Source organism: Tachypleus tridentatus, chromosome 9 (genome assembly GCF_004210375.1).
Source record: "Tachypleus tridentatus isolate NWPU-2018 chromosome 9, ASM421037v1, whole genome shotgun sequence".
Classification (NCBI taxonomy): Eukaryota; Metazoa; Arthropoda; class Merostomata; order Xiphosura; family Limulidae; genus Tachypleus; species Tachypleus tridentatus.
In genome coordinates, this window is record NC_134833.1 from 120,195,492 (window position 1) to 120,267,580 (window position 72,089).

Here is a 72,089-nt window from a genome sequence, read left to right on the forward strand (position 1 = left end):
ATATTCAAATAGTTCGGCTAGGCATTGTAACTTACTTCTAGCACTTTGTACCATTACAGATTAAGACAGTGCACTTCTTTTAAAACAAAAAGTGTGCTGGATATAATGGGGAGTAATTAACATTACGAATCTAAAAGAAGACGGAATTTGTTTTAAATTAACAAAAGAAAGAAACAACCTTTATAGAACAATAGGATGTGAAAGTCTCTCAGTAGTAAAAAAAAATATTTTTCTGAACATGCGTCTAAGGAAGAAAGTATTTCATATCTCGTATTAAGCCAACATTTAATACACTGTTGGCTTGTGACATCTTTTAAAGTAAGGGCTGGTATGAATTTATCAACATTATAGAACTTAGATATAAATCGTTCTGTAAATACGGCCTAGAACAACATTAGCAATGCAACATCTAAAAGTAAGCTTTTATGTCATTTTAATTAACAATATTTATTAAATTGTTTATAATATATTAATTTTATTATTACTTTTGTTATATAAGAATTCTCCTGAGTTGGCCAAACATCGCAAGGTGTAATTAGGGTTTCAAGAAAAATATAGCTAACAGCGAAAGTATCCAACCGATGAATCAATACATTCTAATAGCTACAAACAAGAAAAGTTTGTTAAATTAGCTGTATTCGTTACAAGGTAAGTTTTTACTAGTACTGCTCCGTATAGGTAGCTAACTTTCATCAAACACTAATGATAAAGACTCGTGAAGCAACAAGCTCTGACAGTCAGGAAGTTTAGAGAGTTTACTAATGATACGTGCAACTATTAGGGAGATAAAAAAAACTTCTAAAGATAAAATATCTAGATGTTTCTATCAACCAGTGTGTATACAGAAGAAAAGAAGGGTAATAAGGTCTTAAAGGTCAATCTACAAAAATAAGTTAATGAGGTTTTGACCAAATGTCAATCTAGTTAAGAAAGTGTAGTTTTTTAATTGTTTTTGTTTGTTTTTTGAATTTCGCACAAAGCTGCTCGAGGGCTATCTGTGCTAGCCGTCCCTCATTTAGCAGTGTAAGACTAGAGGGAAGGCAGCTAGTTATCACCACCCACCACCAACTTTTGGGCTACTCTATTACCAACAAATAGTGGGATTGACCATCATATTATAACGCCCCCACTGCTGAAATGGCGAGCATGTTTAGTGCGACCGGGATGCGAACCCGCGACCCTCAGATTACGAGTCGCACACCTTAACACGCTTGGCCATGCCGGGCCGTAGTTTTTAAGAAACTTGAAACAATAACGCTGAAAAGCAGTACCTTTGAAATACCTGTTGTGTGTATGGTGCATTGGAAAACAACAAAGTGTGAGATGTATATTTGAAGAAACCGTGATTCATGCTTAATATTCGTAATATACAACAAGTAAAATTTTTATAAACTTAAATCCAAGATTGAAGGCTGAAAAAATATACATTAATATAAAAAATCAACTTTTAATGTTTTTAATCTTCAGTAATTTACTATTTAAAAAAAAAAGGTCCGGCATGGCCAGGTGGTTAAGGCGATCGACTCGTAATCTGAGGGTTGCGGGTTCGCATCCCCTTCGCGCCAAACATGCTCGCCCTTTCAGCCGTGGGAGCGTTATAATGTTACGGTCAATCCCATTATACGTTGGTGAAAGAGTAGCCCAAGAGTTGGCGGTGGGTGGTGATGACTAGCTGCCTTCCCTCCAGTCATACACTGCTATATTAGGGACGGCTAGCACAGATAGCCCTCGAGTAGCTTTGTGGGAAAGTCAAAACAAACAAACAAAATTTACTATTATAAATTAAAAAGACAATTCACAGTAAACATATAAACATTTCTTTTATTTAATCTGTACTTTGTTCGAAAGGAATTAACGAAAATTACAGCATACTTATATGTTACAAAACACTCATGACTTGACCACACCTGATTTTCACAACATGATTTTTCTGAAAATGTGTTTTTCTAGAATCTAAATCTATTAAACCTTCTCTACCAGAGGTGGAAGATGGAGTGAAATTTAAATAATTTATGAGAATTTGGTCATTACCAACATTTATAATGGACAGAAAAACATACTTTGTAAGTTTCATACAATTTCGAATTATTTACTGTAATTTATGTTGAATGCACAGGGGTGGCTGGATGGGTTCAAACCCCTGCGTTTCTGCTCTTATACTTAAAATTATCATTTTTCTCGGCTATAAAAAATGCCCATAACTGTTAAAAGCTACGCCTTATTTCACGTCATTCCTGCTGCGAGTTATTAGGGGATAAATATTTCAGCTTTGAAACAAACCGTACATGGGAAGTTGTACGTTTTTACAGTAAAACAACAACACATAAACAAAAGTAGTTGTGTATGTGCTATACGCAATAATTCACTATTTTAGATCTTAAGTATTTATAAGACTAATCGAATAAGAGTAAAAGAAGGCCCGTTTATTTCACATTGCTTTTTAGCCATGTGTAATATAGATAACCCATAGTCTTCCTAATCTTCCTCCATCCGACAAAAAAAAAAAAAAAAAGACTCGCGTTACGATGCTTGAAGTGACCTTTTAACGACCTCTGCATATTGCTACATTGACGATACAAACGTCTAGTATGTTTTTGATAAATCATATAAGCTAAATTTTTATTATATGTGTGATATAAGTTTTCTGCCTAAGAAGTAAAATATCTTGCATGCATACATATTTTGAAATTTGTGAAAAACGTTTTCCTTCGAGAAATTATATGAATTACAAAAATACACAAAATTCAATATTATCTGCTGCATAACATAAGACCAACAAATAACATTAAGTTTTCAGTTTTCTTTGTGTTTCGATAATAAATTTTACATCATTTCAAGTCTTCAAGAATTAAACATAACTGAGCCAAGCCCAATAAAATAATTCGCAATCGTTTTGAACGATACCTGGTACCACTTAGTGACATTATTTATATTTATAAAAAAACGATAATAAATATAACATAAAAATCGTAAAAAAACTATACATTGTGAACCAGCTATATAAACTTTCCATAGGAAATAATAGCAATAAAAAGACTTAAATAATTTTTATCAGTTGAAAATAAGACACAATATGTACTGCACACACACACAAGAAAATAGCCTAAAACGTAAATGCTATTACGCTAATGATGCTCATGAATATATAAGAAATCTATATGGGTACACACATGGGCATGTTGTACTTTATTATTTGCAATTTATGGTAGTTAAGACCCAATGATATTTAAGTATTAATTATATATTTTTTTAAGTTTTCTTTACATTTCTAGTATAAAAATATGAAGTGGATTTAAAACATTTTTGAGACATGGGAGATAAGGTAACATATCTTTAAATGAAGTATTTAGAATACATCTGTTATAATTATCATAGTTTTAATTTTATTAACACATTTTAATATGTTTATGGCAGAAACTAGCCTTTTCAAGTATTACAGGTCATCATTTTATACTAAATTACTTAATAATTAGAACAATGCAGGTGTCTTTAGTGCATATTCTCATATGCTCTGCAAGAGAACTTAGCAGCATAGGTAGAAAAGCACATAGGCATCCATATGGATATCTTTTTATTACATTATATATAATCAAAACAAAGTTTGTTTTTAAACGTTTTTTTATCCAAACAGAAATAAAAACATCCCTAATGTTAGAATGAGTAAAAAGGATAAAGCGACGTATGAAGGATGGACATCATCCACTCCATCCTTGTTACAGCCATCACCCTGACAACACTGGACACATGAGTATTCTGGCTTGCTCCGGTCACAGTGGTCAAGTCCTAGTCCAGTGCTCTGTTTAGGATCACGGAGTTTACAAGGACCTAATGCACATTTTTTCTCAATGATATAACTGGACTCTGAAAGAAGAAGGTTGACTTAATGAAATGATATTAGAATTACACGTTATGAAATTCAACCAGCCGAGACTGTTAATTAATTTGTGTACCATCAGATATATATATATATATGTACAATCAACACAAACACAAGTATATGACTGATATTCGATTGTTTAATCGTTAACAGTATTTTTTTTTGTGAAAACTGACATGTAATTAGATATCTCGCATCAGTTACTGGTTTGTTTAGAGTCTATGTCTAAATATTATTGAAAAAAAGAAGCTTTCACTTCATGAAGAGCACTCTGTGGTTCAGCTGTAAGTCTGAGGGCTATTAACGCTAAGAATCTCATTTTGATACTCGAGGGAGAGCACAACATATATAGCCCATTGTGTAGTTTTGCGTTTAACAACAAACACACATATAGTTAATAAAAACAAAAAATGATGGCGTATTGTAGTTTAAGCATCCAAAGGATTAAATTTTCAAACCATTTACAGTTACGACAGAAAGTGTTCGTACCCCTGCGTCGTGAGTAGTTTTCTCCTCATAAACTAAAAAATATCACGATTACAATAATGAAAGTGTAGTATGTTATAAATATTATACTAAAACATATCTACATATTTTTTTATGTAAATTCAACCACAAATAAACTGTTCATAAACAAATAACCAAACATAGGAGGGGCAGAAAGTGTTCGTGCATCTACTTTAATGATCAGTTGTATAGCCTTTCAGGTGAAATACTTAGCGCAATCTCTCCTCATAGCCCTCCATGATTGTATGACAGTACTCGACTGGTATTTTCTTCTCTTCTTCTTTACAGAAGACCTCGAAATCTTGGAAGTTTTTAGGATGACGCTGATGAACCCTGGTTTTTAACTCATGCCAAACGTTTTCAATTGAGATGAGATTGGGTGACTATGATGGCCACTCCAGAACGCTTATATGGTTCCTCTGCAACCAGGATTGCACATATTTCGATGTATGCTTAGAGTCATTGTCGTGCTGGAAGATCCAACGACGCCCAAGCCGCACGTTCCGAGCATCATTCTTGATATAAGTGCCTAATATATCAACGTGCTCTTCTTTTTCATGATTTCGTTGACGCGGTGAAGGCTACCTACACCAGAAGAGCTGAAGAAACCCCATAGCATGATCGAGCCACCTTCGTGTTTAACTATAGGGATGGTGTTCTTTGGAAGATTTCTTTCTCCCTTGTAACGGAAAATATTGCAAACATAATTGTGGCCGAAAAACTCAATTTTAGTCTTGTCTGACCAAAGAATACTCTTTCAATAGGTAAAGGGTTTATCTACATGCTTTCTTGCATACCTCAATCGTGCTTCTAAATGAACAGGCTTTAAATATAGAGTTCTACGAGGACGGCTTGCTTTGAACCCAGAAGAGCGTAACATGTTCGTAACTGTAGAGGTGCTTACTTCAACCCCAGTGTCCCTTATCAGTTTCTGTATGCCATTACATGTTAAACGAGGGTTCCTACTAACTTCTCTGAGAACCTTCCTCTTGGTTCTCTCTGGAATTTTGGTGGGGCGTCCGGAATGAGGGAGGATAGCAGTTGGTCCTGTAAGCTTAAACTTAACAATTATGCTTTGAACAGTAGATTTCAGCACATTACGTTGTATAGCAATACCGGAAAGAGACACATGAGACTTGTATTTTACAATAATTCGGTTTTTTAAATCACTGGACAGTTGTTTCCTGTTCGTCATGATGACCAAGCAGATAATGACGGAGACGGCGCTAAATTGCCGGAAGTACATTTTTTTTTTGCTGGCTAAATTCCAATAATTATGAATCCAGTGTCTAGTTCTGGAATGATATAATGTAGTTTATTCGCCAAACTAAACAATTTTTTTACGGGAATATCAGTTTTTTCACACGTTCTGAACTGTACGAAAACTTTCTGCTCCTCCTATTTTTGATTATTTGTTTATAAACAGCTTATTTGTCGTTTAATTTACATACAAATTTATGTAGATGTGTGTTAGTATAATACTTATAATATATTTAACTTCTATTAGCCTAATCGTGATACTTTTTAAACCACTCGGGACGTAGGGGTACGAACACTTTCTGTCGTAACTGTACATAATATATTCTCGATATCGTGGTTTACATTTTATTTCTTAATCAAATCTTCAATGATAGTGAAAAAAATTATTTGGAGGTAGGTCAGCTGAGCTTTAGGCTAATTATAGTTTTTTCTCCGGTATTTTTTGTGTTATTAATAGAAGTGATATAGTTTATCATTTCAACATAATATTTGAAAACTATAAATGATTAGATTTTTTGAAGTTTCAACTATTACAGTCTTCGCATTTAATTTGACACTGACCGGCCTCCCCTCGATGGCTCAATTACAAATCTAAAGGTTTATAACGCTAAAAACAAGATTTCGATATCCGTTATGGGCAGAGTACAAATAGCTCGGATTGTTGTTTAATGACGTCATATCTGATACTGTAGCATGTCACAGTTTGAGCTGTTTTACGATTATATCAAAGTTTCCATTTAATGACACTGGGTAAACCTAGAAAAACATAGTTTTTTAAAAGAGGTTTTTGATTTAGTTACTTGCTTATTCGTAAATAAAACAATGTTATGGTTGCCTATTGTTCAGTAAGGCGTTAAAAACTGTAATATATCTCGAAATCTTAGTAAACGATGGATACATAGCTACGTTAACCAGTGTGGCTCGCTTTAACTTTTCGTGCGTTGTCTGATGACTTGCCACTGTATTTCGTGTACAATAAATAATATCGAAACTACATGAGAACATTAAGTTTTATTACTTGCAAGTTTACAGGTATTTAATGCTGTAGTATGAGATGATTTATTAGACTTGGTATAAAACAGGAAAAGTAAAACGTGTTGTTACAAAAATTCTCACATATGAAACAGCCAGAAGTAGATAACTTGTAGAGTTTACAACACTGAGCCATCATATAAAACGTTGAGTGAATATTTAATATTTACTCAGTTAATAATGCGATTCCTACTTGTAAACTTTGAATTCTTAATATAAATATTTATGCTCACTTTAGGACTCATTGATTTTTGTGTATTCTCAAGACGGCTGGTATGGGTATTAAAACTTTAATTAAAATAAAGTACAGAACAACGTTTTGACCTTCTTAGGTCATCTTCAGGTTAAGTTTTAATTAAAGTTTTATTACCCATACCAGCCGTTTTGAGAATACATTTTTACTGCAGGTGGGTTTCTCGTCATCATTGATTTTATGTTTTTGTATATTAATAATATTAGTGCTAACTTTAGTACTTGCAGATTTTGTGTTTTTTATATTCATAAAATTAGCACTGAATTCAGTTCTTGTAGGTTTTGTGTTTTTTGATATTAATAATATTAGTACTAACTTTAGTATTTGTGGCTTTTTTTGTTTTGAAATTATATCTAATTTCAGTACTTACTAGATTTTTTTGTAATCGTCATGCATCTGTCGTACGCTTGGTCGTCTGGGCAGGGCTGCAGGAAATCATCTATGCAAAGGCTATTGTCTTCCACAGTGCATTGGTAACATTTTGGTTTGGAGATGACATTCGCTTCTACATTCAAACAAACAATAACTTTTAACACTCTCATGAAAAATGACACTCATTCCCCGAGTATACTCCATTACTTTGCCTCTAATTCGAGTCGAACACATAAGATAGTTCCTTACGTGTCACTAATTATTAGTGACAGTTTAACAATCAAATACTTACTTCTATCGCTCTAACCACGTGCGTACACATGAACCACAATAATGTTTCATAATAGGAATCGCAAGGAAATATAAAAATTCCCTAATAGAACGTTCGAGCAAAAACCAGGTTCGGTTGAAACAACACTAACTGTTACTATTGATTGCTAGGGTTTTACATACATAAAAATGCACAAAAACAACCATTTGAGACATACAAGAAAAAAAACGTCAATAAAATCGGCTTGTTTATAATGATTTTTCTTATTCTTATTCTCTTGCCAATCTAACATAAAAACTGCTTAGTATATTGTACCCTAACCTTTTACAGAATACTCAATAAGGTACTACAAAGGTCGTTTGGGTATTAAAAAGTCGATTTGCTTTTTTAACTATTTTACATAAGCTAAAAACATCACAATTCTAGTGTAAAAATCATGTTATCATGACTACTTGAAGTTAGCTTCTTTACAAACATCTGATGTTATTTTAGAAAAGTACAGGGTGAAGCAGGAATTACTAGCCAATAATAAATAAACATTAGATAGCTGTAACGTGTGGATGCTCAATGCTTTGTACACCACACAATCGGTGGCTTTAGGAATCCAATTCCTATATTATATATGAAGTTAAAACTGCATCAACTGGCTACTAACTGTTTATTATAAATACAATATATACATGTTAACTACTATACGAAGTAATGCAAATTTTGCACATAGTTTAGCATAAAAAAGCTAGAAAACAAGATAAATAAAAAATTGATAGTTTAAAAACCTGCAAATAGGGATGATAAAAGTAAGGATTGTTTTGTTTGTTTCTGAACTTCGCGTAAAGCTACACGAGAGTTATATGTACTAGCCAGCTACACGAGGCTACACGAGGATTATCTGTACTAGCCAGTTACGCGAGGATTATCTGTACCAGCCAGCTACGCGAGGATTATCTGTACTAGCCAGCTACACGAGGGTTATCTGTACTAGCCAGCTACACGAGGGTTATCTGTACTAGCCGTCCCTAATTTAGTCTTACACTGCTAAATTAGTCATTACCACCCACCTCCAACTCTTGGGCTGGTCTTTTACCAACGAATAGTGGGATTGGCCGAACCATTATAACGCCCCTACAGCTGAAAGGTCGAACACGTTTGGTGTGAATTACGAGTTGAGCACCTTAACCACCTCGTCATGCTGGGCAAAAAGTAAGGAAACTAGGTTGGAAATTTTGTAGTAAAATAAGTGATCAGTATTAAAATATTCATTTTCTACTGTAGTTTACCTCATTGGAACTTTAACACTTTTTATTATTCTAGTGTTAAACCAACTAAGTAACTGTAATAATAATTATTTTATAATATTAGAAATATGAGTGATTATGTCTTATATTTTCTTACTTTTTATTTATTAGCATTTTCCCATAATTGAAAATAAATAAAACTCATAGACCTATTTTGTAAATCATTAACAAAATACAGATATAAACAAGGTGGTGTAAAAGTATTTTAGTAAATCATTAACAAAACACAGATATAAACAAGGTGGTGTAAAAGTATTTTAGTAAATCATTAACAAAATACAGATATAAACAAGGTGGTGTAAAAGTATTTTAGTTTCATACGCATCACTATCAAAATAAATTTGCCAGCTTTCACAGGTATCAAGGTGTGGTTAAATATGCTATCAGAGTATTATATGATATTTTTAAGTGTAAGAATAAGTGTGGCAAAATTCTCACGCATACACTAACAGCTATCTGATAGGTTACTTTCCTTCAATTATTTGAACTTGGAAAGGTCGTGATAATTACAATACCTTTTCAATCAATGTGATCAGGAAATGTAATACTACTTAGAATAATTAAAGTATCTCATAAACATGGAACAGAAACATATGTTTAAAACGTTAAGAATAACAGCTAGGTGGAAAATATTTATTTAATGAAAAACAAAGTCGTCAGTATGAAGAGTTGACCAGGCTACCTGGAGAATAATGATATATTTTATAATCAAGTCGTCAGTATGAATAATTGACCAGGCTACCTGGAGAATAATGATATATTTTATAATCAAGTCGTCAGTATGAATAATTGACCAGGCTACCTGGAGAATAATGATATATTTTATAATCAAGTCGTCAGTATGAAGAGTTGACCAGGCTACCTGGAGAATAATGATATATTTTATAATCAAGTCGTCAGTATGAATATTTGACCAGGCTATCTGGAGAATAATGATATATTTTATAATCAAGTCGTCAGTATGAAGAGTTGACCAGGCTACCTGGAGAATAATGATATATTTTATAATCAAGTCGTCAGTATGAAGAGTTGACCAGGTTAGATGTAGAGTAATGATACAGTTTTCAAGATTTATGGCGTATTCATTCAGCTTTATTGTTACCACACTCACTAAACTTCAGACTGCTTGATGTCATCAATGGTGGATAGCGCTTCCTCTAAATCACGTGATCTAAAAGGTCTGTCAATTCCCTATATATATTTACCAGTGTATAGTCGTTAGTTCTCTAAATCTAAATTACAAGTTTTTTACATACTTGTTTAACAACTCAGAGCACCCAACACTTAGAATTGAGAGAGGCTGTCCAACCTTGTGTATTTACCACTTATACAAGGATGTGCATTTCCTTTGCTGTGCAAATAAATAGTCTGTTAACACATTTTTTTCTCCAACTCAGTCAAGCTACAAATCCGGTTTAACTCTATCTCCAGGTCTTGTAGTTACCTGGAAGTTCTCACTGTACTTAAGAATACCACAATACTTTTAACATGTATGCTGGTTATTCTTTGATTCAATTGATAATAATCTAATTATTTATATATTTTGTAATATTTAATTTTTATATTTATTTAATACTAATTGAACATTTGAATTTTACGAAACCACTAGATAGGATATATCTATTGAAGAATTATGTTATCACAATATTCCTGTTTTAACTTCAAAATAAAACATGTAATTTTTAAAACCAGTTTAATGTCCTAAGGTGCTCCAACAATGCATTTAGCAAAAGTTCTAAATCGAGTTTAGTACGTTAAATATGAGCAGGCTAAAAAAGGTGAAACAGAACTTTTCTTGATTTCCAATAGAGGAATGTAAACAATAAACATAATACAATAACACACCACAACTATTGTATATCGCATTGTTATAGCAGTCGTTAAGGAAATGCGCGCACAAAATCACCCGACGCTACATACGTAGCGATGTGTAAGTAAACCTGTGATAATTACATTCTTAGATGGTATATTCATCCACTTTCTTAAACCAAGCACAGGAAGCAAAAGAGGTTGTTAAACAGAAACTTCTAAAAGTTCACGAGGGCATTTTTCGAAACAAAGTGATTTAAGCACAAAATTAAATCATTAATGTAACAGTTTTCTACCATGCTCTTGCACCTTGTGGAAACACTTACGATGCAAGATAACATATTCCTTCTAGATTGTAAGTGTTGCAACAAAACTAACGTTTAAATTCAAGCCTTTTAGTTCAAGCTGAGAAAAGAGAGAGGAATCAGAATATGAGAATAGTTCAGGTAAGTCCAGTTTCGTTAGGTTTAAAGTAAGTATAAAACAACTGTCCAGACTGTTGTTTGTATTTGTCACCACAGGTTATTTCACTTCTTGAGAAAAATACAGATATGCATGTACTTGTTACCACTGTGGGCCCTACAGATATACCTTTAACTGTTACTACCGTGGGACCTACAGATGTTCCTTTAACTGTTACTATTGCGGGCCCTACAGATGAGCCTTTAACTCTTAATACTGTGGGACCTATAGACATACATTTACCTTTTACTACCCTGGGACCTACAGATGTTCCTTTAACTATTACTACTGCTGGGCCTTACAGATGAGCCTTTAACTCTTAATACTGTGGGCCTTACTAACACATTTTTACCTGTTACTACAGTGCATCTTAAACATATACCTTTAACTATTTCTACTGTATATCCTGTATACATACTTTTAACTGTTACAACTCTGGGTCCTATAGATAATTAACTGTTACTAGTGTGTTCCTTACAGATTATACTTTTCTGAATCGTTTTAATCTACATACTGTAGGTCCTACCTTTACAGTTAGGTATTTCCGACACGTTTCATTTTGCCTGCTGTGGACCTCACTTCTACGTAAGCGCCTTTCACTGTTATTACTATAAGCCCTACAGATATACCTTTGTCACACATTTTATGATTCCTACTGTGGCTTCTTTGGCTGAAACAGCGGTAAGTTTACGGATTTACAACGCTTAAATCAGGAGTTCGATTTCCCTTGGTAGACACAACAGATAGTTCGATATGGTTTGGCTGTAAGAAAACATACACCAACTGTAGGCCTGCCTCTACAAATTATCCTTTCAGAGTATATTACCATTCCTACTGTGCACCCTGTGCCCGACGTTTTATTATCTATTCTACGCATGTCATGTACCCTATTTTTATATGTATGCAGTAGGATAATTTGGAAGCTTTAAAGCTGATTAATGATTTCCAACAAAATATTTATAACCACCTTTCCATGCCAGGACACCTTTAGTAAGTAATATTATCATTCACTAGTTTTTAACCTATTCATAAAGTTACCTAAGCAGTCATAAGCATTAAAAACACTGTATATGTGCAAAATTATTTAATATATGCCCAAACTGGAACAGCGGAATGTCTGCGAATTCAGACCTCTAGAAACCGGGTTTCAATATCCGTGGTGGGCAGAGAACAGATAGCCCATTGTGTAGCTTTGTGTTTACTTATAAGCAAACACTTAATATATTTTTCTTGTTTTTTGCAGGGTATTAGAGAAAAACAGACTATGCCAATGATGAAAACCTCAAACAAACAAACAAAAATAAGCGAGTAGTCAGCGGGATGAGTCTTACAGTGGCATAACGGTAAGCCTGTGGACTAATGACACAAGAGGCCGAGTTTCGAAACCAGTAGTGGGCGGAGTACAGGTAGCCTATTGTGTAGCTTTGTGCTTAATTCCAAACAAACAAAAAACTCCAAAAACGATCAGTTTTCACTGGATTCACACTACGTACGAAATGATGAACAATGTCAAAAAGTGATGTCGAGAAACCCACTTGTTGAGAAATATATATGCAAAAACGGCTCGTTTGGGTTGAGAAAATATTTTACGTAGAAGAGCGAACAACGTTTCGACCTTCTTCGGTCATCGTCAGGTTCACAAAGAAAGAGGTAACTGATCGGAAGCTGACCACATGTTTGAAAGGGGTTGTGTAACTGAGTGTCGGAATGCAGAGGGCGGTGTTAGATGTTTGAATATATAATTTTATTTATTTTATTATATTAATATAGGTATAAAGGCGTTCCTTTATATTGGTTTATTTTGGGTTTAAGTTGTTGTATAAGTAAGGCTTCTTTAATTTTGCGTTTGTTTATGTTTGTTTCTTTATTTAGTATTTGAGTGTTTTCTATGGTTATGTTGTGTTTATTTGACTTGCAGTGTTCGAAAACGTGTGAAGGTGACTTTTTATGTTCTTTGAATCTGGTTTCCATTTTTCTACTTGTTTCTCCAATATAGAAGTCGTGGCAGTTATCACATTGTATTTTATAAATAATGTTGGTGTGGTGTTTGTCAGTGTAGTTTTTACATAGTATAGACCTTAGTTTTGTGCCTGGTTTTTGAATAAATTTGGTATTAACTGGAATGTCATATTTTGTCACCAATTTTTGCCAAATGTTGGTTATTTGTTTGCTGATGTTAGGAATATATGGTATACAGCAGTATATGGTTTCGTGGTTTTTGATTCGTGAGCTGTATTTACTTTAGTTGGTTGATTTGGCTTTTGTCTAGGTGTGTGCGTATAATGTTTTCTACGGTTTGTGGAGGAAACTTATTGATGTTGATGAAGTATTGTTTTATTTTGTCTAATTCATCGTTAATTTTATCTGGTGAGCATAGTTTTATGGCTGTGTTTATTTGGTTTCTTAGTATGTTGAGTTTTTTGTTTTGTTTAATGTGCTGAGTCCCAAGGAATGTATAGTCCAGTAAGGGTGATTTTTCGGTGGATTTCTGTTTTGAATTGTGTGTCAGTTCTTGTAATTTTGAGGTTAAGAAATGATATTTGATTGCTTTCTTCCTGTTCACATGTGAAGTTAATGTTGGGATGTATAGAGTTAATGTGATTGAAAAAATTAAGTATGTGTTCTGTAGATTTGAATCCCGCAACCGTGTCATCTATATATCTGTACCAGTATAGTGGTGGATGTAATGCTGTGTTAATTGCTTGTGTTTCAACTTGTGTCATAAAAATATTGGCTAGAACTGGTGATACTGGGTTGCCCATGCTTAGGCCATTTGTTTGTATATAGTTTTGGTTGTTGAACATGAAGTTTGTCTTTATCGTGGTGAATTCTATTAGGGTTGCTAACTGGTTACTGGGAATGTCTATAGTTGGGTTAGGGTCTCGGATATAGAGTTCTAAGGGTATCTTGCAGGCTTTCACGGTTGGAACTTCTCTAAAGAGGGATATAACATCGAAACTGGCCATTAAGGCTTTATGATTAAGTTGATTTAGATTAGACTTGAAATTAAAAGAGTCTTTGATGAATGAGCTGGCTGATGTTACATATTTGGAGAATGACCATGCTATGTATTTACCAAGATTGTAATTAAACGATTCATATGTGGACAGTTTTGGTCGTAATGGACAATCTGGTTTATGCGGTTTGGGGATGCCGTATATTTGTGGTGTGCGTGAGTCGGTTTTACGTAGGTAGGAATAAAGTGTTTGTGAAATTGTGTTGGCTTTTTTCGTTTGTAGTGGTAATTTGTTCAGTTGCGTCTCGTGTGTCTTTGTTGGATTTGTGTGTATTGGTTTAAATTTGTTCGTGTCTGATAGGATGTTATTCATTTTTTGGATGTATTCATTCGTGTTCATTATGACTATAGCGTTACCTTTATCTGCTTTTAGAATTTTTATGTTTTTTGTCTTGTTTTAGGTTTTTAATGGAATTAATGTTTCTTTTTGTAAGGTTGTTTTTTAGTTTTCTGTTTTGTGAAATTATGTTGATGGTTTTGTGAGAAAATTCTTTGAAAAAATCGTTTAAAATGTTGTTTTTAAGTGTTTCTGGAAAATATAAATTTGTAAATTTACCTGGGAAGTTTGGCTGTTGGATGTCAATAAAATTATCTGAGTTGTCTTCTTTCTGTTGGTTGTTTTTGGTTGTTTCCTTGTTGTTGTTCTCTGTAGGAAGTATCACAAGTCTCCTGGCTAGATCTTCTAAACATGTTTTGATTTCTATGGTTGGGATGTACCTAGGTGCTATTGCGAAGTTGAGTCCTTTGTTAAGTAGATGTATCTCGTCTGTGTTTAATTGTCGGTCGGATCTGTTAATTATGAGGTTAGTCAACGATTTGTCATGTTGATGTCTTTTTTGTTGTTTGCATCTTAATTTTTCTAGTTTTTTGTTGTGGCAGATCTTTCTGTCTCTGTCGTTCTTAGTATTGATTTCTTTATGTTTCGTTGTATAAGTCCGTAAATTTCTGGTTTAATGCAGCATGCCAGTTGATGGTCTAGGTTCATTTTTTGTTTTTGTAAGACATGTAGTTCTTTGTATTTTGTGTTCAACATGGCTTTAAGTAGTTTTTTCTGTAAATTTTGAATAATGTTTGTGTATTTATCAAAAATTTTTGAAAGTTTTACATTTACAAAATTAGGGGTTAGTTGTTCCTTTTTTGCATTGAAACAAAACAAAAACTCAACATACTAAGAAACCAAATAAACACAGCCATAAAACTATGCTCACCAGATAAAATTAACGATGAATTAGACAAAATAAAACAATACTTCATCAACATCAATAAGTTTCCTCCACAAACCGTAGAAAACATTATACGCACACACCTAGACAGAAAGCAAAATCAACCAACAAAAGTAAATATATCTCACGAATCAAAAAATCACGAAACCATATACTGCTGTATACCATATATTCCTAACATCAGCAAACAAATAACCAACATTTGGCAAAAACTAGTAACAAAATATGACATTCCAGTTAATACCAAATTTATTCAAAAACCAGGCACAAAACTGAGGTCTATACTATGTAAAAACTACACTGACAAACACCACACCAACATTATTTATAAAATACAATGTGATAACTGCCACGACTTCTATATTGGAGAAACAAGTAGAAAAATGGAAACCAGATTCAAAGAACATAAAAAGTCACCTTCACACGTTTTCGAACACTGCAAGTCAAATAAACACAACATAACCATAGAAAACACTCAAATACTAAATAAAGAAACAAACATAAACAAATGCAAAATTAGAGAAGCCTTACTTATACAACAACTTAAACCCAAAATAAACCAATATAAAGGAACGCCTTTATACCTATATTAATATAATAAAATAAATAAAATTATATATTCAAACATCTAACACCGCCCTCTACATTCCGACACTCAGTTACACAACCCCTTTTAAACATGTGGTCAGCTTCCGGTCAGTTACCTCTTTCTTTGTGAGCCTGACGATGACCGAAGAAGGTCGAAACGTTGTTCGCTCTTCTATGTAAAATATTTTCTCAACCCAAACCAGCCGTTTTTGCATATAAATGTCAAAATATAGTTCTGATACAATCCGTTCCACCTCGACTTCACATCGGCTGTTGTTTTTACGTGACCTACTGCTTCTTATATTAAAATTCTTTTTTTTTCTTTCAATTTAGCATACTCCATCATTTATATTGGTTTGGTTTGTTTTGAATTTCGCGCAAAGCTATACGAGGGCTATCTGCACTAGCCGTCCCTAATTTTGCAGTGTAAGACTAGAAGGTTTGTTTGTTTATTTGTTTTGAATTTTGCACAAAGCTACTCGAGGGTTATCTGCGCTAGCCGTCCCTAATTAAGCAGTGTAAGACCAGAGGGAAGGCAGCTAGTCATCACCACCCACCGCCAACTCTTGGGCTACTCTTTTGCCAAGGAATAGTGGGATTGACCGTAACATTATAACGCCCCCACGGCTGGGAGGGCGAGCATGTTTGGTGCGACGGGGAAGCGAACCCGCGATCCTCAGATTACAAGACGCACGCCTCAACACGCTTGGTCATGCCGGGCCCCCAAGACTAGAAGGAAGGCAGCTAGTCTTCATCAACTACTCGGGATACTTTTTTCACCAACGAATAGTGAGACTGACCGTCATATTATAACACCCCACGGCTGAAAGAAAGAGCATGTTTGGTGTAACGGGGATTCGAACCTGCGACCCTCAGATTACGATTCGAGTACCGTATCTACCTGGCCATGCTGGGCTTATTATTTATGTATAACACACAGAAACACGTGAATCAACGAGCCATATTTCTGTTTATATAATGCAAATTAAAGTTGTTGTTTTTTAAAAATTATGTTTAGCAGACAGCGAATTGAAGGAGTTTTCCTACACCTTTGATAAAAATGTTAATTTCATTCCAATTATTACGCTTACGATAAGCGGTATCATAAACCGCACGAGCTGCAAGAATGGAAACGGTAATATGTGTCATAAAGTTGGAAACACCTGTTAGTGAACCGAAACTACGATAAGGTTATACGGTTTATCAGAATGAATCGCTGTTCCGAAATTTTACACGTGAAATTATTTAGAATTAAGAATAGGAGCAAATGAGAAAGCTTCCTTTTAAAATGTTCCTTATCTGTAAATTACCGCCACTCTTTAGAGGCAGTTGTGGAAATGTGGTTACTCGACTCGAATCAGGAAAACAGAAAATTATTATATTCTTGTCACCGAACAGATATATTTTTACACCACGTTATTGCGTAGTTTTTATCTGTGTATTAAGTGTTGAACCGCACCCGAGAATATAAGTAACACATTTTGTTGTTATCTACTGTATACATAGCAGTGGAAGTTACTTCTGTAGGCTTGGCGTATATAAAGGACTTTATTAAGTCGAACATTTTTTAGGTGAGAAGCAGTTTAGATACCACAAAAACCCCCAAGCTTCCATTATAATCGAAACAGGATGATACATTTCCGCTATTGTGAGGTACTCAGCACTGACCATGTTAAAGGGTTGATTGAGTATAGTGAATATTAATATCTAATAAAATAAAATATAATAATATGTATTCATCTATATTACTAAATAACTAAATATACATTTATATATATATAGTAGCACATTTTCTATGTATTGAATTAAATGTTAGCTGGCAAATATTATTGTGTCTCGTTTACCATAGTGACGGTAAATGAAGTTAAATAATTTGATCCGTATTTTTTCCTGCACGTGTAGGGCAATTTGTGCAGTTGATACTTAATTACAAAGGAGAAAAACAATAACACGATTCTCAAGACGGAAGATACGAAGAAAGGTAAAACCAACATGACTCTTAAGACGGAAGACACGTTAAAAGATAAAACCAACACGATTCTTGAGACAGAAGATATGTACCCTAACTAAAACAGCAAACTTTACACCATAAAACAATTTTAAGCACTTGAGTTGATGTTTTCAAGCAAAAAGTTACACAATAGGTTCTACGCTCTTTGTCCACCGCGAGGAATCAAACTTAGATTTCATCACTGTAGATCTGTAAACGTACCAGAGACCCACCAATGAGCCAGTGAACAGAAGAACCAATTTTTGATCTTTTTTTGCCATACTTCCAGTTTTCTTACAGCAGATATTACAGAATCGTTGTTATTTTCAAACATATTTGGTTCGTACTTACACATTTTCATCAGAAACTTTATTTCGGTCCACAAGTTAAGAGCTTTTAAATAAACAAGATGAAAACGGACATGGTACGTGAGCTCATCAAGTAGTACAACATAAAAATGGTTGAGAACAACTTAACCGGAAGACTAAACTGAACCAGAAAAAAAAATCCCTTTTCTAAACTGAACGAATGATAAATAGACCAGTAATAGAAAATTTGGTTTTCTGTCTTTTTATCGTTTTAATGGTAGTACCTCCGCCGGAAGGAACGAACCTGAGGAAAATTCAGTCTTTTGTTGACAAAAGAAAGAGATGGAAAGTAAAAGAACCATTAAAACAAAGAAAAATAAACAAAATTCGTCCTAAGACACTCTAATGGGAATCAGCCAAGTAGCTGGGGAATATCTTGAATTACACGTGCATGCATGTCGTGAAGGGCTCGTGTTATCCATTATTTCCATTGACTTGTAGTTTCTGAAACGTACACGTTTATATTTAGTAGTTTAACATAGTCATGCTTCGTAGCAAAACGTAATACATATTTATATGAGAGTGGTATCTATAAATATATCCTTCTTTGTGTGGGTTTGATTTTGTCTGATTTGCAAAAGCAGTATGTTGAAATACGTAAGAGCAAGAACGTTTAATGACATATTATTCCTGGTGTGGTTTTACTGTTTTTACATTAACGCATGTATATCTTGTTTTGTAACTGATCAAAGCACTGGTTGTCATTTTAAATGTGTGAATAACATAACAACCTTACACTCTGACTCTATTTGTCGCAAGCTTTCAAGTCCATGATTAGCTCTTCTTTAGGAAATATAATTCTTTTTCGTTTCTTTTTGTTTCAGCCGAAAGGATAACCCATAAATTTGCCTTTCAACAAATAAATAGAAGGTGGAGTTTACCAAACTTGTAAATTTATTGATAGAATGATATGAGCAATATACATAATTATATAAAATGCATTTCATGTGTTATAATAAATCAATTCTGTGCCTTTACAGGTAAATAATATTGATGCTTTCCAGCAGCACAAGCCTTAAACAATATGTCAGCCCATAATACTTTAACCTCCATACACTTATATAGACTGGAGAAGGTGTGGTAGTGTTTGGTCAAGGACACAACAGCCTTGAACTCACAGACAGCTCACTGACTCCAAAGCAAAAAACCATTAAGTCACGCTGCGTAAAAAACTAACTTCAAACTTTCAAAGACAATTTCGTATATAATATAGATAGTTATATATATATATTGTTACTCTGTTTCTCACCAGGTGTCATTTCAAGTAATCAAAAGTATCTAGCTTGATTTCATCAGGTAACATCTTTTAATATGTCATACGATGTTGAAAGTTTACATTAACCATTAATAAGATTGCTGTCAATAGATTAGTTTGTTTGTTTTTAAATCCAAGGTAACACAATGGATCATCTATGCTCTGCCCAACACAGGTAACGAAATCTAATTTTTAACGTTATCAGCCCACAGAATTACTGTTTAGTATCATTAATAACACAAACATTTTGAATATTAAACTAGTTTAACAAGTGTAACCTAATGATGCGTTAATTCATTAGTTTAATTTCAGTATACAAGTACAGCTACGCTCAGATACGAAAATGTGTACCTTCACCAAGTGTTTCTGACTTTTAGTTAATGATTAAAGTTAGAAACAAGCGTAAGAGTTTTACTTTTGAATTATTAAAGGGAGCTAGATTATTTGTTTTTGGTACTTTCTGGAACTTTGTACTTCAAACCTTTTAATCATAAAAAATCTGCCAATCATTCAAAGCTCTGAGTTTGAAAATATTTTATTCGCAGAACTGGAGAAGGAGTCTGTGCAAGATAAGTAGCTTTATTGTTAACAGAGTACTACCTAAGAATAGAAAGACAAAACACTTTAATTAAATACATCAAGTAACTTGAGCAAAAAGAGTCGTTTATGTTGAAAATGTTAAATGGCGATTGTGTGTATTTTCTTATAGCAACGCCACATCGGGTTGTCTGCTGAGCCCACCGAGGGGAAATGAACTCCTGATTTCAGCGTTGTAAATCTATTGACTTACCGCTGTACTAGCGGGTGACATTTTCTGTGAGACATTTTCCTCAACATAGCAGGGGTTATTGTTCCAAAAGCTGCGGTAACAGCTGCCTTCAACTCATCATTAGTATTATAACGTTGTTTAGACACAATGTGGATGGGTAGGGACTTACGGGCCACCCTGTATTTATTTACTTAAACGTAACACATCGATGGTCAAAATTGCTTTAGGTTATTTACAAATGACAATCTCAGCAAGCTTATCACCCTTTATAGTATTAAAACCTTATTTTGGTATATTTTTCATTGTCTTTGGGAAGAGTGCAAGATGAAACCCTCTTATTTTAGAATTGTACGTGTTGTTTAGATACAAATTCAATTTGTCTTGAAGAAAGAGAACCCTCATAAGGAAAGAAAATACATTTTGTTTGATCCCAAATACCAATTTTTTTTAGAAGTGGACTAAATTTAGCAGATAGTTTGAGAAAAAAAAACTTCCTGAATGAAATTTAGCCCTTCGATTATTTCGATGCTTTAATATATATGTTCATCACACCTTGTCCTTATAAAATCATAATCCATTGGGTTAGTTTATGATCTGCCGAACGATAAATGTGTAACTTACATATGAAGTAGATTTTCTATGAAGCTCTTAAGTTTAACAGTCGGGGTTAAGGAGGACAATGATGATAACAGAAAACGGAATTCTGGGTAGTACAATGAAACAGCTTATATAAATTCAACATTTCTAGGCTTAGAAATGTGTAAATATTGGCAGAGAAAAGGAAAATTAACAAGTATTTGTAAGATACAAGAAAAATTAATAGATTATTATTGGTACACTTATTTAGATATATAGTAGAAGTAAAATTACTGTGCAAATTGCAAATAATTAAGAAAACGGAGAGATAAAGGATATAATATGGGAATTCCACATTTTGGGTCGCGGGTTCGAATCCACGTCACATCAAATATGCTCGACTTTTCAATTCAACTGTTTCATTGGTTATAGAGTAGCCCAAAAGTTGGCGGTGAGTAGTGATGACTAGCTGCTTTCCCTCAAGTCTTACACTGATAAATTAGGGGCAGCTAGTGCAAATAGTTCTCGTGTGAGTTTGTGCGAAATTCAAAACAAAAATATTAACGCAAAGCTGTACAAAAAAGATATGCGCTCTGTCCACCGAAGTGATCGAATCATACATTTCAGTGTTATAAAACCCTCAAGCTTACAGTTCAAACAGTTGGTGGTCATTATATGAAAACTAATTATCATAGTATTAATTGAAAGCATTTGTACTGCATAAAAATGTTTTAGATCATTTTAACGATTTGTTTAACGTCTAGAGTAAACGTATGGAAAACAAAGCAGAAACTACATACTTGATAGTAGCTAAATATAGAACTGCTTCCATTAAACTTACATTACTATGTTTCTTCCTGTTATAGCCTTCTATATCGCACCTCATTTGCCCACCAAGCAAAGAAAGATTCTCCCCTTTTGATGTGGTTGTAAGAGAACATAACTTACACTACGTTGTGATACTGAAGTTATTGTATATTTTGTTCAGTTCCAAACATTTTCATATATCGTATTGAAATCCCTAAAAGTAATGATCGCTGAAAGTACATCAAATTAATAAGAAAATTAATTTCTTTTTTGTACAATCCGAAGTATAAAAATAAATTAAGTAACACAAGTTATTCAGTTTGGTTCGTTTGAAACTTTTATTAAATCTTCATTTAAATTTTTTTTTTGTAGCGAAACCTTCACTAATATGTTCGTCGTAAGAAAGTTTTAATCAATGGTAAACCAACATCATTTACTTTATCTAAGACTGGCTGGAAGGACGTAATTTATAACACAATAAAAGACCTTAATTTACCCTTCCATTACCTTCTGCGAGACCTTAATTCCCCGCTGAAAGAATCTAATTCATTTCATTTAATATCCGCTGAAAGACACAAAGTCACTTTGTTAAACTTATTTCATTTATATCCTGGTAAGAACCTTAACTCACTTCATTTAAAAACTGTTAACATGTTTAAATTCACCACATTTCTAATCTGCTGACGTTATTTAAAAAAGCGACAAGGTGAATGAATTTGGCGTTAAACGAACTTATCTATAGTATGGGTGAAGACATTCTTTATCTTGCGTTAGCTGAGCATTCTATCGTAAATAGACATAAAACAACACGAAAAAATGTTAAAACAATTTATCAGGCACAAAACATTTAAAATTTTTCTCGAGTTTTGGCATTTTAATAAAACCAGTAAGTTCTACAGGCCTTTTGTTCTTTCGTCTGCTGCGTTTACAGCTGTTTTTAATTTTTTGCTAATTTTGTTTTTCATCACTTTAGTATTTGTTTAATATAGGAAACATCACTTTTAAATTCTGATACTGAATAATATAGATATTAGAATTCGTCAAACGTTTGAGATTAGTATGATTCCTAAACTATATATGTTGTACTTTTAAATGTGTGATTATTTTGTTATGGGAAAGTCACACTATGCAAAGGAGGCCTCATAATCACTTACATTACAAAGATCAAATTAACACTATTAACAATAAACTATTTGTTACAGTTCATATCAAAAGGGCATATAAAAGTATAGCGTTCTGAACAAGGTCGAACAAATGTAGAATAAAATAAAAGAAAGCATCGATAGTGTTACGGATACCATATCTCGAATAAACAAAGCTTATTTCATTTTGTTAAACTGTGGTTAGACCAAATAGTTCAATTTAACAGCCTCATAGTATGGTTTGTTTGTTTGTTTGTTGTGGAATTTCGCACAAAGCTACTCGAGGGCTATCCCTGCTAGCCGTCCCTAATTTAGCAGTGTAAGACTAGAGGGAAGGCAGCTAGTCATCACCACCCACCGCCAACTCTTGGGCTACTCTTTTACCAACCAATAGTGGGATTGACCATCAAATTATAACGCCCCCACGGCTGGGAGGGCGAGCATGTTTGTCGCGACTCGGGCGCGAACCCGCGACCCTCAGATTACGAAGCGCACGCCTTAAAGCGCTAGGCCATATGAGGTCATGCCAGGCCTCATACAATGGAGAACAATTACAAAATGTAACGCTACTAGCACGCGGAGCACGCGCCTCAGATACGCAATTCGTCTAACGTTACCTATAGAGAGATGTCAATTCAAAGAAGAATCGAAACATACATATATATATATACACATGAGTACATATACAAACAAAGTAATAATATAGAAACTGAAGCATGGGGAAAGTGAGGTAAAACAGCCACACGTTGTAGAGGGCAGCACATGTAACAAACGTAAAGACGGACGTGCGCAGATGTGAACGACTAAACCGCAATTTCATCTTATAGTTTTGAGTAACTTTGATGCAATAACCACTTTGAAATTTTTATTATTAAAAAGCGGATATTTAAAAGGATTTTACTCTGTTGATTTCAAATAATCTTTGATTTTAGACATGCCGAATGCACGTGTAAGTGAATTGCATCGTATTATGTCTATGACTGATATATATATCATTATCCCATAGTACGTTCTATTGCACCATTTATTTATGTAATATATAAGAAGCATACACGGCTTTTTCGATTTAAATACAGCGTTTATTTTAAATTGCAGCTGTTACGATTTAGTTGGGGTATGTCTTTTTATCTCATCTTTGGATTCAATTTTATCCACCCTTATAATTAAAACGGTCCCCAACCACAAGAAACACTTTTTGTTTTCGATATAAAGAAATATCTATGCTCAGTATTGTTCTTTAAATAGAAATTACATTTAAAATAATAACAAGAGAATGCCATTTTATTAAAACTATTTTCTTTTTATGTCATTAATCTAAACTGGAAACACATCTAAAAAGTTGAAGGGGTCGTTACATCACATTTCTCTAAATATATAGACAGAGACACGTAGGCACAATGATAGATGGATAGATATATACAGAGAAATAAAAACAGAAAGTGTACAGTTAGTAATAGACGCGTAAGTATAATTAGAAGGAAGGACGTTTCTTTAACTGTTATGGTCAAGCCCTCTTGGAAAAGTGCGAAAGGTTATTATCATGCTGGACTAATAGAAAAATAATTGTCTATTGCCATTCTATTTCAATTTAAAAGAACACGTATTTTAATTTTGTCAACAATGGTGTGTGTTGAAAAGGATTAACTTGACACCATTTCTATTGAAGATATTATTTCGCATCTTGTGAAGGACTTTTCTGTATTTACAGACTTTCTGATTATGTGCTGATTCTACAGTTCGACACACTTGTCTTCCCCTGCATTTTAAGAATAAATTAGTCCGATACATAGTGATTAAGCCTAGATGTGCTGCTTAAACATCTTCACTTATTAATTAAAAGCAAGGGTGAAAGCTTAACAGAGTGACGGAGCAACTTAAGATCTTTTTTTTAAAGCCCCTCACTGTTTTATTCAACAATCACAAGGGGCCTTGCATGGCCTGGTGATTAGGGGCGCTCGACTCCCAATCTGAGGGTCTCGGGTTCGAATCCAAGTTCCACCAAACATGCTCACATTTTCAGTCGTGGGGACGTTATAATATTACCGTCAATCCCACTATTAATTGGTAAAAGAGTAGGCCAAGAGTTGGCGGTGGATGGTGATAACTAGTTGCCTTTCCTCTCGTCTTTCACTGCTAAATTAGGGAAGGCTATCGCAGACAGTTCTTGTGTAGCTTTGCTGGAGACAAAGAATAACTACAAGTCAGTAAAGACATATCAGTTCTTTATACTGGAACATTTTTACATTGGTCAAAGTTTCTGTGGGCATTCATCAAGACCGAATAGTTAAATGTAACGTGTATTTAAGGGTAATTTTTTTAATATTAAGTCTCGTATATTAGTAAGATTAACACCTCTTTAATGATATACCAGACAAAATTAAGTGTACAACACAAACACTAAAACAATCTAATTAAAATAAATGGTTATAAATAGGAAACAAGTTTCAACATCTCTTTCCTCCCATCGATGGCGACAGTGGTACGTTTAGGGACTTATGATGCAAACATTCAGGGTTCGATTCCCCACGGTGCACTGAGTGTAGTTATTCCACCGTCTAGCTTTATAATAAGAAAACACAGTAGTGAGTGAGAAAGTCTAAACTGTCGAAGCATACGACAGATTTTTAACTTCTGGTTGAAACTGGTTTAATTATTCGCGCTTTGAACTTAATTTTGTCTAGTTTCTCAATAAAAAGGTTGTTATAAAACTATCTTTTTTATTTTATTTTTGTATTTCATTAAGTTTTCGAACTTTCGTGTTTTCTTAACATCATAATAGAATTATATGTAATTCTGAGAAGTACGGAAACTAAGTATAATCTTGTCAGATACGCTGACCCACAGGAGCACAGCGGTATGTCTGAGGATTTACGACCTTAGAAACTGGGTTTCGATACCCGTAGTAGACAGAGCACAGATAACCTTTCGTGTAGCTTAATTCAAAAGCAACAACAACAGACACGCTGTGGCAATCATGATTAATAGGTATCACCGATGTTTTATTGGTAAAGATGTTGATAAAATCAAGAAATTATTCGTATATTTCATAGCAATGTCTTTGCACTAATATTACGTGAAAATGAAAAAAAAAGCAGATAAGACAGCATGATATCTGGATAAGTAGAATTAATTGAAGTTAATGGAAATATAATGTTTAATAACGATAACAAGTAGGCCTAGTTCTACACATATTAATTCATGACTTACGTCTTACCTTTAAAAAATATTGTAATAAATCAGATTAATTTATGTTTATGTAAGAATTATCTTTATGAAATTTTTATACTTTTTAATTAAAACAGCACAAATAAGATCTTATTGGAAATAATTTTCAAACTTATCCAATTAAAGAATTTGGTTGAGGCAAAAATGTGATATTCAAATTTAATACGGTTAAGCCTACAGACTTCACAGCTAAATGACTAATATTTCTATTCTAGAGTGAGACATGTTTAAGGTGTTGAAATTTATAACGGTAATTAATGGCGACATTCATGAGTTTTAGCTTTCAAATGGCTTTGTTCATGTAGTGGTTTATGACACTGAATAGAAACTGATATAACTTGTAAAAAAACTCCCAACATGCCAACGATCCACGACAGAAGACGTAAACAAAATTTAATTATCACGTCCCGCTTTATGGCCTCTCTGTTACGAAAGCGTAGTAAATTAAAAATATTCATCCATCGTCGATATGAAAACTCATATTAATTTCGTTAGCATATTTTTTTTTTGAATTTTCTTTCACATCTGGTAGGTGGTAAGCAAAGACACGTCGTACAAGATAAAATGGTTATTTTCGATGTTCCACTTTATATTGCTATGAGAGCAATTATATACATTAGCGTAAATGAACTAGAAGTAAAACATTTTACTGGCATAAAGTTGAAGAAATACAGTAAACATATATAAACACACACATATAATATTTATTTTGTGCTTATGATATAGAGTGAAGAGCATTTTTGTCTCTTCTTTGATGGAATTGATGGAATTTGTTTTCATATCTTGTAAACTTCTTATCTTATATGGCGTATTCCTTTATAAGTAGATTATCCCATAATAAACTCAACCAGTTTGCTCGCTACTGCATTAGTGGTTTCCGTAATCGTTAGAGGTTATTTGGTAGTTTTCACACATCACGCTATCATGTTGTGAAACAGTGTTCTTCTCGTATGTTTGATAGACGGAACAATGTGATTAATTTCCGAAGGTGTCATACTTTTAGCATTGTTTTTGAAATTCTAAAATTTTGGAAATCTTGCCAAACCACTTATTTTTATGCTTGACAAGAGTTCACATATGTGTTACGTTAATTATATAGAAATTTTTACTTTCCATTTTTTTCTCCTGTGGTTGGTTTGAGAAAGTTTGGTACATTTTTTTTCCAATCATTATATTATTTTTATTTTGAAAAATGTATAAATCTGCATTTACAAAAACGTTGAATTCGTAACCATTTATTACAAAAGTGGGTCATTAATAAATTGTGGTGTGTAGCACAATGTGAGAGAAATTCGTAATGATTGTGTGGTCGTCACGAAACTGTTTAGTTTTTTTTTAATTTTCGTGCAAACTACACGAGGAACATCTGCGATAGCTGTCCCTAATTTAGTAGTGTAAGTCTAGTCATCACCACTCACTGCCAACTTTTGATAATGGGATTGCTCGATACATTATAACGCCCCCACGACTGAAAGGGCGGGAATGTTTGGTGTTAGGATGAGAGTCGAGATCGCGAGCCTCAGATTACAAGTCTAGCGCCCTAACCACTTGCTTGATATTATAAGTGCTCTAAATGCTAAATAAAATAAAGATAATTGAATCAATATTTCACTCTTTTAGAATTTGTTCTGAGATTTTAGAATTTATGTCTTGAATAGGATTTCTTATGCCAATTCCAATATATCAGATTCTATACAAATTTTAATAGATTTCTAAATCTAACAGGACTTCTTCAGTTTCTGTTAAAATAGTATAGAGTTAAAGCAGCATAAACTTTTTACATGAATTGGATAGGATTATAAAATAGAAAAACCATGTATTTGTACAGAGGTGTCGTTATGTAACTAAAAGTTCCGAGGCTCGAGCCCGTAGGTATGATATAGATCATGGTTTTCAATTTTGATTTTTCAATAGACAAACTTGGGCTAAGGCCCCGTGTGCTAGCAATACCTCTGTATTTGTAGCTTAAATTGGGTAATTACAAGTTATTTAGAGTAGTAAAGTAAACTGTAGTACTATAACAGAAGTAATGGTAAGCGTGTAATAATTATGGATTATCTCATTGAAATTATCAAACAAATTAGCTTGTCTCAAATCATTATCAGGAATTGTAAGAGTTATACAAAACCTTGGACAACTGATGACTTTAAACAATTACGTCAATACAGTATGGTTAGAGTAACACACACATTTCTGTAATAGGTAATCTATCATTAGAGAATATACTTTACGGCAACAATGTAAAATCACAGGTTTGAGAAGCATGCTGGAACACTAATTAACAAAACTTCAAGTTACACTAATATACTATAAACAGTTTAACTTATAAAACACCTAATTTGTTACAGCTTGTATTTGTTTCATTTGTGTAAAATTATGTGGAAAACCACTGGATTTATTAAGAAACATCTTAATACATCATACTGAAGACATGTTATTATATAAACAAATGAACAAAGGATTCAGACATGTCAAGAATAGTTATTTTGTAACACAAGATGTATTATGCATGCGAACTTTCAGTTTGTAGGCTAAAAAACTAGTTTGTCAACGACTTCAAAACGGATATTTCCTTACATAGATCTTGAAGCAATGTTGTAGTAACATCTTTCACTTATTCTTTACAAGTATCAAGTTTGTTAGCAAAACTTCAAGATACACTAATATTCTATTTATAAAAACTACTAACGTTTTAATTTATAAAATATTGAACTATATGTGTATCGCTTTTTTTTTACGATAAATTACACCCCATGAATACTAGTTTCTTACAAGTATGTTTGAACAACTAATACAAGTCTCCATTTATATTTCTGATATAAAACTCATATATCATGATAGCTCAATACATAATCATTAATATATGTAAGTAAAATCATAGACTTGACAAGTATTACGTATACAAGAGCATTTATTAACAAAACTTCAAGACAGAAAAGTAATAAAACATAAAGCAAGTTGGGCTTGATATCAAGTGTATATGAAATTCGTGAAGACAAGATGCTTCAAGCAGAAGCACATATTCTATATTCTAATATTCCTAGTATAAAATAACCTAATGTATTCCACTTACAGACAAACTGGAAAATCTTCTTAAAGCTGTGCCCTCTAAGCCAGTAAGCAGAAAGTAATCAATTTCGTTAGATAGTCTTACATCATACTTTAATTATTTGTTGGCTGAAAATCTAAGAGCTACACATTTTTTAATAATCACAGAAGAAACTGCAATAGAATCCCAAAGAAACAGTTTGTAATTTGAGCTGTTTACTACAATAATGATTTTGGAAACGAAAATAATGTTGGTTTGATTAGTTCTTCAGATGGTTTTACAAATTATTTATGTAATAAGATAGTATCATCACATGAAAACTGAATGTGTCTCCGAAACATTGAGTTAAAATATAAACTTTTATTGCCGAATACAGTTGCCATATGACGCATCTAGCTGTTTGAAATGGCTATAAAAAGCTTCCAAACAGCCTCGTAGACTTAAGAGGCGTGTATAGAGGTTCTAAACGAATTTCAATCATTTTAAAAATGTATAATGTATAAGATCTGGCGCCTGGAGAGACCAGATGCTATGTGTGGATAGACTGTTTCAGCAGCAAATTGCATTTATTTTTGAAGATCCTTGTTTTTCCAGTTATAAAGTCCGTGTTTGGAAGTTTGTGTTTGAACATACAAATTGTACATCGAGCATTCACTATATGTTTAACATTATCTTTAAAAGTGTTACCGTGTTTATCCGCAAAGTATGTATAGAATTAAAGGCTAACAGAAAAATCTGCTACCAAGTTCAGGAATGTAAGTTAAACCGGTCAGCGATATTATGACTATACAGTAATGTACAAAAGTATCAGGATAAAATCAAAAATTAGATTTCAGGCTACTTTCAAAGATCAACAAAAGGTAAATCACAGGTCAAATATCAAAATTTTATTAATTTTCGTATTTAGTACAAAAGAAACTAAATGGAAGTGTTGGAGGTCAGCAAACAGTTAATACTGTGTGTGTGTCCCTTTGGTTTTAATATCGAAGTAAAGGTTTTTTTAACTGCTACATGACCAAATATTCCATTCTCGTTAATTCTTAATATTGTAAATTTGGACACTTTTCTGTCATTTGGTACATGGTCGTTTATCTCATGCTTGAGATCAGTGACAGTCTTCTTTCTGTATAAACAAAGATATTGAACATCAGTATTATTAAGTTTAGGTGTTCTGTCTCTTCCTGTCATATTTTCAAACCTACCTGTCTCAGTCTCAGGATATAGTGTATACTTGACAGTGTTTGAGGAGTATTGCAAGTTTGCAGAAATTTATTGAAGACTCCAACCAGCATTACATAAAGTTTTATGTGAGCTCTCTGCTTTACTCAAAATTTTCTACGCGTTTTGGACAGTGGCATGACAACAAAACTTAATATATATATATACATTATTGAACATTGTTTTTATCAAAGTTTATTTTACTTGTAGAGTCCTATTAAATTGATTTCTTCTAGCATATACCATCAAGATATACTAGTTCGTTGTTAGTTTCTATATAGTTAAGACATTGCATGGAGTACCATGAAAATTATTTCAGACCCTAAATTTGATCAGTATGTTCATTCAAGCAGAATCCTTATGTCATGCCCTTGGTACGAATATATGGGAATTCTAACATTCTTCCCATGGTTTATTCATTTGTCAGCAGGGATCAGTGAAGAATTACCAATCTGTAACGTCATGGAAGTGTGAACCCCATAAGATGGAAATAATGACAATATATTCTATTCTCCTAACACTTTTGCACAGTACTGTGTATTGATGAAAGAAAGAGGCCGCATGAAAGATAAAAACGCAGATTCCATTTTGATGATCCAATCAAAGGTATATTAAGATTGCAGACCCTTTGAATGATTATGAAAGTAGTTGAACCAACTTTATCTTTTAAGCTTATCAATTAGTGAGACAAATGAAGGGGTGAGAGTTCAAAGTCTAGATGTGGTTAGTGGTTACTTCTACTGTATATTGAAAATATGCTCTTTCTTTACGCTTTCCTATTGGCTTTGGTTTGGTTTGGTTTGGTTTGAATTTCGAGCAAAGCTACTGAGGGTTATATGCGCTAACTGTCCATAATTTATCAGTGTAAGAGTAGAGGGAAGGCAGCTAGTCATCGCCACCCACTGCCAACTCTTGGGATACTCCTTTACCAACGAATAAGAGGATTGACGGTCACATTATAGCGCCACACACGGCTGAAAGGGCGAGCATGTTTAGTGGAGCAGGAATTCGAACCCGCGATCTTCGGATTACGAGTCGAGGGCCTTCCATGCCGGGCCTTCCTATTGGTACTTTGTAGATTTACAGTTTACCAAAAGAACTAAAATATCTTTTTATCTTCCATTTTTACAAACTGTGTGTGTGTGTGGACTATCTGCACTCTGGTCGCCACAGGGACTCAAACCCAGGATTTTTAGTATAATAAATTCCTAAACTTACCTGTAACTCAGTATGTGATGTGAAAGAATAAAAAAAATGGATAAACAAAAGAAATCAACAGCCTTAACATTAAGGCAGGCAGCAGGCGCCGTTTAGCATTGAAATATATAAAAGTACTAACAGATTCTCTTGAGACTAATGACTGCAGGAAGAAAAGATAAAAGCATATAAAATGAACGCCATTTAGTTCCCCAACGTTCTATTGTTTATGGAACATAAATAAAACAATGGTTGTATGTTCTTATTTATTGAATTATAATCCTATGGAATAACAGTTCTTGATAGAATCTTTGTTTAATGCAAATCAAAAGTTGATGCGTACATTAAAGATGTCAGTTCCAATTAGTACATAATATTATTGACTGTACTGTTTAAAGTTTATATACGTGCATTTTTTCTGTGTATGCTACTTTATAATACAATGGAAAAATGTGTTACTCTTGTTTATGTATGAACTCGTTTTTATTGAAGTTTCGTTTCTCTTAATGCAGAGAAACTTTTATTTCTTGAATTTCGCGTAACTACTCTGGAGCACTATCCATCCGTAATTTGAAGTAATAGACTACAGGGAAAGCGTCTATTCAACATCACCACCAACCAATTTGTGGGCTTATCTAATCGAATAGTAGGATTTTATTGTTATTTCTATAGTGAATCCAAATGGGTTTTACTGGAACTAAAACAGAGGAAATTATCAAAATGTGTTTTTTAATCAACTTCACGGCTTATATCAAGATTACTGTGGATTTTTTTGTTGTTGTTTTGAATTAAGCACAAAGCTACACAATGAGCTATCTGTGCTCTGCCCACCACGGGTATCGAAACCCGGTTTTTAGCGTTGTAAGTCTGCAGACATAACGCTGAGCCACTGGGGGGCAATTACTTTGGAAACATAGTCCACTTACATACTAGTCCTCCAAGACATTATCGCCAAGTGTCACTCGGAACCAGATACCTGGTGCCAATTGAAGGTTGGAATGTTCAACACATTTCATGGATTTAGTTACTAAATTTCACGATTATCTATTTAAATAGGATTTACTACCTGGTTATTTAGAACATAGTTACAATGAACATTTTGTCAATCAGAATCATAAAACATTGCTTAAACTTGAACCTGAGAAAGCCATAATTTCCCCCTTTTTTATCTTCTGAGTATGTGTGTGTGTCTTTGTTAAAGTAAAGCCACATTGGGTTATCTGCTGAGTCACCCGAGGGGGGGTATCTTCTGAGAAGAAGGCTTAATTTTTATTGAAATTTTTATTTGGGTGGTGATGACTACCTGCCTTCCCACTCCTAAATTAGGGCCGTCTAGCACAGATAGCTCTCGTGCTTTGCGCGAAATTAAACAAATAAACAAAAAGACAGCCACACCTTACGAGAACTTGAACATTAGCTTAGTGTAATAATTACACTGGCGCCTATTTATCACTAAGGTTTTTGCTATTTTGCATATTATTAGTCGGATGACATTTAAAACAAACCTCTCATTATCGCCCTAATATTTAGTTATTATTTATGGAACGTATAACTTAGCACTGTTTGCGGAAGTTCATTGTTTACGCTAGAACTGTAATAATAATTAGTTATTCATTGGAAAGTACATAATAATAGCGAAATGTAGTTTTCAGATAAAAACTAAAGTTATATACCAGTACGGTTTAAAAGAGAATGTATGGTTATTCAGAGTAGATTTAGTTCTCAAAGTATTCTTGATTTCTTGTTGTTTTGAGTTGTATAATGTAAACATGAAATGATTCATCTGTTCCTGTTTTGTGTTATACAATATAAACATGAAGTGATTCCTGACCTGCTGTTTTGTGGTGTACAATGTAAACATGAAATAATTCATCTGTTCCTGTTTTGAATTGTACAATGTAAAAATGAAATGATTCCTCTCTTGCTGTTTTGTGTTGTGCAATATAAACATGAAGTGATTCCTCTTTATTGCGTCGTACAATGTAGAGATAAGGTATTTCACGATATTATATTGTACAATGTGAACATGAAATGATTTATCTGTTGCTGTTTTGTCTTGTAAAATGTAAATATGAAATAACTCATATCTTGCTGTTTTAAGTTGTACTATTTAAATGTAAAATGATTCCTCTTGCTGCTTTTAGTTGTACAATGTAAACAAGAAATAGTTCATTTGTTGTTGTTTCGAGTTGTACAATATAGAGATAAATTATTTCATGGTTTTACATTGTACAATGTAAACATGAAATGATTCCCTCTTGCTGTTTTGAGTTGTACAATGTGAACATGAAATGATTCATCTGTTACTGTCATGTAAACACTATATGATTCTTCCTCACTTGCATGTTGTAGTAAGTTGTAAAATCTCAACATACAAGTTTATAATAAGTAATAAAACTTATACCATGGCCAGCTGAGAGCAATATTTTCTAGTCACGTTCGATTGTAGAATCTGTATGTCACTAAGAAGCCTTAATGTCCGAGGAATGGTTTCACTCAGAATGTGAATGAATATATTCCTTTAGAGTGTTTCACTCTGAGAGAGAGAGAGAGGTTGAGATATTCAGCTTCACAACATAGCACTGGAGTTTTTCGTATAAAATACAAACAAATTAATTTTTCACACCTTTCCATGGTTTTGGTTTTGTTACTAGATGTTATCGAATATGTATATTATCACTCACTAATAAGTTTCTTCAGGAAATTGACATTAATGGCATCAGAAGAAATATTCATCTTAATTATAATTTGTCACTATATAAACCAATTTATTAGATAAATAGTACAGGAACTGTTTACCTACCTCGTTAAAATACTATTATTATTAAAATGCCGAAATAACATAAAAGAAAGATGAAAGTTGATACAAGAATTAATTAGAAATGAAATTATTAACAATATGTAAAGGGGATATAAAATAAAACATTCGAGATTCTTTGTTTTTTTGAATTTCGCACAAAGCTACTCGAGGGCTATCTGTGCTAGCCGTCCCTAATTTAACAGTGTAAGAATAGAGGGATGGCAGCTAGTCATCACCACCCACAGCCAACTCGTGGGCTACTCTTTTACCAACGAATAGTGGGATTGACTGTAACATTATAACGCCCCCACGGCTGTAAGGGCGAGCATGTTTGGTGTGACCGAGATTCGAACCCGCGACCCTCAGATTACGAGTCGAACGCCTTAACCCACCTGCTCCATGCCGGGAATAACAACAGAAAACTACATAATATGAGGCTTTGAACGAGCCAATCGTTAATGACATATACTAAATATTGCTGGTGAAAAAGTTGCTAAGTTTTATGATACCTAAAGACAATTGAGAAATGGTTTACTGTGAAGTAAAAGATAAACCAACAAAAGATAAATAACTGAATTATAAATAACACAAGCAATATGGTGAAGTTTTACATTCTGTAGGTTTTATGATAGAACATTTATCTCAAAATAATCATAAATACAACTAACCTTCACGTGAAGTTTCCCTTTCACAACGCACTTAAAGCGGTGTACAAAATATTTACCTTAAGTCATTAATTGTATTGAATCATTATCAAAGTTTTAACCCTTTTCTTCACTAAGAACATGGACACTGTCTCGTTTATATAGCCTAAATGTTTATTTCTGGATGTTATGAAATTTATATGGATTCTCGTTAATAAATTACTATGCCAAATGATTTTGTGATAGCTTTCATCAATTAGAATGTACAAACAATAACACTTATTTTTCAAGATGTTGTAAAAAACCCTTAAAGAAAAAATTGCGTTAGAATACAACACATCTTAAAAGTTTTAATTTTGAAAATAAAGGACGTCATGTACTGCATAACAAGGTTTTTAAAAACACTTGTTTTAAAACTAAATTCTGATTAACATGTCACTATATGAGTAATTGTTAGAAAGTGTTAGCGTTACAGATATTGATCTTGATACAACAAATATCGTCGAAGACGTAGCTATGCTCTACTGGTCATTGGGCTAGCAGCCCCTTATTTAGTAGCAGAGATAATCTTAAGGGAAGACAGCTAATCAGCAAGCAATAACTGGAAATGCCATGAAAATACGATATGAATTGAAACTCAAGTCATACATTTTGAAACATAACATGAGGAAGTTTAAATTATATATATATATAAAGATGAAAAAAGTGGATTACCTGTAGGCATGAATAGAAAGTAGGGAATAGATATAGTCACTCTGTACGGAATGATTTGTTATAACATTTGATGTACATATATATACAAGATTTTCTCTGTGTAGTTTTCGTGTTTATCAATTTATACAGCCCTAATTTCATATGAGATACGAACTGCTGTTATATGATTTCAAATATTTCTTTAATGTACTGCTTTGGTTATGACCCGGCATGGCCAGATGGGTTTGGGTTGAGGCGTTCGACTCGTAATCCGAGGGTCGCGGGTTCGAATCCCGGTCACACCAAACATGCTTGCCCTTTCAGCCGTGAGGGCGTTTAAATGTGACGGTCAATCCCGCTATTAAATAAACTGCTTTGGTTTGTTTTGAATTTTGCACAGAGCTACACTAGGGCTATCTGCGCTAGCCATCCGTAGTTTAGGAGCCTAAGACTAGAGAGAAGGCAGCTAGTCATCACCATCCCCTGCCAACTCTTAGCTACTCTTGTACCAACGAATAGTGGGATTGACGATGATATTATAACGTCTCCAAGGACGAAAGAACGAGCATGTCTGGTGTGACGGGAATTCGAGTACGAGTAGCCAAAACGTGAGGGGCTGTTGAATTTTTTATGTATTACCAACTTACAGGTTATATGTAAATGAACGTAAAAACTAATTACTGGTATAATTAAACCCGTCGCCGAACATTCTTGCCTATCAACTGTATAGCCGTTATGATGTGACAGTCAATCCTACTATTAGTTGATAAAGAATAGCTCAAGAGGTAGCGGTGAGTGGTAATGACAAGTTATCTCTTGAGCCTACCATTTCAACATTAGAGATGGCTGGTATACATCCGGATATTAACATTATCTTTTCACGCGACTCAACAATTAACCCGAGTTAAACGATTATTCATCACTGTCGTTATTAATAACATTGGGCTGCCAATTTAAAGTTCGTAAAAGTTGTTTTAGTTTGAATAATGCATTTTCCATTATCCAGCTACGCAGATTTTGAAAATAATATTTTTCTTTTACGTAAGAACTTTTTACAAATGGAGAAGAAAAACTCTTACTTAGATAAAAATATATAACAGATTTACCACAAATGTAACAGAATATGTTTGGGCCATTTGCACAACCTCTTTTTTTCCTTAGCGATAAATAAATAATATTGAAAAGAAAAAAAAATGTCAAAGTTCACGGACAAACAATTAATGTGTGTGTTTTTTTTTAACAAAGCCACAACAGGCTATCTGCTGAGCCCACCGAAGGGGAATCGAACCCCTGATTTTAGCATTGTAAATTCGTAGACTTACCGCTGTACTAGCGGGAGGTCAAACATTTAATATCCAGAAATGATACGTCATTCAACCTGTTAGCTGTTTATATAATGGTTGTGTGCTTCTCATGCGTTCCTGAACGTTCGATAAGACATTCCCGTCACAACTGGTCTAGGGAAATCTATAGCCAGTGGTTATCACCATTTTAAAATAATTTTTTGTGAAAATGTATCCACATCTAAAGAAGTATATCTAACATAATATACAAGCATCTTTGTCGGACTTTCTCTTCTCTCGGTAGCTTTAGTAAACTAAAAGACATCTAATGCTGAAATAGGGGTTCGATCCCTACGTTGAAACTCTCAGATATTCCATTGTGTAGCTTTGAATTTAAATAAAGAAAAGTCATCACTATCTGACAGAATAATAACATACTTTCTCATTAAGTGTAATCAGATACAATATTATATTGTAGCCTTCTAAGTAAAGAAAACAGTTATTTTCAAGTACTGAAACAATTATTTTGTCTTTATTATATTCGTCTCAAAAAATATCTTAATTGTTTATGCGCCACATTTCTTGCGGGTGCACGACTTTGTTACTTGAAGTGTATCCAATAACACACGGATTACAAAAAATGTTAATCATAAATATTGTCAGTATTAATCCTCGATATTACTGCCGAGATCCCTATGTATTTCATTATAAATATTCTCAGTACTGTATATAATCCTGGAAATTACTGCTGAGATTTCCACATATTTTATACAAAATATGAGTTATTTCATTTATTTAATTTGGTTAGTTCTTTTCGCCGAATGGTATAAGAGGGAAAACAAACTTCTAATCAATATTATCCAATATACCATTGCTATAGTGAACGGTATAAAAACAAAGTGGTAATTTGAGAATTAGAATCTTCCAGACCTCATATGATACTTGGGGAGTTCAATTAGAAGAGATCTAGACGGAAAACTGTTTTTCCTTTTCAGGTTGATAGAATTACAATATTAAAATTGCCAATTGTGCGGATCGCATGGCTAGGTGGATAATCTCGTAATCTAAGGGTCGCGGGTTCGAATCCCAGTTACACCAAACATGTTCGCCCTATCAGCCGTGGCGACGTTATAATGTGACGGTCAATCCCACTATTCGTTGGTAAAAGAGTAGCCCAAAAGTTGGCGGTTGGTGGTGATGACTAGCTTCCTTCCTTCTAGTCCTAAGCTGCTAAATTAGGGACGACTAGCACAGATAGCCCTCAAGTAGCTTTGTGCGAAATTCAAAACAAACCAAACTACTACAAAATACGGGAATCATCAAAATGGTCTCTGTTGCTATGGTAATGAATATCTATTAAAAATATATATACCAGTTTTCTGTTGAAATATACAGTATGATGGACAAAATAAAACCGCTTCATTATGTTTATGAATCGTTATTTGACAACTACTGTTATTGTGCAACTTTTCGCTAAAACAAACAAAACGTTTATACCCACTGTTTGTCATTTATTCCACTGAAACATCTGAATGGAATGGTATGAAAATGTGTAGCATAACACAAAGACTTAAAAGCCTAATGGTTTGAATGTTTGCTTTAAAATGGCTTTTCTAGTCTTCACGTCCTAAAAGAATAGAACCCGTCTTGGTATCATTATACCAACAGCCTGTCGAATGACCGAGTTGTCAAGTATTGGCTTCTCATTGTAAATTCTGACGTCTTGTTGGAAGCAAGTGTCACACTTATCGTAGCATCGTTTGGTATATGATGAAACTTCCTTATAAGAGTAACCACCTAGTAAAGCAATGTGATTATTCCGTTAAACCTTGGAGAACTATCTGCGTAGACAACGAGTTTATTCTATTAAACATAAATATTTTTATTGAAAAGAGTATTGTTGATTCTTACTTAGAAAAATTTTAAATGAGCCAGTGTAAATATCTTACGTTAGTAGCAATAAACAATAGAAACTAACGACGCCACGCATTTTGAAAGAATCACGTATACCGTGAGAAATTATTGCTTGCACAAAGTAGCTTTGAAAGGTAAAACAGTAAACGATTAGAAAAGTGTAAATAATTTACACTAACACAAGTCGCACCATTTGTTTGAATTTCCTGAATTCTAGGTTAAACGTGGCCTGAGGTGTAGTGTGTTGGGCTGCAAATCGACGGTTTAAGATTTGAGACATACTGCTGTGAGATACGCTCAGCTCTTTCGGAAATGAGCGCGTTATAGAAATGATAGTCAATTTCACTATTCACTTCAAAGTCCTAATAACGATGAATGTTCTGTTTGGTCCCCCTTTCACTGTTTACTAGTTAAAAAGTTGAAAAGGGCTATACAAGAACTCTAGGGTCCTATGTTCTTGGTGTTCAGCTCATGGGTGGATAGAATGTTGTTGAAGTTAAAAAATCTAATTTCTAATGAAGACCCACAATGTCTGGAAAACATGGTTCTCAATCCAGTTTTAATCTAGTATTTATTAATTGACTAAGTTCAATATTAAATATGTATTTTTTATTTTTCTGATCTTCTTTACAAAGTATTTATTTGCTTGGCATTTTGTATGAAAATGCAGGGTGGGAATACGTTAAATCACATTTATAAAAGTAGTTTTCATACTATATTTGGAAAAAGTAATAACTATGGTCATTGTAGCTAAAGGTATTTATGCCATGTTTAAAATCAGTTAATATTTTCTATCTTTTCTAGTACAATGACTTTATTTCGTATGGCCAGGTGGTTAAGGCACTCTATTCGTAAACCTAGGGTCGCGGGTTCGAATCCCCGTCACACCAAACATGCTCGCCATTTCAGCTAGGGGACGTTATAATGTGACGGTCAATCCCACTATTCGTTGGTAAAAGATAAGCCCAAGAGTTGACGGTGGGTAGTGATGACTAATTGTGTTCCCTCTAGTCTTACACTACTTAATTAGGGACCACTAGCGGAGATAGCTCTCGTGTAGCTTTGCGCGAAATTCAAAAAGAAAGAATGAAAAACCGGAAAATTTCACACCACCTTTTATAGTACGGAAAGTATTCTGATAATCCATTGTTTAATACATTGTTAACTAATTCTATTCTGAGATATATTATTCTAGTAATAAAGCTTTTAGGATTATACGATGACATTGTGTAAACCAGTCTTTTGTTTTGTTGGATATTCTAGTAAGTATACAAACTAAATGAACGAAAGGAAGAATATTAAAAAGGAACAACAAATGAAACTCATGTGTAACATAGTTTAGTTTTCATCAAGAGTTTTGCTTCAGTAACATTGTGTATTTCTTCATTAGAACAGGGTATTCCGGAATGATGTTTTGTGTTCGTCAAATCAGCTAACTTGGTAACAATGTCTTATGTTCATTAGATCAGAAGGTGAGGAATGATGTAGTGTGTTCATAGAACCTGGATCTTTGGAAAAATATATTGTGTTTATCAGATCAGGAGTTCAGGCACGTTGTCTCGTGTTAATAAAAACAGAAAGTTCAGAAATGAAACCTGCTAACTTGGTAACGATGTCTTATATTCATTAGATAAGATAGTTTAAGTAAGATGTGTTGCGTTTATCCAAGCATAAAGCTAAAAAATTACACTTTTCTGTTGTTTTTTTCATTAAACTAAGGATTACAGGAACGATACTCTGTTCTTCTGTCATAATAGGGAGATCAAGGTGATTTATTTTCATGAGATCAGATAAATTAGAATCAATGTTTTGTGTGTTTATCTTTGTTACACAATTAAGATCCAAAATGGACGATCAAATGATTTTAATTCCTCTGCATTTTAAGTTTTTTTTCCAAAATAAATAGATGATATTTCAAATAGGTTAAAACCTCTTTCTCATGGCTGATTAACCTAGAGAAAACTATGTGGTGACCTTTATTTACTAAATGAAGTTCAACGAACTTATTTTTCCAGTGCAGTGGGCATTTTGGTAAACCCACAGGAATCCAAATCTATATTTTGTTTTATTCACCGGTGACCAAACATTATAACCAACAAGAAGGAAAAGCAACACGAAGAATAATGAAAGATATTTTGAAAAACTACAACAAACTTCCAGTGTTGTACAAAGGAGAAATTTCAAGAAATTGTACAAAATAAGAAATACCATATTAATGGCTTATTCTAGAGAGACCAATATTTAACCTAAGACAAAATTTAGTAACAAAACACAAGAAACATGTTTATAAGGAAACTGTGATCAACTCTTGTCTTGTTACAGGCAATATCTGAAAAGGAAAGCCGTTTTCCGATAATAAGAAAAACGAGATTTTTTCCATATAAAAATGTTAGACGCATATTTCGAAGGATTAAATTTGTTTATTGTTAATCACATAGTTGAACAATGGGCTATCTGTGCTGTACCAGTCTCAGGAATTGAGCCCCAAATTTTTGTGCTATAAGCTCACAATTTTGCCACTGAGCGACTGAAAGGCTCAAAAGTATAAAAGCGATTGTTAATTTTGTTTTTTTTAAGCTAAATGAAGAAGAGAGAGAAAAACACTAGAAATCCGTAAGTTAGGAACAGTCTGATATAAAATAGAATGAGAACTACATCCAGTAATCGTATTTTGTATCAGTAAAATTTCCTTTGATTAGCATGAGAACTAGTTTTAAAAAATGTGAGAAAACTTAGAGTTAATCAAAAGAAACGTGCATATTATTAATTTTATATGTGAATTTTTAAAGAAATGGCTAAGGCATACGACGCGTATTAAATATACTTTGCCGACGCACAATTGAACAATAAAACAGAGACTTAATTATGAACACGACGTTTGAAGAGGTGTACCACTTTCCAGTCCTTAGTGTGGTACGGTATTACAGACCTCTACCACCACAACTGAGCCTAAAAGGAGTTTCCTCCCATATCCTAACGTATATTCCTCTTGTATGTTTAGTAATGAACAGATTGTACAATATCATTTTGAGTAACTGGAATATATATACATAAATGCCATGTTGGCTATAAATCAAAAACAATTTTTTTAAAAAATTGAAATCACCATATATATATAATTTTATGGTATTACCACCAGTACTTCAGAAGCACAGAAATATTACAACTCTCTTCAACAAATAAAACCTATACAGCTACAGTATAACTAAATAAAGAAAAGGAAAACTAAGCACTTTTCTCTCCATTGCTTTACATTTATTTTCGCTGCTAAATAACTCATATAGTTGCTTTTCGTAAGTCATCTTTCCCTCTTGGACCACTGCTGTCCACTGTTATTTTAGATCGTAAAGATTGTACTGAAGTGTGTATATATATATATTTGTCTATCTATGTGTAAACGATGACAAGAATACGTTTTTACGTCACATGCATTTTAAAACTGACATTGTATTATAACTTATAGAAGCTTTTAAATATGAGTTTTTATAATGAAAGGAATGAGATATATATATGTGTGTATAAAAGAAAACACTGGAATATCAGATTATTCTATTTTTCAATATTCGTTAGTAAAAGAGTAGCCCACGAGTTGGCGGTGGGTGGTGATGACTAGCTGTCTTCCCTCCAGTCTTACACTGCTAAATTAGGGACGGCTAGCGCAGATAGCTCTCGTGTAGCTTTGCGTGAAAATTCAAAAAACAAATAAACCTTTGTCAATTTTTTAAACTGGTTTCATGACTTCAAGAAGGCCTGGCATGGCCAAGCGCGTAAGGCGTACGACTTGTAATCCGAGGGTCGCGGGTTCGCGCTCGCGTCGCGCTAAACATGCTCGCCCTCCCAGCCGTGGGGGCGTATAATGTGACGGTCAATCCCACTATTCGTTGGTAAAAGAGTAGCCCGAGAGTTGGCGGTGGGTGGTGATGACTAGCTGCCTTCCCTCTAGTCTTACACTGCAAAATTAGGGACGGGTAGCACAGATAGCCCTCGAGTAGCTTTGTGCGAAATTCCAAAACAAACAAACAGACTTCAAGAAATAATTTTACTGAAAATCTGCAACAAAAACATAACAAAAACGTTTTCGTTTTGCAAAATATATGTACAAATATAGAATACAAATACACTCCATATAAAAATTAAGTACGTTAAAATGTTAACAAATAATAAATATACTCTACTTTTTAAATCAGATATTGTTCTAATTATACTTTATCTTATTATTATATAAATAAGAATAAGGGTAATAAACCAAACAAAATCAGGATAGAAAGATATTCGAAGATATTCGTATCCACTGGAGAACCCCCGAGGGCCAGTGGTTTATGAAATAGTTGCACTGCAATTCGAAAAGTATTGCTTGTATTCGATGTTATCTGTTGTTCCTTTCAATGAATTTTGCATATTATATTAGCAAACGCTCTAAGGAATATCAAATAATGACAAATATAAAATATTGTTGAACTACGATCTGACAGTCTGAATACATGATGAGTTTTCATTAGTAAACTGACAATATGAGAATTCTTCATTTTAAGATATTATGAGCAAATTAAAGTATTTATTTAACTCTAATTGGAACCAGAATAACTTGAGCAAAATATTCTAAAATTAGTGATTATTTAACTTTATATAACTGACACTTGAAACCATCGGTACTTAGTGAAACTTCACAATTACAAAATTGAAGAAAAACCAAAGCCGTTTGTACGTTTCAGAAATACTTCATTTATTCAGGACCATGGTTTTGCCAGTACCTGATACAATCATGGTCATGAAGTTTGTGTGAAACGTACAAATGGCTTTGTTTTGTTTTTCTCAGCTCTGTGTTCGGATTTAGTTAAAGTCCGACAGTATGCGAACCATTCACTTCAAAACTGACTCAAATGGTATATTTTCAGTTTCACTTGGAATATTAAACTACGAAGCCTTAAACCTGTCGGTGCATTTTTGCAGATGAATTTAGCATCAGACAATAGGAACAACTTTCACGTTAGAACAAAGTTTGACAACTTTCTTCAGCTCCACTTAGAATATTACATTCTATAGACTTAAATCTGTCGGTGCATTTATGGAGATTAACTCAGCATCAGACATTAGGAAAATCGATCAAATTGAAAGATAATCTGATGGTGTAAATAATATCAGTGTGATAGTCCTCGGTAACTTTGTTTTTTCAAAATTCACTTAATAAGAGAATCTTCAAAAATAACTAAGTAACATTCTGACTTAAATAGAATCTGACAGTTTGATTTATTTTCCACTAACAGTTGCATCTAAGAATACGCACATTTCTTCATTTTCAATTTACATCTGATAGTACGAGAACTTTTAATTTAATATCTGCCAATATGCGAATTTCTCCAGTTTAATTTTGAATTTGACTACTGAATTAGCATCTGAAAATACGCACATTTCTTTTTGTTTCAACTTAACAGTGCTGGTTCATTGGGTACTTGAGAACGAATGCACCAGTGATCTATAGGCGTACCAATTCCAGAATAAAAAAACAAATGCTACTCACTTACTATAAAAGCTGTAAATAGTTATAAAAATATTGGTTCATTTAGTTTGTCATGAACCTGTTTCGTGACGTGCTTGTTTAAGAAGAAAGAATAATCATTTTATCGTTCTTTAAAGATACGAGTGTCAACAATGTCAAGTGTACATCAAATCCAAACAGTGGATCTGATCTTGAAGCTGCAAACGAGATCTAAAATCAGATTTAAACAAAAGTAAGTAATTTTCACACTTACAATGTCAAGTGTACATCAAATCCAAACAGTGGATCTGATCTTGAAGCTGCAAACGAGATCTAAAATCAGATTTAAACAAAAGTAAGTAATTTTCACACTTACTTGATAAAGCGCTAATACTAATCATGAGCATTAGTAACCACATTTCTGATCCCATGTTTATTTGCTTTCTCCAAAATCTGAAGCACTCAACCAAATGACTGAAGTTTCAGAGAACTGGACGAATTACACGCTCAACGTGATGATGGTCTTACTGCTTCTGGCGGGTGTGTAAGAGTAATGAATCCAGAAATCGTGCTGACTCGAGCTGTTCTAGGTGGAATTACGGACAGCGCATGCGCAGTTTTCATACCTAAAACATACTCTATCGTTAACTGCACATCATTTATCGTACTCGGTGGACGACACAGAAGATATGATATTTTAAGATGCCCATTATATTTCAGGACTTTGATATTTATATCACATGGCTCAGAAATATTAATTTCTATCCAAAACTATGCAAATCTATATATCCTTACGCACTTTAACAATATGTTGCATTTTGTTACATTGTTTCAATAAAGTTGCTTTAATTTTGTATTTCAGAAACACTTGCACTTGAAACATGGTAGAATAGTTTTATATGTTATAGCCAACATTTTTTTTTAGTATTTCTTAACAAGTGTATATTTGTGTGTGCGTGTTTCTTATAGCAAAGCCACATTGGGCTATCTGCTATGTTCACTAAACCCCTGATTTTAGAGTTGTAAATCCAAAAATTTGGCACTATCTCAACGGGTGCCAATTTGATAACGAATAAATATATCAGGTTTTAAAATGCATACATTATAATATTTAAAATAATGCACTAATAGTTAAATCCTAAGGAAGTAACTTACATTTCTATATTAGGATAACATGTATTTAAATTAAAGTTTGAATTTAAAGAAAAATTATAAAATAAAAATTATAGAATGGAAACGAATAAAAAGAAAAATATTTTACGAAAATAAACAATTTTATATTTTGACCCATTTAATTTACACAAGAATTTTATTTTCTCTTGTTTAAAATATGGTTTATATGTTCAGTGTTCACTACCCTGTTGCTATAGTAAGTTAGGCATATTTACATGCTAGCCGCAGCATAAAACAAAACTGAGCTGTTACAAGAAGGTTAATAATGAAAACTCCCCGAGGTAAACTTTCTCTATATCTATTGTTTACAAAAATTTCAATTAAAATATTTAAACCTTCTTAGAAACGCACTGCATTCGCTTGGCTTAATCCAAACTTTAGTTGGTATTTCGATCAATAGCTCAGTAGCAGTCGTGATCAGAAACATGAGAAAATAAAAACTATTTAACAATACAGTTTATAAATGTAGTATTCACATGATATACTACATGGCCAAAAGTATGTGGACAGCTCTTCTAATTAGTTGGTTCGGCTATTTCAGCCACACTCATTGCTAATAGGTGCATGAAATCAAGCATACAGCTATGCAATCTCCATATACAAACATTGGCAGTAGAATGGGTCGTACTGAAGAACTCAGTTTCTTTCAGCGTGACACTATCATAGGATGCCACCTTTCCAACAAGTTAGTTCTTTAAATTTTTGCCCTGATAGATCTACCCCGGTCAACTATAAGTGCTGCTATTGTGAAGTGGAAACGTCTAGGAGCAACAACAGCTCAGCTACGAAGTGGTAGGCCACATAAGCTCACAGAACGGTACCGCCGAGTGCTGAAGCGCGTAAAAAATCTTCTGTCTACAGTTGCAACACTCATTACCGAGTTCCAAATTGCCTCTGTAAGCAACGCCAGCACAAGAACTGTTCGTCAGGAGCTTTATGAAATGAGTTTCCATGGCCGAACAGACACACACACAAGCCTAAGATCACCATGCTCAATGGTTGGAGGGGTGTAAAGCATACCGACATTGAACTCTGGAGCAGTGGAAACGTATTTTCTGGAGTGATGAATCACGATTCATTATCTGGCAGTCTGATGGACGAATCTGGGTTTGGTGGATGCCAAAAGAATGCTACCTACCCGAATGCATGGTGCCAATTGTAAGGTTTTGTGGAGGTGGAATAAAAGTATGGGGCTGTTTTTCATGGTTTGGTTGGGAAAATCTTAAAGCTGCATCATACAATGACATTTTATAGAATTGTGTGCTTTAAACTTTGTGGCAACAGTTTGGGGAAGGCCCTTTTTGTTTCAGCATGACAATGACCTTGTGCACAAAGTGAGATCCATAAAGATATGGTTTGCCGAGGTCGATACGAAAGAACTTGTCTGATCTGCACAGAGCCCTGACCTCAACTCCCATCGGACACCTTTGGGATGAATTGGAACGCCGACTGCGAGCCAGGCCTTTTCGCCCGACATCAATGCCCGACCTCACTAATGCTCTTGTGGCTAAATGAGAGCGAATCCCAGCAGCCATGTTCCAAAATCTAGTGAAAAGTCTTCTTAGTAGAGTGGAGGCTGCTACAGCAGCAAAGGGGGACCAATTCCATATTAATGCCCATGGTTTTGGAATGAGATGTTCAACAAGCACATATGAGTGTGATTGTCGGGTGTCCACATACTTTTGAACATATAGTGTATCTTCCCTCTCTCGATAGACCCGGTATGGCCAAGTGGTTAAGGCACTCGATTCGTAATCCGATGGTCGCGGGTTCGAATCCCCGTCATATCAAACATTCTTGTCCTTTCAGCCGTGGGAGCGTTATAATGTGACGGTCTACACCACTATTTGTTGGTAAAAGAGTTGACAGCAGGTGGGGATGACTAGATGCCTTCCCTCTAATCTTACACTGCTAATTTAGGGACACCTAGCACAGATATCCCTCTTGTAGCTTTGCGCGAAAATCAAAAACAAACAAACCGTCTCTAGTCATATTTACGAATATTAAGGCTAAATACTTCAGAGTTGTTTGAAAAAAATGTTCATCCACGTATAGTATTGCCCTTGGTGGACTCAGCAGCTAGCCTGATGTGGCTTTACTCTAAGAAAACACACACGTGTACTAAAACATCTTTAAAAAACGCACATTACTGAAGTATTTTGAGCCTTTACTTCGAAATATTTAACTTGTGTTGATATGCGATATATGAAAGTCAATTCCTTGAATAATACTTATGTAAAACAAAATTAATACAACCTCAACATTATCACCCGAAACGAAGCAAAAAAATACCTTTAAAATCTGGAGCCTTCAGGCATCACACATATGATTAAAGCGCCATCTCGTGGGATCCCTCACTTTCACCATTATCGCTTATTAGATTGTTAAACTAAAACGTATTTGTAAATGTTTGTACGTTTTTCTTAGAGTAAAGCCACATCGGCCTATCTGCTGAGCCCACCGAAGGGAATCGAGCTCCTGATTTTAGTGTTGTAAATCCGGAGCAATACCACTGTACTAACGGTGGACTTATTTGAAACTTTACTAATTCTGACCATGCAATGCCACGGTTTGTAAATTGCGGCTATGTACAGTGTGGCTGATTTGGGAGAAATGGACGTGTCGAACCTTTTACCATACTACGCAAAATTTTCCACGTTTGTACAAACTTGGCTCGTGTCAAAACTGATGGTAACTTATATTCTATAATACACAATATATACTTGATATAATGTTGCACTACATAGTTGGTTTCTTGAAGGTTTTTAAAAGAAATATCCTTGTGGGCTAGTCTAACCTCCCCACCTCTTTTCCATATTTACATTTGAACGTATATAAGACTCAAAAGGTGGATTGCCGAATATACTCGCCCTTTTAGGCCAGAAGGACTTTATGATGTGATGATGAATCACATTTTTCATTGGTAAAGAAAAGTGAGTGATGGTAAGTTGCAGTTTTCCCTCTGGTCTATTACTTTTAAACTAGAGAAGACAAGCGTATATCGAGTAAATATGCGCGAAATTCAACAAAAAAAAACAAACAAACATAGTGAAAAAGATCTTAACTTTCCTCTATCTTCTTTACTTTGAATTAATAATGCATAGGATTAATATATTAAGAGGCACGGTAGTGGTTATAAAATAATAATGGTTATTTGTAGTATTTTCATACTCTAGCATTTTTCTTGGAATGAAAAAAGATATGAATAGGATAACACACGACGTAAAGTGACAAAATTCTGTGTTATTGATAATGTTTATCAAAATGCACAATTGTCATAGTTTGTAAAATACAGCTTTATTGTTGCAATTTGTTTAGAAAATCACAATTACATTTACATTCCCCGAAAGATAAGATAGTTTAGAGAAATTACACTGGAAACCAGTTTACGTCCCTGGACAGGAAAACCGTTTATTCTTTTGTTCTCTCATTCCAATCCCACTGAATAACAACAAGATGGCTTAACTCATATAAAACGTTTTTTTAACGGTCACCTGGTCCACCCATCATCATCATCCCTCCAGGAAACATCCATGGGTTAGGCTTAAAAGATGTTTGCGGTGAGTCAGGTTGAATGAATCCAAACTGAATTTGTCGTTGAGGCTGTGTGCTAGGCTGTGAATGGTAGCCATTTTGTTGCTCATATTCAGACTGTGAACCGAGCTGTTGTTGTGGCTGTGATCCAGGTCGGGGCTTGTATCGAGATGGTGAACCAAGTTGCTGTTGTGGCTCTGGACGTGATGCAGGCCAGGGCTTGTATCCAGACTGTGAACCAGGCTGTTGTTGTGGCTGTGATCCAGGTCGATGCTGGTATCCAGACTGTGAACCAGGCTGTTGTTGTGGTTGTGATCCAGGCCGGGGCTTGTGTCCAGACTGTTGTTGTGGTTGTGACCCAGGCTGAGGCTTGTATCCAGATGGTGAACCAGGCTGTTGTTGTGGTTGTAACCCAGGACGGGACTGGTATTCAGACTGTGAACCAGGCTGTTGGTGTGGTTGTGATCCAGGCTGAGGCTTGTATCCAGACTGTGAACCACGTTGTTGTTGTGGCTGTGATCCAGGCCGGGTCTTGAATCCAGACTGTGAACCAAGCTGTTGATGTGGCTGGGAATCAGGTCGAGACTGGTATCCAGAATATGAACCAGGCTGTTGTTGTGGTTGTGATCCAGGCCGGGGCTTGTGTACAGACTGTTGTTGTGGTTGTGATCCAGACTGAGGCTTGTATCCAGATGGTGAACCAGGCTGTTGTTGTGGTTGTGATCCAGGCCGGGGCTTGTGTCCAGACTGTTGTTGTGGTTGTGATCCAGACTGAGGCTTGTATCCAGACTGTGAACCACGTTGTTGTTGTGGCTGTGATCCAGGTCGAGACTGGTATCCAGAATATGAACCAGGCTGTTGTTGTGGTTGTGATCCAGGCCGGGGCTTGTGTCCAGACTGTTGTTGTGGTTGTGATCCAGGCTGAGGCTTGTATCCAGATGGTGAACCAGGCTGTTGTTGTGGTTGTGATCCAGGCTGAGGCTTGTACCCAGACTGTGAACCAAGCTGTTGATGTGGCTGTGAATCAGGTTGTTTTTGTGGATATGATCCAGGTCGGGGCTTGTGTACAGATTGTTGTTGTGGTTGTGATCCAGGCTGAGTCTTGTGGTCAGATGGGGAACCAGGCTGTTGTTGTGGTTGTAACCCAGGAAGGGGCTGGTATCCAGACTGTAAACCAGGTTGTTGGTGTGGTTGTGATCCAGGCTGAGGCTTGTATCCAGACTGTGAACCACGTTGTTGTTGTGGCTGTGATCCAGGTCGAGACTGGTGTCCAGAATATGAACCAGGCTGTTGTTTTGGTTGTGATACAGGTTGAGGCTTGTATCCAGACTGTGAACCAGGCTGTTGGTGTGGTTGTGATCCAGGCTGAGGCTTGTATCCAGACTGTGAACCACGTTGTTGTTGTGGCTGTGATCCAGGTCGAGACTGGTGTCCAGAATATGAACCAGGCTGTTGTTTTGGTTGTGATACAGGTTGAGGCTTGTATCCAGACTGTGAACCAGGCTGTTGGTGTGGTTGTGATCCAGGCTGAGGCTTGTATCCAGACTGTGAACCACGTTGTTGTTGTGGCTGTGATCCAGGTCGAGACTGGTGTCCAGAATATGAACCAGGCTGTTGTTTTGGTTGTGATCCAGGCCGAGGCTTGTATCCAGACTGTGAACCAAGCTGTTGATGTGGCTGTGAACCAGGTTGTTTTTGTGGATATGATCCAGGTTGAGGCTTGTGTCCAGACTTTGAACCAGGTTGTTGTTGTGGTTGTGATCCAGGTTGAGGCTTGTATCCAGATTGTGAACCAGGCTGTTGTTGTGATTGTGATCCAGGTAAAGGATTGTATCCAGATTGTGAACCAGGATGTTGTTGTGGCTGTGATACAGGTTGAGGCTTGTATCCAGATTGTGAACCAGGCTGTTGTTGTTGTAGTTGTAATCCAGGTTGAGGTTGGTGTCCAGACTGTGAACCAGTTTGTTGTTGTGGCTGAGATCCATATTGGGGTTTGTATCCAGATTGTGAACCAGGCTGTTGTTGTTGTAGTTGTAATCCAGGTTGAGGTTGGTGTCCAGACTGTGAACCAGTTTGTTGTTGTGGCTGAGATCCATATTGGGGTTTGTATCCAGATTGTGAACCAGGCTCTTGTTGTGTCTGTGACCCAGGACGAGGCTTATGTGAACCAAACTGTTGTTGTGGCTGTGAACTAGGTTGCTTTTGTGAATATGATCCAGACTGGGGCTTGTATCCAGACCGTGATCCAGGTCGAAGTTGTTGAAGCTCCACCTCGCCTTCGGTGTGTAACTGCAATGAGGTATTTCCAATTTTGGCATTTAAGTAATAATAATTGGGTGAGTTTTCACAATCAACGCTGAACCAGTAATCACAAGCCAGGATTTTCTGATTAAAGACAGTGCCACTTGCACACATGAAGTTGGCTCTTCTGTTGTGGGGATAGCACACATGGTAAACCTTAAACAAAAAACAAACGTTTTTAAACATTAATTAGACTACTTTTCGCCATTTAAAAACCGACTTTATAAATTTGATAAAAGTATGTATCACCTTTTTCATTGATGGGGGGGGGTATATTATACAGGCATTTTCACTGTGCTAAAAAGGGTTGACGATCACATAATAAAACTGGAACCTAAGTTAAATCCCGACAGTGTTTGTGCTATCCTTTCTTGTTTCTAACGTTGATGTTTGTTCGCTTAGAATGTATAAAATATTTATATTTTTCTAGACATAACTAGTCTACCCACTAACCTTTGCCTCTTAAAAAACACGAGATGCCCTAAGGCGAATAGAAAACAGGGCGAGTTTATCGTTGTACATTTAAGTTGCTTAGATTGCGCGTTAAATATTTATCTCTTCTTCACTACGTTAGTTTTCTTATAACCCCATTTTTTTCCTGAAGATTCGAGATAGTTTAGTAGAGATTACAAATATGAAGACAGTCTTTAAACCAACAAAATTACGCTTTCGTTCTTTTCTCCGAATTATTAGGCTACATTTTAATTTATGGAGGTTTGTTCATACGTCTCTGTCCTTATTCGTGGAAGCACTTCCGGTTTTTGGTGTGATCGCTCTTCCTGTATATTGTTTTAGCTGACACTCGTTCAGCTGTTGGAATGTTAAAATGAATCGACTCATTTGAACTTTCGTAAGGCAGAAAATAAAACGTTAAGAAAGTTTCTTGTGTTTTTGTTGTTTTGAATTGAGCACAAAGCTTCGCAATGGGCTATTTGTGCTCTACCCACCACGGGTATCGAAATCCGAATTTTAGCGTTTTAAGTCCGCTGAGCCACTGGGGGATGGAAGTTTCTATTAGAAAAACCGATTGAAATAAAATCATTCATAACATGAAACATACGTATGGACGAAGAGTAATTACTTTTTTTTGTAGCTGCCAGTCTAAAAATAAAAAACTCTACTCTTTATTACACCACCCCCAGTGGCTCAGCGGTATGTCTGCGGACTTACAACGCTAAAAACCGGGTTTCGATACCCGCGTTGGATAGAGCACAGATAGTCAATCGTGTAGTTATGTACTTAATTCAAAACAACAACTTTTTATGTTTTATTATTTTTCATAACTTGATATATATCCTTATGTTGTTGCTTATTAATAGCGAAGGTTAGACTTCTTTATGAAACGATTTGAACTCATCCTGACTAATGATTTAGCAAAAAATGTTGTTCAAAGTATGTAACATTTTTATTTTTTCTGTTTATTACCTTAACTTACGATAATTTCTATTATACTTTAAAAGCTACTACAAGAAAGGAGAAGATTGTTTAAAGCCACTAAATCAGACGTTTATACAATATACATGCATGGTAATTAATTATAATTTTCCAATAATGGCTTGAGAGTATACAACTACTTCTTTTTACTCGCCTCACACTGTATGCATCTATATATTTTACCTTATTTATACAGCACTGTATGCAACTATATGTTTGATATTACTTACTCGATACTGAACACATATAAAGACCTTTACTCACCTGACACTGAACACATCTAAAGACCTTTACTCACCTGACACTGAACACATCTAAAGACCTTTACTCACCTGACACTGAACACATATAAAGACCTTTACTCACCTGACACTGAACACATATACAGACCTTTACTCACCTGACACTGAACACATCTAAAGACCTTTACTCACCTGACACTGAACACATATAAAAACCTTTACTCATCTGACACTGAACACATCTAAAGACCTTTACTCACCTGACACTGAACACATATAAAAACCTTTACTCACCTGACACTGAACATATCTAAAGACCTTTACTTACCTGACACTGAAAACATATAAAAACCTTTACTCCCCTGACACTGAACACATATAAAGACCTTTACTCACCTGACACCGTGTCTCGATGTCAGCGTATAAGCCGGTATACAACTTATCTTTACATGTAAACGATGTCTCAGGAATCTTCATGTAATCCGGATAGTCAACTCCGGGCTGACCAAGGACTCCCATTTTACCACCGTCACCATCTTCATCCCACCGCTTGACCTGTTTGTGAATACCAAAAAACAAACAACAGTAACAAATAAATATTGTTTTTTTTTTGTCAGAACAACAAAGCGAGTAAATATTAAAGAAACTAGAGGATCTGGTCTATTAACAGCACATACAAAGTTTCGGTCTTTTCTAATCCTCTCATTGTATATTTTTTATCATGATAAATATTTACAGTTTATCCCTCTGTTTGGCCTGGTACGGTTTAGTGGATTGGGCACTCGACTTGCAGTTTTCGAATCGTGAGTTTTGATTTTATCATTCAACGTTCTTGCCTTCTCAGTCTTGGAGGCATTATGATGTAAGGGTGAATCCAGCTTTTCGTTGTCCAAACGTTTCTGGTGAATGGTGTTAATTAGTTATTTTCCATTTAGTTCATAACCTCTGAATTCGGGACAGCTAGTGGAGATAGCCCTTGGTCTGCTTAGCGCGAAGTTCACATAAACAAATAACCTACCTATCTTTGACCCATATTTCGGTACTAACTGATTAGTTAATCTCATAAGTCTAGTTTTTGTGCTTAAATCTAAGGTATTTGCCTTTGCAGTAGAAAAACAAAAACAAATTCAGACTTAATAATATCTTCTTGATGATTTCAATCAACGGGCCAACATTGGTCTGTTGATAAAATACATTATTCTGCATCATACGAAAGTCACTAATGATCGTGCTCAGCACATCTCGTACCTGTTTGATGACTGTTAACTGTTATGGTTGGCCTACAGGAAGTAATTTTTGATTGTTCACATGCTCAGCACATCTCGCACCTATTTGTTGGCTGTTATCTGTTATGGTTGGCTTACAGGAAGTAATTTTTGATTGTTCACATGCTCAGCACATCTCGCACCTATTTGTTGGCTGTTATCTGTTATGGTTGGCTTACAGGAAGTAATATTTGGTTGTTCACATCCTCAGCACATCTCGTACCTGTTTGTTGGTTGTTATCTGTTGTGGTTGACCTCCAGGAAGTAATATTTGGTTCTTCACATACTCAGCACGTCTCGTACCTGTTTTTTGGCTGTTATCTGTTATGGTTGGCTTACAGGAAGTAATATTTGGTTCTTCACATACTCAGCACGTCTCGTACCTGTTTTTTGGCTGTTATCTGTTATGGTTGGCCTACAGGAAGTAATATTTGGTTGTTCACATGCTCAGCACGTCTCGTATCTGTTTGTTGGCTGTTATCTGTTATGGTTGGCCTACAGGAAGTAATATTTGGTTGTTCACATACTCAGCACGTCTCGTACCTGTTTTTTGGCTGTTATCTGTTATGGTTGGCCTACAGGAAGTAATATTTGGTTGTTCACATGCTCAGCACATCTCGTATCTGTTTGTTGGCTGTTATCTGTTATGGTTGGCCTACAGGAAGTAATATTTGGTTGTTCACATCCTCAGCACATCTCGTACCTGTTTGTTGGTTGTTATCTGTTGTGGTTGACCTCCAGGAAGTAATATTTGGTTCTTCACATACTCAGCACGTCTCGTACCTGTTTTTTGGCTGTTATCTGTTATGGTTGGCCTACAGGAAGTAATATTTGGTTGTTCACATGCTCAGCACGTCTCGTATCTGTTTGTTGGCTGTTATCTGTTATGTTGGCCTACAGGAAGTAATATTTGCCTGTTCTCGTTCTTAGAGACATTCCTTACCTGTATGTTGGTTGTTATCCAATATACTTTGCTTATAGCAAGTAATTCCACGTTTCTTTCTGAACACTTGTAGTAAGTGCCTACCTACGAAGTTAGTAGTTAGCTACTACTATTTAATGCTAAAACAACGTTGTTGGGCAAAGACAGAGAAAATACAGCAAAACAATTAAAAATACCCAACACTTTGAAAACAGAATTAAATTCACGTAATTCAAATTAAGGCTAAGAATATGTTAAATGATATAAAACTTATATAACTTAAAATCCGAGATAATGAACATGCAACCTCACAATATCAAGTAGCAGTAAATGTTCTTAATTAAAATTATTTCTTTTCTGTTGTGATCATTAGATATGATATTGATGACAAAATGTGTTATTTAAGTTCTAATAAACAAAGTGTTGAAATTGGAGCTAAAGCTATTAAAATAACTCTATATAATAATGGTTTTTACTCACCCTATTCCCTTTACATACTGACAGCAAACCTGAAAATAAAAAAAATATTTTCCTTAAAAAGTCTGTATTTTCCTAACATTGCCTGTAAAAATAGAACAATTAAATATAGTTATATTTAGTTCCAGAGATAAAGGTTTTAACTAAACAAGCTAAAAGAAGTATCATCCTATAAACACGAAGAGTTCTTTTTCATGTGGCATTTAACATTATTGTAACGGCCTACATGCTATTGAGTAGCTGAAAGTATACGAAAAGAAAATCAAGAAAATTTCATGTTTCTGATTATCTATTCTTAAAATATAGGGTTAGGTAAACAAGAAAAGTTTGTATATTCCCAGTTTTATATAGATAAACCCTTGGAGTTCATTACCGGCTTTATTATGACATGCACCAAGGCAGTGAGCATTAATTCGATGACATATTGTTGAGCTTACATTAATTGCAAAGATAAAAAGAAATGAAAACGGAGCTGTAATAAAACTCGTATGTATACTTCTATTCAGTAATTAAAGGAAGGCACAAATAATTCAAGTGACTAGAAGAACTACTACTGTTAGTTTCACGATACTACGTTGTCTCTCACTGATTAACTTCATAAAGTACTCCGTTAATAATCTGTATATAACTCTGTGTACATGATGGCAGTAGAACTGAGCGTTCTGGAATTTGTTTCAGGCTAATCTGAATAACGTTTACAGCAGAACACGTATTTTACTTAAAGATTTGTGACAGCTATTTTACTTCAAACAAACATTATCAGGATTTAAGTGCTTTCTCTAAGCGTTATATTAAAAAAAAAAGCAGAATTGGGATGTTGATTTAAATAGGTTTTCTCTATATAAATCAGTTAATAGGATATTTATTTCTGAGACACGTGCCAGTGTACTAACATGTGTGGAAACAGTAGAAAGGGAGTGTGTCAAGACAGATGAAAAGCAATATATAGACAAACACATAAACTTTATATAGAGATTTACGTCTGTTTAAAATGTGGAAGGTTTGTTCTTAATGCTAGAAATGGTTTTAAAGTTTTATAATTATTGTGTTTGAGGGAAATCCATGCTATGTGTTTTTGTTTTTTACTTCTTTTTCAAAACGTTTACAAAAAGGAGATTGGATATGTTTTTTTAGATTGGATATGTTTTTTTAAATTGGATATGTTTTTTTAGATTGGATATGTGTTTTTCCTTGACAATTTTCAACCACGTCTATATTTTTTCTAGCTTTGTCAATTTCACATAGAATTACTGAGAGTACCTTGAATTTAATTTATCTGTCAAAACCGTATGTCTCCCAAATCACAATGACTCGACATGAGTTTTTATTACATTTATATTGAGTGATTCTTGTCGAAACCCATAAAATTGGCTAACATTTTAAAAACGTAATATTTAAAATCGAGCGAGAGTGTGTTCCAGCTGTTTTATCAAATAAACAAGAAACAGTAACTCGATGTTTCACACCATAACCCATATACTCCACAAGTTAAAAACTGTTTCTTCTAAAATGTAAAAGGAATCGACAGGGTGGCAAAAGCTTACAAAATTGAAGAGATGTGTAAAAGATGTGCACTTCCAGAGAGCAAGCTCTATCCACAGTGCATATATCTAAACAGAAATGTAAATGATTGTGTTTGTGTGTTTCTTATAGCAAAGCCACATCGGGCTATCTGCTGAGCCCACCGAGGGGAATCGAACCCCTGATTTTAGCGTTGTAAATCCGTGGACATACCGCTGTTCTAGCGGGGAGCAAATGTAAATGAAAATGGAATAGGACAATTCAAATAGATTTATTTAGTCTCGAGAATTAATTGTTACCGTATCTATTCTGGTTAAAAAGATATAGTTTCATTTACGATGCGTCCACTAGTGACACAAAGGTATGTCTACAAACTTATACCATTATAAATTGGGTTTCGATACGTTTGTCACACACCATATGTCTCCCAAATCACAATGACTTGACATGAATTTTTATTCCATCTATTTTGAATGACTTTTGTTGTGTAAATATGGCGACATTGTGTAGTTGTGTACTTAACCACAAGCGAAACGAAATTTACGACACACCAGAGTCCTCCACTGGTGGGCCACCTGTATAAACCATATATATTAGAGTGTATATATATCTCACATGTTTTTCCAGGAAGTGGTCACGGTAGCTTTTGCTAACAAAATAATCGTTACAAGTTGCTTAAAACATGTTTCACTTTCTTCATTTTTGATACCGAAAGAATTAAAAAATAACCAAAAGACAGAAACACTTTTCCAACTTTTTATGTTTCTCTCACCTGTTATTACTAAGCAAAGTATAATTTTTTTCATATCGAAAAAAAAAGGTAGTTTTTGGAATTGATGTATTTTCTTCAACTAACACTCCGCTTTCAGGATGTAGTGTTGCACCTAAAATAATAAATAAAAACAATAAACAATCAAGTCATTTATTTATTCGTGGATAGTTCGTGGTTACTACATCTGAAATATTATATAAAATATTTAGCAATTACGTTGATAATACGCCTTTAATTTTTCCGAGACCTTCTTAAGTTAAAATGGCAAGGTATGGCCAGGTGGTTAAGGCACTTGACTCGTAATTCGAGGGTCACGGGTTCGAATACCCGTCGCACCAAATATGCTTCCCTTTCAGCCGTGGGGACGTTATAATGTGATGATCAATCCCACTATTCGTTGGTAAAAGAGTAGCCCAGGAGATGGCGGTGGGTGGTGATGACTAGCTGCCTTCCCTCTAATCTTATACTGCTAAATTATGGACGGCTAGCGCAGATAGCCCGTGAGTAACTTTGCACCAAATCCAAAGCAAACTAAATCAATCGTAAGTTAAAATGTTTTAACATGAAGCGTCACACACACTAAAGTATTCTAAGAGTAAAATGACATTTAAAATACAATGTTCATAAAATTTACCAAAAGTTACACTTACCGTATGGAAAAAAGAATGCAGCTAGTCAATCAAAATTTGAAGACTGCATGAGTCGAGTTTTGTTTCATGGTATGTTTGTTATTTGTTTACATTTCAATGTATTCCAATTTTGTAGGTGGCACTGTGAAAAATGTGTGATGTAAAAAAAAGGTCATATATAAAAGAAATGCCGGAAGAAAATACGTTGCTGAAATCAAGAACTCAGATTAAAAAAAGTCATCAAAAATGGCGAAAATGAGCAATGATATAAAAAAAAAAAATGTTTAAAATTACTTTTAAATTATTTAACTCCGCTCGATGATGCGAAATGCTTTCTCTGGCGCAAATATATTTGTTTAATAGCTTCCGAAGCATCGATTTTATCCTATAAATAAGCCCGGCATGGCCAGGTGGTTAAGGCACTCGACTCGTAATCCAAGGGTTGCAGGTTCGAATCCCCGTCTCACCAAACATGCTCTCCCTTTCAGCCGTGGGAACGTTATAACGTGACGGTCAATCCCACTATTCGTTGGTAAAAGAATAGCCCAAGAGTTGGCGGTGGGTGGTAATGACTATCTGACTTCCCTCTAGTCTTACACTGATAAATTAGGGATGGCTAGCGCAGATAGCCATCGAGTAGCTTTGCGCGAAATTCAAAAAGTAAACAAACAATCATCTTGTAAAACATTTTGATTAGCAATTAAATTTGTAATATTTGAAAGCTAACGTTAATTGCGCAACTCGCTCGTTGAATTACTTTTAATTTATACTTTTTTCTCGTAGGTTAAAATTCTATAAATAAGTAAACATTTATTTATTTATTTATTTTCGTATTCTGCACAAGATAATTCTTCAAAACAAACTTTTTTATTTTTTCTAATTTTTTATTATTTTTAGTTAACTATAAACAAGACCGGGAAGAGACCCAGCTGTTTACGTGCTGGGATAGGGAATTTAAGGTTAAAGGCTCGAGCTCGCGATTTGCCTTTGGCCACGATTCACACTTTCACTTGACGCCTGCTATAAAAATGCCTGACATGGTCAGATGATTAGATTGTTCATTTCGTAATCTAAGGGTCGCGGGTTCGAATCCTCGTCCCATCAAACATACTAGCCCTTTCAGCATGGGGGCGTTATAATTCTACGGTCATTACCACTATTATTTGGTAAAAGAGTAACCCAAGAGTTGGTGATGGATGGTGATGAATGACTAGCTACCTTCCTTCTAGTCTTTCTCTATTAAATCCGGGACGGCCAGCGCAGATAGTCCTCGTGAAACTGTGCGCGAAATTCAAAACAAAACAAAAACTCACTGTAAAAGTAACTGTTATTTCTGCTATTCGGTTAAGAAGACTTATGTTGAACGGGTAATGGTTGACATATATCTCGTCAGTAGCTCTTAATCATGGATAAATCATTAACATGACCTCTGTTGCATAAATTGCTGCTTACGTTGAAGATGTCAAATATCAGTGGCCCGGCATGGCCAAGTGTGTTAAGGCGTGCGACTCGTAATCCCAGGGACGCGGGTTCGCATCCCGGTCGCGCCAAACATGCTCGCCCTTTAAGCCGTGAGGGTGTTATAATGTTACGATCAATCCCACTATTCGTTGGTAAAAGAGTAGCCCAAGAGTTGGCGGTGGGTGGTGATGACTAGCTGCCTTCCCTCTAGTCTTACACTGCTAAATTAGGGACGGTAGCTTTGTGCGAAATTCCAAAACAAACAAACAAAAAGCCAAATATCAAATTTAAATAAAATGTTTATGGAACACGAATGAAGTAACCAATAAATTTAGTTAGAAAAGAACCACAAATCTGAATCGTGTTTGACACTTAACGACAAAATGAATGGGTCACAGTTTTCTGGAAATCTTTGATTTTTATTTCAATAATTCTTTAATTAATACAGAACTATACATATATGACTAATATTCTATATCATGCCAATGTACACATACCCTTAATCATTTTGTATTTTTGATTTTTTTAAACATGATAACTTACCATTAAAATGCCTTGTTTTCTTTTTTATATTTTAACCCCTCCCTCCAAGTGCCACAGTGGCACGTATGAAGTCGTGTTACACTAAAAACAGGTTTCGATACGTGTGGAAGGGACAGCAGAGATAGCTTTGAGCGTAGCTACAAAACAAAGAAATTGTATTTTAAACAACGCTTTAACTGATTTCATTTTTAGCAGATTACATCAGAATGAGTTTAAGTAAAAAATAAGTCTAGTGTTAACAGTTGCATAAGGCAGGAAAAAGGGTTTCATTTTGTATTTTCACAGCATGCTGCAGTCTACTAGAGGGCATCGTTTGTTTTGTTTGTTTAGAATTCAGCACAAAGCTACACAATGGGATATCTCTGCTCTGCCTACCACGGGTGTAGAAGCCCGGTTTATAGCAGTGTGAGTCCGCAGACATATCGCTGTGATGAGTAGAGAAATCTCTGCTAATTCTAGTATATCATTGTCTGATTCAAACAGTAGGATTTGGCCGTCAATATTATAGGACATGCACGATCCCAAAATGTAAGATGAATTTAATGCGGCAACGGGTCGCTAATCGTTAATATTCATATTTACCGTCCTGTCACGCTCACCGATAGGCCACACCCGTTCACATGTATGTAATAGAACATCTTTTTATAACACTACTTTTGTATTAAACGCATACCACCTTTGTTATTCAGGGATCTGTATGCGTAGAAGTTGATAATGTTGTGGCATTTCTCACTTTATCAAGATTTATTAATCAGTTTATCACAGCCTGAACTTTCACATTCCTTATTATCCAAGTTTAGGATACAATGTATTTAAGATACAATTTTGAATCTTATGAACACATTTATTAATACTTTTACTGTCATTTATTAGTGGTTCGGTATGGCCAGGTGGGTTAAGGCGTTCGACTCGTAATCTGAGGATCGCGGGTTCGCATCCCCGTCGCGCCAAACATGCTCGCTCTTTCAGCCGTGGGGGCGTTATAATGTTACAGTCAATCTCACTGTTCGTTGGTAAAACAATAGCCCATGAGTTGGCGGTGAGTGGTGATGACCAGCTGCCTTCCTTCTAGTCTTACACTGATAAACTAGGGACGGCTAGGGCAGATAGCCCTCGAGTAGCTTTGCGTGAATTAAAAAAAAAACAACCAATCATTAATTAGTTCAGTCAAACTATTACTTTGTCGATTACTTTCGAATACGACATTCAGACTAATCTGCATCTTGCTATTGTGGTTGCAGCAACTTTGCTTATGGCTTTTCTAGCGTTCTCAATGTGAGCGTTATAATAAAAGCACGATATAAGCATTTAATTAACAATTTGATTAATAGCAACATTAAATTTTATGAAAACAGCAAGGGTATTTACTGATAATTAAATAAATTCTTTCAAATACTCTAACTGGTTTAATAACCCAAATCGCATGGGGTTGTATATCATTTTAATTTTGCTTACTAATCCTTGAAATGATAGTCAATAATTAACTTACTTAATTACACATATATATACATGTATATTGCTCACCACTGCCGAATTAGTTTCATTAAAGTATTATATTTTAAACGATCTTAATTTTGCTGAAATATAATAATTATAATACAATGAGCAACCTCCTAATTTTCAAGAGAATTAATGTGTGTGTACTGCTGTTGTTTTTTGATTTTGCGCAAAGCAACACGAGGGCTATTTGCGCTAGCCGTCCCTTCCTGAACGTGTCTTCCTGTTTATAGTGAAAATGAACTTCCAATTAATATAACATGAATGTTATAACAAAGTAATACAAAATTCTGAAGTTTGTGTATCCCATTAAAATCAGTCAAAAGAGGAAAAATTTCTTTAATCAAAATTTAAATTAATAAAATTTGATCATTCTTCTAATGATTCTGAAAACGCAACTCATAGTAAAGTTAGATATTTATGAAGGCATCTTTTGCTTCAATAATAAATATAATTAAGTTTACAGTTCACATTCGATAATACAATATTCGTAGCTTAGTACTACAAAATTATAATACAATTAATCAATACTCAATTATAATAGCGAGTTTATGAATGTCATAAAAAACACGAAAAATAATTTACGCGTTTGAGAAAAATTATGGAAGTGAAAATTTATTTTTTTTTTTTTTTATTTTGCGCAAAGCTATACGAAGGCTATCTGCGCTAGCAGTCCCTAATTTAGCAGTGCAAGACTAGAGTAAAGGCAGCTAGTCATCATCACCCACCACCAACTCTTGGGCTTATCTTTTAACAACGAATATTGGGATTGACTGTCACATAATAACGCTCCGACAACTGAAAGGGCGAACATGTTTGGCGCGTAAGGTAATTCGAACCCGCTACCTTTAGATTATATAAGTGAAAAAAAACTTTAGAAATAGTAAAAGAATTTCAATTTGAATTCAATAAAACGTTAATTGAAGGCTGTGATTTTTCTTCCTGCTGGTAATTTTGTTACACTTCTAGTTAACTTCATCATATATTGAATTCATTAAATTCAAGTACAAAGTTAAATAAATATTATATTTTCAACAATTTTTATTTCTATTGTAGTTTTGTTAGAAAATATAACAAGTTCATGTCCTTTACAGATTAATTCTTATCGGGTATGAAGGTGTAAATGTGTTTTCTTATAGCAAAGTCACATTAGGCTATCTGCTGAGACCACCGAGGGGAATCGAACACCTGATTTTAGGGTCTGAGAGAAACCAAACGTTTAGAAAATCTTCTTACTGAGTTCCTTTAATAAGTGCTGAATCGTAGGTATAATTAACAAAAAGTTAGTCATCCATAGTGTATTCCTGTGTGAAAAAGTAGTTCCCTTTTAAAATAAATGTGCTACTCTTAAAAACAAACTTCTGAAGGCATTTTTATAAAAGTAACACAATTACATATTATAGAAGAAATAGAGAAAAACGTTTTTAAAGCACTTTTTTTTATAAAGCTTTACGCTCTGTAGTTGTAATTAAAATGAACAAGTATTTTCTATACTATTGTAGAACCTGTTAACAATAGAAACGTTTATAGGCATGTCGTCAAGAACTTATCTATTAAAAAATAAACAACGGTGTCTAAAAAAAACATTTGTTGGCGTTTTGCCAAGATTTAATTTTTTTACAACGTTCAAATATAAATAACGATGTGAAAAACATTTGTTTGCTACTATGTTAATAATAAAACTGTTAAGAGTACAAATAGTGCAAGTAAAAACATTTTATCATAGTAACACTACTAACAGTACAAATAGCGTGTGTAAAGTAAAATTATTAACAGCGACTAGTGAGAAATGTGAATAAAGGGCTTGCTAGTAAGACATATTGCGTAAATGGGTAACTAATAAAAAATTGCGTAACGAATATCGTGTATAATATTGATAAGTGTACTGTGAAGAATGTTTCACACTAGTTTTGATACAAGTTTTTTAGAACTCAAATAATCACAATAGGAATTTAAATGGAGATAAAAAAAAGTCTTAAACTGTCAGTGAGAGTTTCCAACTTATTAGTTTTGCAGAAAGACTGAAAAAAAATCAGTGATAAATATTTTAATATTAATATATAGTTATACTGAGTTACTGTCATTAACTTGAAATAAGCCACAAAATGTGGGACCTAGAAAAAAGTATTTTTATGAACTTTGAATTAATTTTAAAAAATTAAGACTAGGTTCATTTTGTTTACAGTAAACCACTCTGAACCATCTGCTGTGTTTGTCATAGGGAATAAAATCCTGGAGTTTAGCATAATAAGTCCATAGGCTTACTGCTGTTCCATTAGAGAACATGAATTTAAATAAGATAGGATTGATAAATACATCTAAACTACAGTATATTTGGAAAAACGAGTTAGGAGCTGAAGAAAAACATAATAAAGTTCGACAGGTAACAGTGTTAACACTAGATGGCGTAACACAATAAAAGTTAAGCTTGAGACGCAAATTTTAAAACAATTTGATTTTGTTTGTTTTTGGAATTTTGCACAAAGCTACTCAAGGGCTATCTGCGCTAGCCGTCCCTAATTTAGCAGTGTAAGACTAGAGGGAAGGCAGCTAGTCATCACCACCCACGGTCAACTCTTGGGCTACTCTTTTACCAACGAATACTGGGATTGACCGTAACATTATAACACCTCCACGGCTGAAAGGGCGAGCATGTTTGGTGTGACCGGGATTCGAACCCGCGCCCCGTGGATTATGAGTTGAACGCCTTAACACACTTGGCCATGCTGGGCCAATAGTTTGATACCGAATCTAAATGTAAGCTTTCTGATCGCCATCCCCCAAAAGGAAAACAAACTTCTACAACTGGATATTGTGGTTGTTCATAGTCATGCATAAGTTTACGTTTAAATATTGCCAAGAAAGATGCAAAATAATTAAGAAGATGTTTATTTATTATTGGGACTACTAAGTCTATGTACATGCTAAAACATGTATATTGAAGTTGACTATTACTTTTTGCTAATTTTGTGAAAACGTATAAAGGCCAAAGTTAACTTTAATAACCAATAGACATTATACTGCAAAAAAACGTTGTAACAAATTCTTCATTTATCTATCTTTCTATACAATGAAATAAATGGACAATTATCGTTTGAAATACGATATGATATTCTGCTTAAATGCGTTTTTTATGTTCGCAATAAATGCAAAACTACAAAAAATATTTTATGAGTACTCTTCTCAGCGTAGATTTTGAAACTGTGGTCATTTTATTTCTATTACGCTATGTAACAAAATTTTTACTTTTTCTTGTTCCTGGGCAGAAAGTGTTATTTCCCGATTGCTTATGCCTGAAGTAAATGGAAATGACCTATTTTTCTCTTCAAACTTTGCTTTTGTGACCTAGATAATGAAATTTTCAAATTTACCCATTTTCCAGAACATTACAGGTAAATTCAGTGCTGAGTAGCTGACAGAGAATTTTTTCGAACATACAAGAATATTCAAGAACTTTCTAGAACGTTCTAGAATTTTCTACAATGTTGTAGAACTTACGAGGGTTTTCAAGAACCTTTTAAAACTTTTAGAACTTTCTTTAGTAATATATATACAGGGGCTCACCACCCACCACTTCAGTTTAGTTCTAGCTGCCTAAGTGAACACACAGACCTATCTGATTTTATCAGAGATGGCATCAAGAAGCTGCATGCATTCTCCAGACGCATCCTGCTATGTATGGGGCAAATTTATCAAGACAAGAGGGAAAAAGTACTCTGTGACAGCAATTGCTAAAACGTGTGAAGCCTACAACGCATATTTCGGCATGTCTGTCGGGAATCAAGATAAACTCTGGGAACCTCATTTTACCTGCGAGCACTGCAAAAAAACTCTAGAAGGTAAGACGGACAATTTTTGCTCGCTTGAATAGTAATATTTTACATTATCTTTTTAAAATTTAAATATCTTTTAATTTATTTTTTAAATTTCTAAAAGTAGAGAAAAATATCACATATAAAATATTTTCCATGAACCTCTTACACATTAGTTGTGGATGAAATAAATTTATTCTTCATAATAACAAATTTATTTTGCCCTCTTGCAGGATGGTACAGAGGGGAAAAGAGAGCCATGAAGTTCGCTATTCCAAGAATTTGGCGTGAACCCACTGACCATTCAAGCAATTGCTACTTCTGCATGGTGGACCCTTTTTAACGTAGAGCTGGCAAGAATGCATCTGCTATCATGTATCCGGGCCTTCCATCATCTATCGCCCCAGTGCCACACTGCCCTCAGTTCTCTGTACCCACTCTGACAGAGAGAAAGTAGTCATCTTCAGCAGAGAGCAGCAAATCAGAAGAGGAGGTAGACGTTGAAGATCCACATTGCAATTTCAGAGGTGCAGTTGGTGAGAGAAACCTATATTACCCCAACCAAAGAGACCTCAATGTCTTCATCAGAGATCTTGATCTAACAAAGTCGCATGCCGAGACTACATTTGGGGGCTGATACGTGAAAGTGATTTATATTACAGTCGTAAATGTCGAAAAACTACTCACTACTAAATATTTTTGTTCATTTTTGTATAACTTTAGTATAAATACATGTAAATCTTGATTCATATGTTGTTTTATTCAGACCTTATGTAAATGAAAATGTGCAAATTTGCCTGTTTTTACATACAAGATAGGTTAATTTCTAAATTTCATTATCCGGGTCACAAAAGTAAAGTTTAAAGGGAATAATGGCCATTTTCTGTACGTTTACAACACAAGCAATTAAGAAATAACACATACTATCCAGGAACAAAATTTGTGTTACATAGTGTTATTTCTTTATAAACGTTTCCGAATATTTTACTTTCATTATAGAAATGTATGTTTCTAAATTTCGCGCAAAACTTCACGAGAGCTACCTGCGCTAACCGTCCCTAATTTAGCAGTGTAGGATTAGAGGAAAGGCAGCTAGTCATCACCATCCACCGCCAACTCTTGGACTACTATTTGTTGGTAAAAAAGTAGCCCAAGAGCTGGTGATGGGTAGTGATGACTAGCTGTCTTTCCTCTAGTCACACACTACAAATTAAGAAAGGCTAGCGAAAATAGCCCTCTTGCAGCTTTGCGCGAATTTCAAAACAAACAAACAAAGTTTCTGGTTATAAGAAATTGTTTTGTTGTTCTAAGATATTTATTTATGAAGAAAACATTTCAGGAGGTACTTACAGCTACCTATAAATTATTAAAATACATACATAACGTTCTACAGTTGTTTCAGGAGGTACTTACAGCTACCTATGAATTATTAAAAAATATACGTAACATTCTACAATTCCTCTGGGGAGTTAATGGTAAATATACGGAGCTACGACTTTAAAATATGAGGTTTGATTCCCTCATGCTCGACAGTTAGCAGACAACCATTGCACTAGAAAACAGTAATAACAAGCTCAATAAGCTACCGTATGAAATTAATTAATATTTTTTTCTAAATCGCTTGGTCTTCTTAACTCAATACATTTGATTGTACAATATTTGATTTATTTTTATTTTCAATTTCGTCGTTTTTCTAATTCTGAGTTATTATTAATAATTTTCTATCCTCAGTGAATCCTTCCCCCCTTAAAACAAGACAAACTTCACGTGGAAAACTTTAATGAAACGCAATATAATCAATTCGAAAATTCTGACGAAATTAAACTTTTTCTTTTAACACAACTTTTGAAATTACAATGTTCCTGTGGATTAACTTACAACAACATAAAAGGAGAAGGTATCTGCGTGCAAAGTTCTATTAGGTTTCAATAACTGTAGTAGGCACAGCACAAATAACCCATTATGTAACTTTGTGCTTCACTACAAGCAAATTAAACTTTACATGTAATTCCAGGTCTTAAAGCCTCAAAAATTAGAATTGGAATATAATTCCTCGAGGATTTATAGTATAATACTATAGAAGTATATTTTTGCTTTATGGAGAAGAAAAGAAAAGTTTGAGTTAGTAATTAAGTTTTAGAGAGAGCTTCACGTAAAGAAACATTGGATTTCAGTCATTTTGCTGAAATAAAAGCCTACCTTCTGATCAGGCTTCACTCAGTACAGTGACTCAGAGGATCCACTGATGTTTTTACTATTCATGAGGGTTAGGTCACACACTAAAGTGAACGATAAGATGAGATACGATGTTAAGTTTATATACTTTCAGCAAACGTTAAAACCGGTTAAATGCGTCACGGGGCGGAGAAAACGCAGGAAGCGCAAACGAAGATGATAACCTATACAAAAGATATTAAAAATATTTCTTTTTTAAGTAAAAATCTGACTAAAGGTGGAAGTGGTCCGTTGCCCACTTTATTTTCTCTTTAGGATTTTACGTAATTACTAAACAAATAACAGTTTAAGTGATTTCTTAGGACACATCTTCACATAAGGTCATGGTCGCACAGAGAAATCTCTTCTGTAGATGGTCAGAGGGCAAGGACACTAGACCGCGAGTTCCCTTTCTATTAGGTTTTGGTGACGCTCTTGTCTTGACAATGTGAGGTGGACAATGCAGTGCAGATTAATTACTGATGAGAAATTTACAATAAGAAACCATCCATTTTGAAGTGAATTGTACCACTCCTAGTATATTGTATTTGTGGTCTTAAAAGTAACGACAGCTATTTATTCGCTGGTGGGCTTTCATGTTTTTGTATTTTTATTGTAATGTGTAGTTACTTCTGCAACATCAAAATAATTCAGTTTGATTTTTTTATATCACAACTTCTTTTGTTGTTTTTTTTTAACCATAGCAAACGAAAGCTCCTAATTTTAAAGCCCGGCATGGCCAGGTGGGTTAAGACGTTCAACTCGTAATCTGATGGTTGCGGGTTTGAATCCCCGTAGCACCACACATGCTCGCCCTTTCAGCTGTAGGGGCGTTATAATATGACGGTCAATCCCATTATTCGTTGGTAAAAGAGTAGCCCAAGAGTTGGCGGTGGGTGGTGATGACTAGCTGCCTTCCCTCTAGTCTTACACTATTAAATTAGGGACGGCTATCACAGATAGCCCTCGTGTTGCTTTGCGCGAAATTCTGAAAAACAAACAAACAATCTTAATTTTAAGACTTCGAGATATTTCCATCCTATGTTAGAATAACACTTGAAACACAGCCTTTTTCGATATTTCAAAACTATTGTTCGTTTTTCACTTTTTGAACATTTTGTTTACAAATATCTTACGGTTCATATTTCATGATGGTCAAATACAACAATAATTAGGCCTAGCTGATATTTTTATTATTATATGATTGTCCTCATCAGGTCTTGAAGTGTTTTTTGATGAATGGGAAAACCTTTTGTCAGTTCAAACTCTAACACAATCTCACATTTTTATCGTATACATAATTTATATGTAAAGGTTATTTTTTTCATTGTTGCAGGTGTTTTGGAATTTGTGAAACTAATTTTGACGTGTTACTATTCACACATTTGTTTACAAACCTCAGACTAAAATTTTTCATTTGATCCCGTACCCCTTTCCTCTATTGTAAGACTATACTCCTACAGGATTTAATACAAAGTACTTTAGGTGTTTGAATAACACATAAATTCACATATAGACTATATTATTCTTTATCAATTGCGCATTTATTTTTACTCCTTTAAGCTAAGATGTGTTTCTTCATGTTGACGTTATCTCTCAGAAATATGGGGTTGTAGGATTCTTTAGAATTTTGAACTGTTGTTATTAGTTTACTTAAGATGATGTATTGTTACTTTGACAACCCATAGATATATATAATGGACATCTATCGTTTGTTTAACTTTTAAAAAAAGATAGAAATATTAATTACATTCAGTCAGTTTCCCAGTTTAGGTGTCTTTATAAAGCAAACAATCTTTTAATTTAAAGAGTAAAAGTTTAGCAAGATTGACTACATTATCAAACTATATTGTCTCCAGCACGAAATTAATAGCTATATATATATATGGTTTGTAGATTAGGCTTAGCCTAATAGATTTATATATAGTACTGGCTTACCGTAACTCAAGGAGGGATAAATTTGGCTCCTTATAGGCCTAATTTATAGTTTAAAATTCTTTAAAACAAAAGCTGTCATCGCTCTCGCTCTCTCTTTGCGTTATTCTTATAACAATTACATTCGACTATTATTACCATCGGTAAATAATGATCACAGATGTAAACTGGACACCGAATGCCTAGCTTACAATGTTATTATAGAGAGAATGTCATATGTACAATTCAAACGTTTTTTAGGTAGGTAATTTTACTGATGTTAAATATATTAAATAAATTCTTATGATTCCACATTTCTAACCGTGTACATACTGTTCTAAAAACGTATTCAATACTTGACACACATAAGCAAGATAAAAATAAAAATATACAAAAAGTTAATTTCTAAATCAAACACCAGCTCTTCGGGTTTTTTGTTTGTTTTTTGTCGTAAACCAAAAAATGTAAGTAAAAAGTTTTCTTTGTAGCAAAAACCAAAGTTTAGAATCTGATAAGTAAAGTCATTTACAAACAAAGATTCAAAATAATTCAGTTTGATTTGGTTTTCCTTTTTTACCAGCGTATTGTTCGGCAAGGTAACTTTGTTCAACTCCACGTTGTTATTGTTACTGTCAGTGACTGTCTTTCTTACAATCACTTGTTAAAATCGGAACGTGAAAGCTTCTGACAGTTGTCAGTGTCAAAATAGGAAAAGTCAAAACCGCTTTTTGTTTGTCTTATAGTTGTCATGCTGGAACAAGGAGAAAGTTGTTACAGATTACACAGAAAATAAAAGATGAACAGGTAAGTGGTGGGGAATGAACATGGATGACATGAGTAAATGCACTTTCCATGCAGTCTGGGTCAGTAGGCTGTCTCGAACTACCTTTTAGCTCGTTTAATCATAAACAACGTAGATAAAAATCGAAAGTATGTGTGTACAAGTTAAGTACGTTTAACGTGAAGCTGATAAACCTAATCATGACATAGCAGAGGTAATTTTCTACGCATTGTTTTGTTCCAAAATACGGTTTTGTTCAAGAAAATACGTTTTAACAGTAACCTGACAATAAAATAGTATTATACGTCACGACGGAAGGCCATAACAACAAAATGTATAGAACATTATATTAGGTTTTTATGATCCGGGATATTGACCTCTTTGAGTCTTTTCCCTTGATTGCGGTTTCGCTATGCCATCTTTATATAGATGGTAATCGTATTATATTGTTTACATTTGAAAACGGTGTATTATACCTTGTACAAATGAAGACAATGTTTGGACGTTTATATTTGAAAACGATGTGGTGTATCTTAAACAAACGATGATAATATTTGACCATGTAAATTTGCAGACTGTGTACTATACTTTATATGGATATATAATAATATTAATCCTGTAATATGATATAAATTAGTTTCTCAAACTTTCGCCAAAAGTTTTTATTATTCTCCTTCATCATGGCTTACACAATACTCTAACCAAAGTCACTAGTAATTACTGAAAAAAACTATTATACCCCTGAAGAAAAACCTCTTCTAACTAATCCAAAGTGCCGATAGTTGTAGTATAATGTTTTTCTTTAATATAACAAAATTAATATTGATTAACTAACTTACTTTCAATAGAAATTTTGACCTGAGTTACTTCTTATCCTTCCATGGATTTGGGTTCGTCTTACTTGTTCCAGTTATCATTCTGTGAATTCCATGTGGACTACAATCCTTTTTATAATTTCATTTTTCTCGTTTTCTAATTAAATAGCACATGTTTAAAGATAGACATGGAACTGGTTTCCCTGGACATCTCGGGATTTGTTTCTAATTACTTTCAAGGATTGTTTGTTTGTCTCGGCAAAGTTACATTAAACTATCTGCTCTATCCATTATTTTACGGCCCGGCATGGCCAGGTGGGTTAAGGTTTTCGACTCGTAATCTGAGGATCGTGGGTTCGAATCCCGGTCGCACGAAACATGCTCGCCCTTTCAGCCGTGGGGGGCGTTATA

At 34.5% G+C, this 72,089-nt stretch overlaps 2 protein-coding genes across 4 annotated transcripts; both read right to left on the minus strand.

Moving 5' to 3' along the window:
• Window positions 1-1,805: 1,805 nt before the first annotated feature.
• On the minus strand, window positions 1,806-44,903 carry LOC143226201 (uncharacterized). Its single transcript, XM_076456869.1, has 3 exons — window positions 44,748-44,903; window positions 7,300-7,434; window positions 1,806-3,861 (listed from the first exon to the last, which is right to left on the minus strand). The coding sequence occupies exons 1-3, from the start codon at window positions 44,800-44,802 to the stop codon at window positions 3,620-3,622; spliced, it is 432 nt and encodes a 143-aa protein (XP_076312984.1). The 5' UTR covers window positions 44,803-44,903; the 3' UTR covers window positions 1,806-3,619.
• A 3,919-nt stretch (window positions 44,904-48,822) lies between these two features.
• Window positions 48,823-68,288, minus strand: LOC143226202 (uncharacterized). 3 transcript variants are annotated; one of them, XM_076456872.1, is made up of 6 exons: window positions 68,154-68,267; window positions 60,646-60,782; window positions 58,013-58,124; window positions 55,723-55,751; window positions 53,452-53,610; window positions 48,823-51,535 (listed from the first exon to the last, which is right to left on the minus strand). In XM_076456872.1, the coding sequence occupies exons 3-6, from the start codon at window positions 58,044-58,046 to the stop codon at window positions 49,028-49,030; spliced, it is 2,730 nt and encodes a 909-aa protein (XP_076312987.1). In that variant the 5' UTR covers window positions 58,047-58,124; window positions 60,646-60,782; window positions 68,154-68,267; the 3' UTR covers window positions 48,823-49,027. The 3 variants fall into 3 exon arrangements, with proteins under 3 accessions (XP_076312987.1, XP_076312986.1, XP_076312985.1); XM_076456871.1 differs by lacking the exon at window positions 60,646-60,782 and adding an exon at window positions 58,663-58,783 and having other exon boundaries at window positions 68,154-68,247; XM_076456870.1 differs by lacking the exon at window positions 60,646-60,782 and having other exon boundaries at window positions 68,154-68,288.
• Window positions 68,289-72,089: the final 3,801 nt, after the last annotated feature.

What these genes read in the sequence shown, in the direction of transcription:
- LOC143226202 (XM_076456870.1), bottom strand. Translation starts at nt 58,046, where the DNA reads ATGAAAAAAATTATACTTTGCTTAGTAATAACAG. An exon ending in ACTTTGCTTAGTAATAACAG is followed by an intron (nt 55,752 to 58,012) that starts GTGAGAGAAACA and finishes TTTTATTTTCAG; the next exon opens with GTTTGCTGTCAGTATGTAAA. An exon ending in CAGTATGTAAAGGGAATAGG is followed by an intron (nt 53,611 to 55,722) that starts GTGAGTAAAAAC and finishes ATTCACAAACAG; the next exon opens with GTCAAGCGGTGGGATGAAGA.
- LOC143226201 (XM_076456869.1), bottom strand. Translation starts at nt 44,802, where the DNA reads ATGGGATCAGAAATGTGGTTACTAATGCTCATGATTAGTATTAGCGCT. An exon ending in TAGTATTAGCGCTTTATCAA is followed by an intron (nt 7,435 to 44,747) that starts GTAAGTGTGAAA and finishes GTTTGAATGTAG; the next exon opens with AAGCGAATGTCATCTCCAAA. An exon ending in GACGATTACAAAAAAATCTA is followed by an intron (nt 3,862 to 7,299) that starts GTAAGTACTGAA and finishes TTCTTCTTTCAG; the next exon opens with AGTCCAGTTATATCATTGAG.